The sequence below is a fragment of the Castanea sativa genome, chromosome 12 (genome assembly GCF_040712315.1).
Source record: "Castanea sativa cultivar Marrone di Chiusa Pesio chromosome 12, ASM4071231v1".
Lineage (NCBI taxonomy): Eukaryota > Viridiplantae > Streptophyta > Magnoliopsida > Fagales > Fagaceae > Castanea > Castanea sativa.
The window spans coordinates 34247806-34317397 of NC_134024.1; the positions used below are offsets into that span (position 1 = coordinate 34247806).

A 69592-nucleotide genomic window follows, 5' to 3' on the forward strand; every position below is an offset into this window, starting at 1 on the left:
AATATGAATTTTACAACAACCTGCAATAGGGGTTAATATATATATATATATATATATATATATATATATATTTTGAAAAATAAACTGAAGGGAATGAGACACTGATGCTTCTTTAAGAATTTGTGCTTAATTTGTTTGCCTTTGCTGCAGTTTTGGGAAAAGTTAAAGACTTTTTAGGAGTGATATCAGAAGCTAATGAAAGGCTTCAAGATGGTGCAAAGGTTGTGTTTTGATATTTTATGTTTAATTGAATTACATAGAGTCTCCTTTAGTCTCTAATTCATGCTTTCTCTTCCCTTTTTATTTTATTTACTTCTAACCTGTGTATATCTATAATCAAAATGCAGGACAATTCTGAGAACTATGATATCGAAGTGCTCACTGGAAATGAATCTGAAATCATTGAAATGGTAAGTGTTCTCTTTCTGCCTACTTAACTTTGCAATCAACGATATCATGACTGATCTTTTCAGTGCATCTTAATAAAAGGATTTGATGCTTGGTATTGCTGATCTTCATACCCCTGAGGCTGTTGCTGCTGCTGAATCTGCAATTGCTGGTTGTCACCCTGTGATTCCATTGGCTGCTAGCAATAGTGGGACAGATTCAGAAGATAGCAGTGATAATGATAGTGATGATGATGATGATGATGATGGTGAAGCATGCCTTCCCTTGAATCTTAAAAAATCAAAGTCTAGCCAAGACCATTCTTTGAGCAAAGATGTCAATCAATCAGAAAAGCGACAGAAGATTGTTGAGCTATCATGAAAACTTTGTCTAGTAAATGGAGTTGGAATCCGGATTGAATGTTGTGAGATGTAGTTGAAGGAAACAAGTATTTAGATATGGGTCAAATTATATCAGGAGTCGAAGACTTGACTAGGAAGGGAACTTCGTGAATGATTTTGGGAATGTTTTAGAATTTTATTACTGTGGTGTTTAGCGAAACAATGGTAAAGAAAACTGATGTGGAGAGATTTTTTCTTATGTAGTATTAGCTAATATAGTAGAGTTTTAGACAAGGCATCTAGTGAAAAAAGGGCACTATGGGTTGTCACTTGTCTGTGTACTGTCTTAAGTTGTCTTTGATAATGCTCTTAATTTGATCAAGTATGTAGTCATGTTTTCAGGTAGTTTCTAATGCTGTTACTTCCCCACTGGCCATGCACTCTTGTGTATATGTGTGATATATATAAAACATAACATAACATAACATTGCAAGGCTCAATTCTTGAAATTCTCAGGGCCGTTTGATAATGTTGTTTATATTTTTTGAAAATACTTGTAGATGAAAAAGTATGGAAATACGTATAATGTTATTTAAATACTGAAAACTGTTGTTCTAGTTACACTACCAAACAGTCCTTCAGTTTCTCTTTTTTTTTTTTCTTTTTTTTTTAAGATACCCTATACCGTTTCACTTTTTCCCCTGGGTGCAGTTGTCAACATGAATTCAAATCCTCAAGTAGGCAATGAAGAGATGGCAAGCGCGTTTCCAACAACTTTTATATTTTTAAATTTTAAATTTATCTACTTGTGTACCTTTTTTTCAAAGGATAAAACTTAGATACAATACTGTATTTTATGTTCCTCTTTTAAGATTCAGCCATGTGACTATTTAACTAAAGATACCTTTTCATCCAATGAGAAAAAATTTAGAGGAAAAACATTGTCCTTTTCAAAAACCTTACTTTTTATGAACACAGTTATACTTTAACTAGTTTTAACAAATAAGTTAATAACTTTTAGCAAAAAGTTTCAAGATTACAAACCTAGGGAAGGAGGTGACATGGCAACAAATAGCCATACCCCTCAAATCCCAAATGAAAGTTTGGAATACAAAAGTTGGGATACTGATTATAAATTAAATTATAAAATAGTGCAATGTCCCATTGTATCTAGTTATAGACCAAAAACGGGTGTTGATATTTTGGTCCAGTAATCAATAACAAGAGCATACAAAATAAGAACTAAGAGAGATATGGTGCTAAGAGCTCTGTAGCTCGACTAGTTGACACTTCTTTATGTTTCCAACAAGACATTTATGGTTCCAATCCCTCATCCTTTTTGCATCTATCCAATTATCTAGAAAAAAAGAAAGAAAAAAAAAAAAAAAAGAAGAAGGAAGAGAGATGGGGGTTAGTGGTTATTAAAATTAGAACAATAGTGAAATGCACTTCCAATCATATGAAGCCAAAGTTAGTCCATATTGAACTATCCAAAAATTGCCCAAGTGCTACAAATCCAAAATTGAGAGAAAATCCTCTCGTCCAAATTCCCTGGTAATTTTTTATCCAATTTCCTTGGTAATTCTTGAGTATCACTCCTAAGACCTATAGGTTTTAGGTTACCGATTGTACTGTTATCCTTGTTAAGCTTGATAAATGGTGGTTTAGGTGGCAATGATTTCATCTAGATAAAACAAGTAGGTGGTGGTATGTTGGTAGAAAGACATGTTAGAAAGAAAATTTCGTTAACAATATTGGTTATTTGGAAAATAGTTTGGTGTATTGTTCGGTCATTATGTGAGAAAATGAGTACCTTCTTGCAAGTTATAATGTCCCACTAAATATATGATCAGGCTAAAGGAAAGGATATATGACAGAAGATAAAAGGATAGGGTAAGTGCTATTAGGCTAAAAGCTTAAACCAACCTAAATCCCTAACTTGGACTCCTAGTAACCAAGGTACTTTCATTGTCAAATCAGCATACCATTTTGCCTAATCAAATAGATTCCAGCAACCATCCCCCCTCACTTCTCAAGAGTGGAAGCATCTTTGGAAGTTAAAGATCCACGAGAGACTTCAACTCCTCTTTTTTAAGGAAAATTTTATGGGATGCCTTTGCTTTACCCACAAAAGGGGCTTTGAATAGGAGATAGCCATAAAATGATATCAATTGAGTTCTTTGTAACTACCAAACAAAATTCCTGGAGGCTGGAGCACCTAAGAGCAATAGCATTGTGGGTGTAAAAACCACCTAAGTTACTAGTTTAGCTCCTCATATGTCCAAAACCACCTACATCTGAGTTGGTATATCCAAAAATTTTTCCCACCCAACTATAGTAAGGTTGTAAATTTACAACCTATTGTAATTCACAACCTTACTATAGTTGAGATGTAAACATAAATATACTTATTTAATTCACTTTCTCCCTAGCTCACAATGTAGATTTGATGGAGAGAGAAGAAGAGAGGAAAAAGATGGGAAAGAAGAGAGAGAAATGAGTTATTTATATTATTGGATGTGATAGTTTATATTATTTTAATGAGTTGTATGTAAAAATAAAAACTAAGATGTTGTGTGAGTTGTAAAATGAGTTGGTAAAATAGACACTTTTTTTGCATCCTCGAATGCTAGTGCTTTAATCATTCGTTGCTCTTTCACCATCACCACTTTCTTACTATGTACTTGAACTTTAAAATCTTTCTAATTCCCTAAATATTCTAGTTGAGGATTTACTTTATTTGTTATTATTCTCATTTGGAGAAGTCAAAACAATAAAGTATTTTTGCCAACTCCTCTCCACAAGACCCTCTCATTGGTGAAGTTCATGATGCCCTCTTAACCCTTAAATTGGCCATCCAAACATTACCTCTCTTTTCTTTTGTTGTATTTGAATTTGAAGGGGACTCCCTCAACTTGATATCATTCAGGGCCAGTCTCTCCATCACTCTTTAGTTAAGAGCATTTACATTCGGTTTCTTCAAAAAATTTCATTTTACCATCTTAAAAGTTACTTTATCTATTATACCATACCATTTTACAACACACCTAACACCCAAACTTTTATTTTCCTATTCAATCCATAAAAATAATATATACTACCCAATAAAATAATATAATCTAATCTCTCTCTCTCTCTCTCTCTCTCTCTCTCATCTCCCCTATCACTCTAATTATCTCTTCCTCATTATCTCTCTCTTTCAACCACCCATCACCACCACATCTGCCACAAAAAACCTACCACCACCATGACGAAAAAAACCCACCCTACCATTGGGAACAAAACCCATAAAATCCACCACCACCACCTCTACCCACAAAAACCACAAAACCACCAATAAAAAACCCACCAAACACCAGTCACAGCCATAGTGAGAATCAAAGAACAGAATCAAACCCAAATCAAAACCCACCACCCCATATCCAGATGGACACCCACCAAACACTACAGTCACAACAAGAACCACCAAGAAACCTCCACAACAATCACAAGAAACAGGCCACCATGCCACCGCCAAACCTAGAAACCACATAACAGCCAAACCCATACATTGGCCACAACAACCACAAAAAAACACTCTCGACACCGGCCTCTATGCCGATCTCCACATCGGTCTCCATTGCGCTGACCTCCATGCCACCATGCTGATCTTAACCGCGCCACTTGCCTCGCCACCGCGCCGATCTCAGACACACGAGTGAGGACTGAGGCTACACTGCTACAGAGAAAGAACCAGAGAAATGAGAGAGAGATATGTGGGAGACAAAGAAACAAAGTGGGAGACAGCTGATGAAGGAGATAGAATAAATTAATAAAAAATTTATACAAGCCTGCTAAAGTACTATCTTACATATAAGATGGTACTATAGTAGTATTGTAAAAAAATTTACAATTAGAAGCCCGGATAAAGAATGTTTCTTGTACTTTAATGGTAAAATATGCCAACATATGACAGTGCAGGTACTAATGCTCTAATGCGCTACATTTTATTACCCTTTTTTGCCATATGTATTAATTGTTTGGCCACAATCCTTTTTTTTATATTTTGTTTCGGTCTGCTTATTGGAAGTGAGATGAGCTTATAAATATCTACTCACTTTCTTATTGAATCTCTTCATCAAGATGGTCCGTTTAAGGCCCTTTTTTGCATGATTGATATTATTTTTACTTAAAAAAAAAATCGATTTTATTACGTAGTAGTACTATGCTAATAAAATACAGGGATTAAAAAAAACATAAAGTAATAAATAACATTGACAATTACAATAAATAAAAAAAAGAGCAAAAATGACTAAAGTTTTTTTTTTTGAAATGGAAAATGACTAAAGTTACATCATGAAACATACGTGTAAAAATAAATTATTAAATTTACTTTTACTTTTAATTTGTTTTTTTTGGTGTGGAAACTTTGGCTTAAATAAGTTTTTAAATTAGGCGTGTGATACAGCTTCAAGACTGGCAACCCGTTTAGAAGCCATGGAACAGCAAACGACAGGGGAAAAAAGCGCGTAAAGAACTCACGTCACGTGTGTGAAGCTCCCAAATGTTTTTGAAAGTAATAATAGTGGGCCCCACTACCTAGAATTGATCACCCCCTCTGTGACGTTTGTGAGTCTAGAACATTTGTGAGGCATCAGTATCACACTCTGTGACAGAAAGAGTGAGAGAGAGTGAATGGCGAGCCTAGGAACAGTAGTTCAGAAGCCATGGAAAGCGGAATACGCGAAGTCATCGCGATCGTCGTGCAAGACATGCAAGACTCCCATCGACAAAGAGGTCCTCCGCCTCGGCAAAATGGTCCAAGCCACCCAATTCGATGGCTTCATGCCCGTATTAATCTCTAACCCTTCCACATTTTCTTTCTGTCTTTTCCTTCCTTTTCAATTTGTTTAGGGTTTTCGCTTTGCTATTTCGTTTCTGAAAATTATAACATGAAACGGCTAGTATAATATAACATGGGTACGCGTCCCTCGACTTTTTAACAGCCTGCTACAACTTTTAGTTATGTTTTCCATCTACATTCAACTCAAAGAACGGATCAGAAAGAAAGTAGATTAGAGTTAGAATCTTTCATGGTGCAGTAGGATTAGCTTTTCTCAATTACTTTGAAGTTCTATAACAAGATCAGTTCAGGGCTTCTATGATGATTGATGTTTGTATGTTTTCAGATTTTTTTTTTGATAATTCGATGGTTATAACAATTGGACAGGGGATTTGAACCCTAGTTCTCCTAATAAAGGAGATCATACTATGCCACTAAGCTACAAGGCTCATGGCTTTAAGTTGGAATTTTTTTACTTTCCATATCAACCCCACATATTTATGGATGTATACAATACAACTTTGATATGTTTTTTGTTTTCTGAATCAGATGTGGAATCATGCTAGTTGCATACTGAGGAAAGCAAAGCAGATAAAATCGTATGTATGCTTGTATTATTTATCACCATTTCCATTGAGTAAATCAGATATATGCAGTAATTAACTTAACTGCTATGCGTTATTTGGATTTTAGTATTGATGATGTTGAAGGCATTGAGTTGCTTCGTTGGGAAGATCAGCAGAAGATCAGAAAGTATGTTGAGGGGGGTGGACCCTCGACCCCGGATACAAGTGCTGTCCCTACTGCACAATATGGTATCGAAGTTTCACAAACTTCTCGTGCTACCTGCAAGCACTGCAGCCAGAAGATTATGAAAGGAGAGGTTGTTTGTTAATTTTCTCTGTATGAAGATATTTTTATGCTTGAAATTTGAATTTACTGGATATTAAGGGATTTTCTGGGGGAAACAAGATCTGGAAATTATAATTGCTTCTTCTAGAAATTGAAACATAAGATAAGACTTAGAGAAGAAGATTTGTGAAAAAAATCATTAATGAAATTATTGTCCTTTTTATCAATCTGCTCTGTATTCCAAAATGAGTCAGAGATTGAATTGGTCAGCATTGTTACCGAAGCACAAGGAATCTGCAGATGTTTTATGGGTGAGATGGACAAGGGCTTGAGCAAAGCATCCTATGTTACCTTACTTACCGTAATATGTGTCTATTACACAGTGATCGGCATATGTTTGCTACTTTTCTTCAATTAGTCCTTACCAATAGCATTTAATTGTCATGCCATTATTGTAATGTTATTAATGGCTTAGCACTTTTTTTCTTTCAAGTGTCTAGTGCTCAAAAGTCCTTAAATAATGTGTCTAAGTTGCTCCACCATGCTATCAATCCAAAAACTGTTGCAAGTGGTCACTTCTCATGACCTTGTTATGAAGTATGCGGTATGCTCTATAGGTTTTATAATTGAAGGAGTTGACTGCAAGAAAATGACAACGAAGCAGGTATTATTTTTGGGTCTAATTGTAGTTAATGTCCAAAAAGAAGAACCTGATTTAAGGAGCTTTTTAAGATTTTATAGAAGTCCTTGAAGAAATTTTAAAATTTATATTAGTGATGTTAGAGTTGAAGTCATGAAGATAGATTGCATCTGAATTCTGAAGATAAGATTATATATGCCAAAGTAACTAGTAATGCATAAATGCTACTTGAAGATAAAATAGCATATGCCAAAGGTGGTGACAATGATTATTTGTCACGAAGATTTTTATGTACTGAATGTTTTCACCTTTTTTTTGATGGTTGAATTATTGCGATTAGTAATAGCTTTCAATATCCCTTTAAGTCAATAGTTTTATTATTTTACCCCTAGGTTCGGATATCCACCAAGCCTGATGGCCAAGGAGCTAGGGGCTTGATGTGGAACCATGCCAACTGCTTCTTGGAACTTTCTCCATCTACTCAAGTGGAGAAGTTGTCTGGATGGGAGAGCCTCTCAGCTTCTGACCAGGCAGTCATCTGTGCTCTTACTAAGAAGGTTCCATCTACTGCAAAGAGTGGTATGAAGTTCACTTTGATTTTATAGGAGATTGTTTTCTAATGCTGTAGCAACCACAGAACTCTCTTTTTTTTTTTCACTTGTCTCTCTCACTGTACTTGTCCTTTTAGGCACTAAAGTTGAGATACAAGAGAATAAAGAACTCCTGCAACAATCAACTTCCAAAGCTGGCGTAAAACGTAAAAAAGAAGTTTGTGGTGATCAGAAGCCAAAGGCTGCTAAGGCTATAGGAGACATGTCAGCAAGTACGGCTGCATGTATGGAGAATGTTGCGGACTCCAGGAATGAACATTCAAAAGCTTCTGATTTGGAGAGTAAACTAGAGACCCAAACTAAAGAACTGTGGGCTCTGAAAGATGATCTTAAAAAATATTTGTCAACAGCAGAGTTGCGTGAAATGCTTGAAGCCAATGGGCAAGATTTGACAGGATCAGAACTTGATTTGCGTGAGCGCTGGTAATTTTTTTTTTGTGCTATATACACACACACACACACACACACACACACACACACACATATATATATATATATATACACACACACAAATTGTCTACAAATTTTTTCATGAATTTGTGTATCTGTTCCTGATGATATGTCATCGCTAAATTCTCCATAGGAGATAGTTTATTTTTTATTTTTTGTCTTGACACTAACCTCTTGTATGCTAAGTGTATCATTATTGTTCTCTAGATCACTATTATCCTGATGAATAAGTTTCAACATAAATGAGTGAAACTGTTGCTTTGTTTGTCATACTTTGCAATTATTAAACTGTTTTTTATATTTGAAAATAGTTCAAATGGATACTTAAATTGTTAATAAGGCTAATTACCACTATTTTGTATTACTATCTCTCATCCCTTTTACTAACATGGACACAATATTGATTGTTGTAATTCTTATTTAGTGCTGATGGCATGATGTTTGGAGCACTTGCTACCTGCCCACTTTGTTCTGGTTCTCTTTGTTATTCTGGAGGCATGTATCGGTGCCGTGGGTTTTTATCAGCATGGAGCAAGTGTTCTTACTCTACTGGTGAACCTGAACGTCTGAAAGGGAAGTGGAAAGTCCCAGAAGAAACCAATAATCAATATCTCAGCAAGGTATTCAACTTGTAATCTTCTCATGTTTTAAAGTACCCAAATTGTGACATAAGTTACTCAATTGTGTGCAGTGGTTTAGATCACAAAAGGGTACCAAACCTGTTCGGATATTGCCTGCATCATCATTTAACAATCCTTCTGGAAGTCAAGCTACTAATAGCCCATCCCAATCAACAAAGAGTGAAAGTTTGGGAGACTTAAGGGTTGCTGTATCGGGAATGCCTAAGGAATCCATGGTATGATTTTTTTCCTTCCATTTTTTTTGATAATTAGTATAGGCTTTATTGATTATGAAAATTACTGTGTTCATGATGCTGAACTAAAATAAAAAATTACAAGAAGATTAGAGAAAATATTTATAAGAGCACCTGAGCTTAAAAATGGATATACAATGTGTGATTCCCCATGCTCAAGACCAATCAAACAAAGTATGAATCAACAAGGATTTTAATTGATCAAGGGGTCTCTCAAGGTCCTCAAACATAAGACTATATTGTTCCTTTTACGCTATCCATGTCAAGCATGCTGGCACCGGATTCCCTACATCCAAAGAATGTTTCCGAAACCAATTAACAAGGATTTCATTCCACATTTTTTTTTTTTTTTGGTTGATGTTATACACTTTTACTGAAATCATGTCCAATGTGGTTTCAAAATCTGTGGTAAACAATTTAGTAGTGAGCTAATCTCATGATGGAGAATTTTTGCAGGAGGAATTTAAGAGAAAAATTGAGGGGGCAGGTGGACTTGTTCATACCAAGATCAAGAAAGGTATATAATCCATGAACTGAATCTTAGTCTTAATAGTATTGTGTCTCAACTGAACCTTAAGTTTAAAGTCTTGTGTCTTCAAAGTTATGGATGTAATGATACATTGTTTTAATTGTTTTGCTTAACAATCTAAATTGCAGATACTAACTGCTTAGTTGTGAGTGGAGTGCTGGATGATCAAAATGCTGAGACGAGGAAGGCAAGGTAAAGCTGACTCAATTTGTGGGTCTTTAGTATTTGTCTTCTTTGATTCATTTTCATTTGACTTGGAATGGTATCATTAACAGGAGGATGAAGTTACCAATTGTTCGGGAGGATTATCTGGCTGATTGCATCAAAAGACAAAAGAAGCTTCCATTTGATTTGTACAAAGTTGAAGCCATTGGTGAGGCCTCTAGCATGGTCACTGTCAAAGTAAAAGGGCGAAGTGCTGTGCATGAATCTTCTGGCCTGCAAGACACAGGTCACATACTTGAGGATGGGAAAAGCATCTATAATACGACATTGAGTATGTCTGACTTATCAACTGGTGTTAACAGGTAATATTATTTAGGCCAGACTACACTTTTGGTCCTCCAACAATTAGGGGTAGTTTCAATTTCGTCCCTCACCTATAAGTGTGTCCCTTAACTTTCAAAATTAAGTGACTTGATTTTGAAATTTTAAGGGATGAAATTGTCACAACTAATAGTTGAGAGACCTTGATTTTGAAGTTGAAGGAAGAAATTGACACAATTAAATGTAGCAGGATGAAATTGAAACTGTGACAAATGTAGAGGGACCAAAATTGTAATTTGACATTTGTTTTATTCCATCTTTCTTTTGAAGCTCTTTAATGATTTTATCTCTCTCTTTTTCAAATAATAGCTATGATTTATCCTGGCTTAAAATCAAATGTATGCAAAGTTGGGCAGAAATATACAGCATCATTTTTATTGGAATATTTTGTGTGAATGCAGCAATATTTCATAGTACTACAGCTCCATGTAGTTAGGATCATAGTTTAGTTAGGGATGACCCAGAAATTTTCTATTGGTAATTTGGGTTTGCTATCTGAATATATAGTGTATGTTTATTTCTAAGGCTTTGGAGAATGAGCATTTCCATAACCCAACAAGAATTAAAAAGAAAGTTGGAAGTGAAATTGTTATATGCTTTTGGGGGGGGGGGGGGGTTGTACTTGGAGACAATTTCAAATAGCGTGGTTCACGTTGAGCTAATTTTTACCTCAACCTCTTTTCCTACTGTACTTTGGCATATACACTGTTAAATTGGACTCTTAAATTTCTGTGCTATCTTTCCGAGTTTCTTCATTGGCCATTTTCTCTTCTTTTAAATCATTTATATTCACTTTTAACTTCTGCATGTTATTCCTCTATATGTTGCCCATGTACAGTTATTACATCCTCCAAATAATCCAAGATGATAAAGGTTCAGATTGCTATGTGTTCCGTAAATGGGGTCGAGTGGGAAATGAAAAAATCGGAGGAAGCAAATTGGAAGAAATGTCAAAATCAGATGCAATTCGCGAATTCAAACGTTTGTTTCTTGAGAAGACTGGGAACCCGTGGGAGGCATGGGAAAAAAAGCAAAATTTTCAGAAACAACCTGGAAGATTTTTCCCATTGGATATTGTAAAGATTTTTATTTATTTATTTTATGTTTTCCAGTATTTGCTTTGGTAGTAGTCATTTCTCATAGTTATTAATTTATTTTGGAATTTGTAGGACTATGGAGTTAACAAACAGGTGCCTAAGAAAAGACAGAATGATGTGGAGAGCAAACTTGCTCCTGCTGTAGTTGAATTGATGAAGATGCTCTTTAATGTGGAAACATACAGGTTATAAGCAGATCATTATTTTAATTATTTTTTCATTGGAGATTTATATGCCTGAAAAGCTAAATCTCAATCCTTACAGAGCTGCCATGCTGGAATTTGAGATTAATATGTCAGAAATGCCATTGGGAAAACTGAGCAAAAGCAATATCCAAAAGGGTACATACCGTTGAAAATCTCGTCTTGTGCTTAAGATATGTAGCTATTTTGTTCTTAAACTAACTTGTACAGAAGGATGCACAAAAAGAAAAAGAGGACATGTTAACATTTTGCTAACTTTATAATTTTCCTTTTCCCCCCAGGGTTTGAGGCATTAACTGAAATACAGAATCTACTAAATAGTAATGCTCATAATCCTTCTGTCAAGGAAAGCTTGATTGTTGATGCCAGCAATCGTTTTTTCACTGTGATCCCTTCCATTCATCCGCATATTATTAGAGATGAGGATGATTTTAAGTCAAAGGTACAAGATCTAGCATCTATCATGCTTTTGGCTTTTTGCATATTCTCAATCTACTTGTCTCTTTAATTAGAGATGATATTAACTCACATAAATGATGGATTTTTTTTAAAAAATATTTTATTATTGCTATTATAATTTAGCTTTAACGAAAATTATCACTATTATTATTATTTTGCTAACCCTGTTGTATCTATATTTAAAAATTTACTCTTTTTAGGTAGCATGTTGATGTAATAAGCTTTTTCCCTTTTCTTGTTAAAGCTAACAGCATCATTCTGAAGAATCTCTCTTAATCATCTATATTTTGAATATTTTTAGTTGATTTTGATAGTATGAGCAATTAGTAACTAATAGAGGAAGACATTTCCCTTCACCTATTTACATGTTTTCTTCATTTAATGTCAATTGTATTAGATAAGACTATTGTAAGAATATTCCATTACTTGGAAGACCTCTGAAACCTAGTATACAAAAACTAAGTTGTACCCTAAAATTAAAAGATGGATGTTGTTTTATGTGAAACACATAATGAAGAATGGAAATGGAAATAAAGGAAGGTCTAGGAATGGAAGTGTGTATTGATAAAAACCAATAAATGCCAAATTATTACTTGGTTCGAAGTGGTTATGGATTCTTGGTTCAGCATCACTTTTGGTCGTGGTTTGAATTTCGAAGCAGAGTGAAGAAAATGGAGTGGAAAATTTATGCTGAAAATTTCAAATTGGTTGGACTTGAGATGGTCTGAAATAGGACAGATTCCCAAATCATTTTAAAATTCAGTTCAGATTCATAGTCATTCTGTCTAGAGTTGACCTTAATGACAAAAGTTTGAGTTGGGAAGTTGGGGGTAAGACTGCCTACCAATCACCTCTCCTAGACCCACCTGATTTGGCATTTGCTGTTAACTCTGTTTGTCAACACCTGCAATCTCCTACAGACGACCACTTTACTGCATGCAAAAGTGGGGGGCATGGTATCACCTTTTTTTTTGGGTTCTTTTTTTGAGCTGGGAAGCTCTGTAGGAAAGAGTATTTTATTTTGCATCATCTCCAAAATGGTTGAAAAAACAATGAGATGGAATTTCATTATTGTTCATGCATTGTATGGAACACAATAATTTTTATTTTTGATGCCTGAGTAATGTGATGCACATGCAAGTCACTCGTTCGTTTTCCACATACAGTACAAGGACTTATGCTTAGTATGCTGTTTTTGTTCCATGGTAGGTTAAAATGTTAGAAGCTCTCCAGGATATTGAAATAGCTTCCAGATTAGTAGGTTTTGATGCTGATAGTGATGACTCCCTAGATGAAAAGTATATGAAGCTCCATTGTGATGTTGCTCCACTTCCTCATGATAGTGAAGATTATCGGCTGATTGAGAAGTATCTCCTTACTACTCATGCCCCTACTCATACGGTGGGTTTACTTTGGGCACTGACGCTAGCTAGGCTGGTGATGACTTCTTGTTTATTTCTTGGATTCTTTTTCATTTTGACAAATTAATTCTGGAAACTGGTAATATCATCAGGAATGGTCACTTGAACTGGAAGAAGTTTTCTCACTTGAGAGAGAAGGGGAATTTGATAAGTTTGCTCCATACCGAGAGAAGCTTAAAAACAGAATGCTCCTATGGCATGGTAAGTTACAGTGCTGATTAATAGTAGTTCTTTGCTCTGACTTGTGAGTGACAGTATTTTCTTGAAAGTTTGTTCTAGATTGAGATTTGTGGGATTCTACTTGAGTGTCGGGAAAGTCAAATTAGAGGTAGACGTAAATTTAAAGATTCTAAACATTTTGTTTTCGGCAGGTTCTCGGTTGACAAATTTTGTAGGAATAATTAGCCAAGGACTGAGAATAGCCCCTCCTGAAGCCCCAGCTACTGGCTATATGGTTTTCTCTCTCTCTCTCTCTCTCTCTCTCTCTCTCTCTCTCTCTGTGCATACGTGTATTTATATTTACATGCACATGTGATATATTGACCTACTTTTCTGCCAGCCTTACTTTCTTCATTTTGCTTTGCAGTTTGGCAAAGGGGTTTACTTTGCTGACCTTGTCAGTAAGAGTGCTCAGTATTGCTTTACTGATAAGAAAAATCCTGTTGGCCTAATGCTTCTTAGTGAAGTTGCTCTGGGGGAGATCTATGAGCTCAAAAAGGCCAAAGTGAGTCCAAAATACATGATTTTAAGTTTGAATATTTAAGAGTGTTTTACATAGTGAAGTGATAATTTGATGTGCATGAACTCACTCAAATGTGCATTTGCAATATCATAACCTAGCATACATAGCTGCAGTATACTTTTGGACACACACACTTTCATTCTCCCATAACTCTTCCAATATGGCTTGTTGGGGAAAAAAAATCTACCCACACAGATGCATTAAACTTGTTATTTCTTTTGCGACTTTCACCATTCTCACAATCTTTCCTATTTTCATTCAGTATATGGATAAACCTCCTGAAGGAAAGCACTCTACAAAAGGACTTGGCAAGAATATACCTCTGGAGTCGGAATATGTGAAGTGGAGAGATGACATTGTTGTCCCTTGTGGCAAACCTGTGCCATCAAAGGTGAAGGCATCTGAGCTGATGTACAATGAGTACATTGTTTACAATACAGCTCGGGTAAGTTATCTGTTTTTATTTTTCTCATTTCTCCGTCACTGGTTTGGCAAACTAGCAATTTGTTTTTATTTGCATTTATTCATGGTGGCGAATTGCTAATGTAAATTACTCCCTTTTAGTTTGTGGTAGTTTTTATTTTGGTCCATAATTTAAATTTTTTTAATTATAATCCTTAAACTCAGTTTTACACTGTTTTTAATGGCATCCTTTTGTCCATCCCGTTAATAATGTAACACTAAAATTCCATTTAAACCTCTGATATGTGCTGACAGGGCCAATTAAAATATGTCATGTCATTTAAAATGTCAGATCAATTGAATAGAAAAAAAAAAAACCTTAAAAAATTAAATAATTCTCTAAAATTGAAAAGTTACTTTAATTAAAAAAACTCAAAAACAATGTTTCTTTCCAGCATTATTGTGGCATCCAAACAAAGAGCCAGCAACCACAATCTCCAAACATACCACCAAGTAGACCAATCAATTTCCAAAACCACCAAATCAACCATAATTTGCCACTGCTGCCTTCAACTGGCCACCAAAAGGACCATCAAAGTTCCAGCATCAACATACTCAAACCCCATCTTATCGCTTTACTATCGGCTGCCACACACCTTGCGACCACACCAAGCTCAACCCACCATCCACAACCACAGGCACATACCACCAAATAAACCGACCAATCTCCATAACCACCAAAGCAACCTGATGTGGGCAGTGGGGGTCAATCTCAGTTTTATTTATTTTAAAGTGTCAGGAAATTTAGTAATAAAAGGCCAAGGAGTCCAACTCTTATTAGGATTTTAAGAAGTTCAAGTTCTACTAGGAATAGGTGTTAGTCTTTTATTAAAAACATGTAATGCTTTCTATAGAATAATAATAAGGTTTTATATTTTAAGAGGAGCTATGAAGCTTGTTAGAGGTTTGTGTGATGCAACCTTCTCCGAGGTGTGATGCCAAGGAAACCCTAGATGTAATGCAAATTTGACACCCATTAAACCACAAAAATCCAAATCTTTAAAACTCATTAAGCCACTCATCTATCAAATAGCTCTAAAATAACCCTTAAACAGTGCCATCACTGTTCATGGGTAACTGTGCAAAGCCTGAGAGCAGCAACCCATATCATGGTTTTTCCCTTTGTTTCATCCACAAAGCCCACTATTCTTTTTACTGATTAGAAATCCTAGTAATCCTTGTTATTTCCAGCCTTTCCCTAATTGAAACCTGACCCTAATCCTCAAAATCTCAGCGCTGCCCAGGTCTGACCCAGTAGTTTTAAATTTTTTTTTGCTTGTTCCCTCTTGTCCTACATCACAACCAAATTTCACCACTGCTGCATTCAACTGGCCACCAAATAGACTGTCAAAGCTCCAGCATCAACAGACCTCCCCATCTTATCTCTTTGCTATTGGCTGCACACACCATGCAACAACACCAATATCAACCCACCATCAACCACAAGAACAACCACTGGTCCCCGCACAACAATAATCAAATAAGCCAGATAAATTTAAACTTAGGGTCCGTTTGGATATAGCTGAAAACTGAAAACTGAAGATGAAAAATACTGTAGTAAAATAATTTTTTAATGTGTAAAAAACACTGTTCACTTGAAAATGACGGTTCATTGGCCTAAAATCACTGTTCATGGCCAAATGAACAGTGAGAGTAGCGCGTCCAGCAAAAAAAGAAAAAAAAAATAATTTTGGGGCTGAAACTGAGATGCTGGGCATTTCAGCCCTATCCAAACATACACTTAGTAAAAGAAATTTTAAGAAACATTCTAATCTACGACATATCTGTTGCATTTTCAACGCACTGTTGCATTTTCAGTGCACTAACAGAAAGCGTGGTTCCCAATTTGCTAACCTCTCATTGCCGATTCAATTCTCAACCCCTTCTTTCTTTGCTAACCTCTTCTTACGAATGCCTTCCGTTTCTCCTTTCTTTCTTTCCCTCTTGCTTGATCTCTTCAATCTTTATCTTCACTCTTTTCTCTCTTATCACCTGATTCTCTCTCTCTTCTCTCTCTCTCTCTCTCTCGATTCTGATCTCTTTGTCTAATTTTTATCATTGTGGGATGGTGGAGAGTGTCTCTTAGATGGCAGCGACATGGGGTCAAGTTGTTTGTGGTGTGGGTTGAGGATTGGGTCTTGGTTCAGAAAGGCAATGGCAATTTTGGGCTTTTGAGTGGGTCAATCAGGGTTCTTTGGTGACATGTTTGGGTATTTGGGTGTAATTTGCATTTTAGTCTTAAACTTAAGTCAAAGACTTGATAGATGTTTATGTATACTACAGATGAAAATAGATTTGAAGTTCCAGGGTCTTCTGGAATGTGGATGAATTAATGTTACCATAAAAAACCTGCCGTGAGCAGGCACTTCAATTCTTTGAATGTCATCAGGTTCAGTATTGTGAGTTAACTGAGTTATAGTATTCATTGTTAAATTATCTGATACTTAGACATCCTTGGTTCGATCCCCACTAGGGGTTTCTCTTGGATTCTCTGATACATGGTTCTGGTGGGTGGGATCATGTATCCATGGTTTACTCGTCAAGGATGGGTCCAAAGGGCCCTGCTTTGGTGAGGTTCCACGTCATTAAAAAAAAATTTATTGTTAAAATTAATTTGAGGAAGAGGATCGTATCTGCTTGATATATATATATATATATATATATATATATATATATATATTTTTTTTTTTTTTTTGTTTTTTGTTTTTTGAATTAGTGGGTGGTTTTAGTATTGTGGACTTGGCACCAATTTATTTGACCTGAGGGCTGGTTTACTGACACAGCCTACCTAAAAGTTAATAATGCTTGGGAGTTGGGCAGACTGTATACTAAATAATTTTTCCTTCAACAATATTGATCTGCTTTTTATAAAATTGTGCTCTTTTAGAGTATGTCCATGTGGCAAGTTAGTGTGACTGAAGTGGCGGTTTTTCTCTTGGACAGGTTAAGATGCAGTTCTTGTTGAAGGTGAGGTTTCATCACAAGAGGTGAGGAGAGGTAAAGTGGATTTATATAGCATCCAGTTCTGTTCAGCATTTCACACAATGTTCTCTCTGTTTTGGTATCCTTTAACCTATTAGTCTCGATGAGATCTCATTTTGGGGTTTGCTGGAGATCTTTCAATGTGTAAATGGTGGTTGTAAGTAGTAGAAGCAAGTTCAGCATCTTCGGAAAATTCATAGTTTTTGGTATGAAGCATTTCATGCAAATTAGACCCCTTTGTTTTGTATGCTTCAATGATTGCCTTTTTTTCATTAATGGGCCCTCCCCTTCCATACTGTGAAGTGTTATATAATTTCAACTGTCACACCTCAAGCTACCGCACTTGTGGGTTTTTTGTCATGCAAACTTTTGGATTCAAATGCACAAGTTCTACTCCACTGTTCTGCCCTTTTTGACTTTGCTTAGTGTAGTGAAATGCATTTGCACTTGGACTTAAAAGTAGTAAATGGGGTTCTTGTCCCTTTTTTTTTGTTGGGATGAGTGCTTGTCTTCAACATGTACCAAGTGCAGAGTACCCCCCGGCCAAAAAAAAAAAAAAATGTAGAGTGAAGGGGTGAGCTGGGGGAGAGTAAAAGAGGGTGGTATTATTATATTACCCATAATCCGTAGTAGAGATTGCACCATCCAGAATGTTATATTGGTTGTTGACTACCAAATGCCAACCTTAGTTGGATTGCAAATGTTATATTGCAAATGTTATATTGGTACTTGAAGTAACTAAAAAAAAAAAAAATTTAGTGGTTCCTGCCTTAATTCTCAAATAACTTCATTGACCTTCTGAGACAATATAATTCAAGTAAAAAGCAGTTTCTTTGCCATATTGGTGCTAAATACAGCTTTGAGGACGTGTTTTGGTCCATGTAGATTTAACAAAATGCAACGATTACGTTGGCAAAGATTCCTAAGCTTTTACTCGTTACACCATTAGATTTTCTGGTATGTTTGTTCTTTTAGCATGTCTTGCGGATTCCTGTTCTGATTAGTGCAGCCATGTTTCAATTGTACTCCGTTTCCTGCGATTTGTTCTTTACGATTTTCGTATTCACTAAAAAAGGTGAAAATCTAATATGATTGTTTCTAAAAGTTGTGTTCGCTTACAATGGCGTGTTGTGTGAAAACGACGCTGCCCTCTGCTTCTATTGCTGGTGAAAAAGGAAATCCCATCTCATGGAAAAAAGCATTTTTTATGGTGTAATATGGCATTTGATATGGGCACAAATTGAAGTTGATAAAAAGGTATACGTTTCAGTTTTGTTCAAAAACAAATGCTTAGCCAAGAGTTTTGTAGCTTAACTAGTACATCCTAATGAATTCAACGGAGATGTTCAAAGTTCAAATATTTCTTTCCCCACCATCAAAACAAGAAAGAAAAAAAAGGGTGTTTAAACAATGAAAGCATGGGAACGTTGTTGATAACCAAGCTAGCCTTTGATGCTGCCTCAGATAGAACAGTGTTGGTTGGGTAGATGATTTTAAGTAGGACATCTTTTAGGCAGCCTGCATGTGTGCCATGTGCATGGATGATGTTATAGATTGACTCAAAAATTAATGTTGCTTATGTCACTGTTTGGTAGACCAGAAAATTTTGCATGTGAGCAATTCTTATGGATCCCTTAAAAACTGTGTGTTGTGGCTGTTAATGGTTTCCAAGCAAAGATAATGCATGAAGCGGCATAGCTGAGGTAAGAATGTACTTTCTATGCAAAGAGCCATTTTTCCTTAGTTAAGAGTGACGAACCCATTCATGCTTGTTTTTGTTATCTTTTCTTTTCATCTTCAAATGATGTATGCTCTACCTTTTTAATATTTGGTACAAGGAACGTGGCTCTTCTTGCACCATTCTCAAACCCAACTTCTCTACAGCTGGTTTTGAGTGTTGTGAGATTGGAGTTGAAAATTCCAAGTTAACACCAAATTGTTTTCTTTTCCCATGGCTGATGATTCAAAAGATGGTGTATCCTCTCCAGAAACTTGTAGCTTAGGCTACAGGCTAACGTGCAACCCGCATGGGTAAGAAAATGAGTGAGATATACAATATACAACATATTAAATGCAGGAAATTGTAGTAGAGAAAAGCAATAAGTATGTCACTAAGAGAGAGAGAGAGTGAGAGAGTGAGAGAGAGAGAGAGGAGGCCGACAAACCATGTAGGTGGATATGGCGATAGGTAAGATAATATATGGTTGATAATAGAGCAAGACAAGTCTTTTAATAAGTAAATGTATAAGAGACTTGTAGCTCAATGACATTATTTACTTTTTGGTCCTCTCCTATTTATAGCATCAAAAAAAGAGATTAGTAATTGGGCATTCTTTTAGGTAATTGGTTTTGAATGTAGAGAAAATTAACAGATGCCTTATGTGTATTAGTTTATAAATTACTTTTAGAAATATTTAATGAAAAAATAATAAAATAATTATTTTTTAACAACTTTTTATATTTCCAATAAAAGTGGTGTTAAAATTTTTTTAAAATAATTTATTAACAATTTGTCTTAAGGGTATTTATTAACATGACCTTTGAATATATAACAACAATGAATTATTACCGGAAAAGCCATGCAACCATATTGAAAAGAAAAAACCGACAAATATAATTGCTAGAATTTTTGGATGAATAACCCCTACGAATCCAATTGAAGACGCTAATGAAAAAAAAATTACAAAATTATGAGTGTTCGAACTTTTTGTATCATACCTTTCCGTGGATGCAATTGAAATGACCATCCTTCAATGTATTTAATTTTTGTTATAATAATGGCTGTGAAAAAAATTGTTATAATAAATAATTAATGCTTTTCCTCTGGTTAAAAAAAAGTAGAAAAAAGGGGTGGGATATATTAGTGATTAGTGAGAGGGCATTTGCTTTGTGGAAATGATGGCCTATGTGCAAAGCAGCTTAGTTTGTTGCCACTTTAAGCTACTATTTTTGTCTCATGTAATAAATTGAGCTTATTGCACGAGGGTCACACAGCTTCTATACCGAGACTTTCTTACGAATGAAGACTTTGAGAAAGAAAAGCACTAGTTTCATGACAATTTGGTGTTCCTATTTCCAAGCTTTCACACTCCGGGATTTAAAAAAAAAAAAAAAAATCGCTAATGCTACAATAAAAGAGTGGAACATTTTGTCCAACTTTTTTTTGGTACTGTTGAGAAAAAGTAAAATCTAAATAAAATAAATAAAAGACAAACATAAGACTCGCAGATAGTAAGAAAAAAGAAGCAATAAAGTTGACTTATAGATAAGATTCAAATACACACAAAGTCTACATTTGAGAAGGTGACTTAGAAAATCTTTTTTCTAAGTATAGTTTTTTTAAAATAAAAACATTTTCCCTCCTCAGCTCAACTTTTTAAAAAAAATTCATATTTAGTAAATTTTATCAAGTTAAAGAATGCTTATACCTTTTACTTATTTTATTTGCATAAAGTTTTTTGTTTTTTGTCTCAGTTATTTTGATAAATAATCTAACTTTTAAAATTTTTTTAAATAAACTAATTTTTAATTTTTTACCACACAGTTAACAAAAAAACTAAATATTTAAATATTTAATAAATACTATACAAATAAGCTACTAAAAATAAGTTACAGTAAAATATATACTATTTCCCTCGTGCAACAACTTCTCCAAATACACATACAGACACCAATAATACAATTTTTATTTTATTTTATAGAAACTCCACCTCTTTTGAAAGAGAGGGGGACAATATTTAGAACACACGTTTATAAATTTGAAGATTATAAAGTTTACCGCAAAAAACAAAGTAGTTCCTAAAACTAAAAGCATGAGTGTGGTATGACTGTGGTTGTCGGTAGAACTGAACTGGCAGGTGGCAGTATCCACAAAGCGACAAACAGCAGCAGTTCCCAGGTGCGGCGTTCGGCGGAAAATTAAATCCCTAATCAATCAAACCCCCAAAATCAAACTTACCCTAATATTATATTACAAACTTACTTATTAAACCATGCTCTTAAAAATTCTATATAAGTTGGTCCAAGTTCTAACCCATATATTAAAAAAAAAAAAAAAACAAAAACAACAACAAAACTAGCAAACCCATTAAGAAATGTTCCCATAGAACCCTACACTCAGGCCCTCTATGTCTCCCATTCACACTCCTTATAAGACTTCCCCTTCTCTATGTATCTTTAACTTCTTCATTGCCCCACTTTCCTAGCCAACCCATATCACACATTAGTCTTTCTTCATTTTTTTTGTGCACCATTTCCTAGTGTGCCCGTGTGCCTAAAAATTGTTTTTGATTATTCTGTCTCTTATTCCTTTTCTTGTTTCACTGTATCTTTCTTTCTCTTTCTCTTTCTAGTTGCTACTATGGCATCTGGGGCTGGGAATAATGGAAGTACTGCCACTGGTACTGGTACTGGTACTGGTACTGGCTCTCCTTGTGGGGCATGCAAGTTTCTCAGAAGAAAGTGTGCCACAGATTGTATCTTTGCTCCTTATTTTTGCTCTGAACAAGGTCCTGCTAGATTTGCAGCCATTCACAAGGTGTTTGGTGCTAGTAATGTCTCCAAGCTTTTGTTGCATGTCCCAGTTCATGATCGCTGTGAGGCTGTTGTCACTATTGCCTATGAAGCTCAAGCAAGGATTAGAGACCCCGTTTATGGATGTGTGGCTCACATTTTTTCCTTGCAACAACAGGTTATTTTGAATATTTCTTCTTCTGCTTCTTTTTTTTTTTTTTTTAGTTTTCCCTGCCTGGCATTACATGCATATCGACAATTTTTCCCCCCTTCTCGGCTAAAAGCTATTTCTTATTTGGGCTGCGAGCTAGGTGTACGATTTTACAAAGCCTTCTGATGAGATTTTGAGTTAAGTTGTTTTTCCTTCTATTTTTTGGTTCCTTCCATGAGTCTTTTTATGTTGCATAAATTATGTTCAAGATAAAATTCTTTGAGATGTGTTTTTTTTTTTTTTTTTGGTTTGTTCTTTCCATTTAAAAAAAAAAAAAAAAAATTTAAATACGGCCCTTCCTTTTTCATCATTAAATAAAAGGAAGAGTTGAATCAATTAGATGACTAAAATTGCAACTTCTCGTTAATGGGTATTAATCATATCTAAAAAAAAAACCAAAATCACTCATCACAACAATCAATTTAAAAATTTTCCACCAAAGCAAATTTCTTCTAATTTTCTCGATAAATTAAGAGTCTAAGGAGGCTTTAGCAAGTCCTCAATAGTCAAGTCTATGGTTGGCTACATAAAATAGCAATGTACAAACAAAATCTAATTATATTTTTTTATAGGTGGCATGCTTGCAAGCACAATTGCTACAAGTGAAGGCTCAACTGGCTCAAAGCCTAATTGATTCGAGGAACGTTAACATAGAGAATCAGTGGCCAGGGAATAACGTTGCTGGGGTGCCAATGGTTCCAACTTATCCAACTTACATGAATCCCATTTCCCCTCAGAGCTCACTTGAGTCAATTGACCATAGCAATGATGGAATGTACATGCAAGAAATACAAAGCTGTAGAGAGGATTGCTCAGTCCAACATTGTTCTAAGAGAAGACCTTATGGCAATGACTGGGGTGAGCTTGAAACACTAGCCCTTAGAATGATGAGGAACTAATTCATCATGTCTCTTTGAAGAATATGATGTTGATGTTATGTTAATGATGATGAGGATGAGGATGATCTATGCTCAAATGTTGTATATAATGAGAATTTCTATGTTTTTTGGTACGACTGATAAGCCTAAAATAGGCATTTCCTTGAATTTTTTTTTAATCTTTTGTCCCAATCACTAATTTTCCTATTTGTCAGAACAAACCAAATTAATTTCAAGAACTTGGAAATGAGATCCTCTCTCCCTCTCTCTCTCTTGCTACAATGAAGGCTTAAAGTTAACTTTCTTCATGAAGATAATGTAGTTTTTACTGAACAACAATAATGGAGTGACTCCACGTTAAGTCTTGGAATTTGGGTCAGCTTGTATTGTTTTACATTCTTCACCTATCAAGTTCAATAATGATACATATATCACTCTCAATTGTCCTTCCCATCCCACATGCGGTTTATATTGTTTTAATTAAAGAGCCAAACATGGTTTGAGATGTTCTAGATAACACATACTTAATTACAATATCAATGGGAATCCCAAAGATTTATGTTTATATTTTCTTATTCTTTCCTTAGCCATTAGCCAAGATGATTGGTCACCTCTGTCCTATCTTCACTAGATTAAAAAAATCATATTCATGCTTCTAATATAATGCTAGTAGTAAAACTAACGTAACATATATAGAAAATTTCACTAGTCATTAGCTCTCTAGCTAGCTCTAGAGTCAACAATGAGTGTTGACTTTAAGGAACTCTTGGGGGCCAAAATATATTGAAAATGTAGATCTTTCTTTTGTCCCCCGGCTCAAAAATTTAAAAAAAAAAAAAAATGAAACTCTTGAATTCGTCCCATTGGGATGAATTGAAGAGCTTGCTTTGAAATTTTTTGATTTGGCTGTATAGGGATTAGTGAAGAGGTGAATGATAGCATTCTTGTTGAAGCTAAGCACTCCCTTGATGTGAGTACCTAATGGACCCACTTGCATAGGGTTTATGTTCTAATAAGTAGGTTCACCTAACATTCATAGTTTAGTACTCTTAATGTAATTTTAATAATGACAACCTTATGATTTTGTATTCATATGTATAGACAAAATGTCTCCTTGATTGAATGCACAGGGATACATCATGATTGAGTATTTTGGAAACTATTAACATCAAATAGTTTGGTTCTCCTAATCCTGTAGCAAAGCAAATTAGGAAACGGTCTTATTTTGAAGTTAGACTAGGTTTATTTGTTACAAGCACCACTCAATGAAAATTATAGTTCTCTTACAGGTATATTAGGTGAATCAAACTGTCCATAAATAACTTATTTTAACTTTAAAAACTAGTTAATTAGCTTACAATAAATTGGAGGAAGGGACTAAACTAATGTATATCAGTATTGGTTTAAGATTGGTTCATCTATGCTAAGGGTTAAGGCATATATATAATATCTAAGATTTATATTTTAACATGTTTCCCTAGCCTACTTTTCAGGTTAATTTTTCTATATATAAAAATCTGCATGTATATACATGTTTTAATCTATATTTTATACCACAGGTTCATAAATGTTGAAGTAAGGGACATCAATGATATATTATTGAATGAAATAAGTACTGTATAAATAGGGTCTATATATAGAGGTCAATTAACCTAGTGGTACATTCTTAAAAAAAAAGAAAAAAACTAGTGGTACAAAATAAGTACAAGATTGTAATGCATCTATACTATAATAGTACAAAGTGGTACAGAAATGGTACAATGAGCCTAAGAGGGGAATTGAGTCTAATACTTCAGCAACCCCATTAAACTCAAGATGGAGTGCAATAGACTAATTTTAGTTTGAACACAAGATCACGAAAATGCCATGAGAATCTGATTTTGGGATGTCTTCACACGGATCATGAGATGCAATAAAATGGAGTTTTAAGGCGCCCTAAAGAAGATTATGACAAACAAAATGACAATGATCTCAATATGTTTAGTTTGTTTGTGGAAGAAACTGTTACAAGTAATCTAAATGGCATTTTTGTTGTCACAATATATAGGAGTAGTAAAAAAGATAGAAGGACACTTGTGTATTCCTCTAATTTAGGTAGTGTCAGTAATTTTAGTGGTAAAGTAAGTAATTAAGTAATTAAGATATATCTTACTGCACTAAGTAGTACGCAATATATAGTGGAATGACAATCAGTAAGGTCTCTTGCCTAATCAACATTAGGTTAGGCACGAAGTATAAGAGGTTTACTGTGAAGAGAAGTGTAGAACATGAAAGATATCGATGGTCACCTTAAGATAGCTAATGATACAAAGCATAATAACATTGTGACTAAAAGTAGTAAACAATATTAAATGTTTTTCAAGTTAACATAAAATGTTATTAAAAGTACCACTAGACATTGATCACAAATCATAATAGATCCTCAAACGCTTAAAGTTGTATTCGGAGAGGAAGTGCATAGCCAAGTCGAGAAGTCCAAAGTGCAATTAAGGGTAGCTAAGGGTGACAATAAATAGCTACTAAGAATCCATAGGTAGAAATCGAAATGTGTAAGATGGAGAGCTTGAACAAGAATTTAAGTATATGACCTGTGCCGATTGCCTGTCCCGTCAAAGGATCTTGCACAACACAATTGGAGGAAAGTATGGGGACATGAAAACCTCAAGTGCATAAAATATATGTTAGAGGTAGAGACATAATGGAGCTATTGTTTTGTGAATTTCAAGTGGATGATGTGCAGGTGTAGTAGTAAATAATGAGGGTATTGTGTTGTTTGATTGCAATAGGCTTAATCCAAAAGACGAGGGACATGACTCAGACAGATGTTCCTTTTAAGCGGGCATTCTTGAGTTCCTCTGTGACATAGAGCCAAAGTTTGCAACCCTAGAAAAAGTTGTGCATGGATTGGGACCAAAGAATGTAATTTATGTCATACAGAGTTATGCAAATAAGGCAAGAAATATCTTTCTAGGCCATCTAGACACTTCACATGAAAAACTTAATCGAAAATATGAAATCAACATACAATACTTAGTGAGAAAGCACATGTCAAAGTTAGTGAATGTTTAACATTGATGTGGCTATTGACATAATAGATAGGGTTGATTTGGTGCTCACGTGGCATTGATGACATGCTCACTTTTGCTGATGTGGCACTAATTACATGGCAACCTTTGTTGACGTGGTAGCTAGGATGCATTAATGTGACATTGACCGTGGCCTACAATGACGTGGAGATAGGCCTGGCTTGTCAAAATAGGATGGTGACACGTGGTAGAAGTCATGTTTTGACACATAAAAGAGCGTGTGACATGCGTGGTAAACTGCGTGTGGAACTATTGAGAAAAATGCCGGAAAAAAGGAAAGGAAGGGTGGTCGTTGAGTTTCGTAACTTTGGATATTAGTCACTAATCCGTATTATGTACGAGAACTTATCTATTTGTAAGATAAATTAAAATAATTTTATAAAATTTTAAATTGATTAAGAAACTACACCATTACATGATTTGTTTTTGTATGATTTCAATTTGTGTTATAATTTGACGAAAAAGTCATTGCTTAAACGTGTAATGGCTTATAAAAAATTTGTCAGACAATTTTAGATACCGTAAAAAATAACTTTAAAATTCAGATATTAAAACTTCTAAAAGATTAAAAAATATTAAAAAATCAAATGATTTACGGCTTAGAAATTATTGAAACAAAATAATAATCTATGGTTATAAGTTTGCACTTTATTATAAAGTATCACGTTAGTGAAGTAGAGAGGTGATAATAATAATAATAATAATAATAATAATAATAATAATAATAATAATAATAATAATAATTGTAAGGGCGCGATTTGAGTCCTAAGCCCAAGAGGTCATAGGACTAAGGCCCAAAGAGCCCAACACAATGAATTTGAAGAGAATTGACTAAAAACTAGGCTTTAATGAATTGAACAATGCTCACAAGGGACAAAAGATGATAAGAAAACAAAGAAAAAAAGACCTATATGCAAAGGAATCCTCCCTCGACAAAGTCCGAGGTGAACAGTTCTTGGATATATTTCTTTTAGGCTGGATTACAATTTTAGTGCTTGTTACTACAATGTTTTTTTTCTACAGATTCTCAGATGGATCCCTTTGTAAAGGGCCTCTTTCTCCCTTATATTCTCCTCTTTCTCTTCATCTCCACCTTCCATGTGTAGGTTAAGTTGTTGGCTTTGATCCTTGTCCCATCAGCACCTTCCCAAAATCTTTGAAAGTAGCTGTAAGGTTGAATACCACTGTTCAGGTATCACCTTCACATTAATGCTGCCAGAGGGTTAGCTGCAAAGCTTTTAATGCGGTGGTAGCAGTTTTCTCTTAGAAATTTCTTGGCTTTCCTTTGTCCTATTCTCTCCTAAGGTTCATCCCTATTAATATAATCCTCCGGAGTGTTGCTCTTGATGGAAAATCAAACTTTCTGACCTCTGCTTTGCTTAGCTGAAGAGGCTTTCCTCCTCAGACTTCCTTCCCAAACCTTCTTGGTCATAAGTCTTTCGTGACATTCTGACTCATACTTATTCCCTAACACCTACTTATCCTCGGACTACTAAACGTCCTCGGACAAGGCCCATGACCCAATATACATTTCTAGGCCTTTCATCCCTAAAACAACAATAACAATAACAACAACAATAATAATAATATCAATGTTTGAGTTTGAGTTTAAGTTGGACTTGTTAGAGAGATAGAGTTTCACTCCTTATTAAGTTTGGATAAACAAAAATAATTTTGTTTTAAAAAAATGATGAGTTTGAGTTTAAGTTGGACTTGTTAGAGAGATAGAGTTTCACTTCTTATTAAGTTTGGATTAAACAAAAATAATTTTGTTTAAAAAAAATGATGAGTTTGAGTTTAAGTTGGACTTGTTGGAGAGATAGAGTTTCACTCATTGTTAAGTTTGGATTAAACAAAAATAATTTTATTTAAATAAAATGATAATTTTATTTAAATATTGTGTTGGACGTGAAAAATTGTGAGAACTTTAGAGGCTTCGTTATATATATTTATTTATTTAAATAAAATGATAATTTTATTTATATATTGTGCTGTCGTGGGAAATTGTGAAAGTTTCAGAGGTTTCGGTTATATATATATATATATATATATATATATATATATATATATATATATATATATGATACAATGTTTAGATTAGGACTATGGTTGAATGTCATATACTATTTATAAAAGCAAAAACCTTTTCCTACAATTGAGGTAGTTGCGGCATGTAGGAAAAGTGCCCACTTAAAACTTTGACACATTGACACTAAAAAATTACAAAAGAGATCGTTATACCGTTTGAGTACTGAATTATAGTTTCACAAAAACACTGTCTATCTCGAACCCAACTACACCGGTTCAGTATCCTTTAATCTGTGCTACTATTTCACTAAAGACAAGATATAAAAAGTTCAAAAATGATTGGCAAACCCATACCTAGACAATCTGTTAAACAAAGAAGGCACGGAAGATGGAGAGAGCAAAAAACTGAGAAATCTGTACGTCAATTGTGTCAAGATGTAAGACAATCAAGGCTTCTGCCTCTGTCGATTGCCAGCCCTCTAGCTCCGCTGGTGGCACGCTTGTATTAATAAATGAACAAGTAATGAATACTGCATAAGGCTAGTATATAAAGGCCAATTTATTTTTATTTTCTTTAGAAAAAGGCCAATTAATCTAGTAGTACAATAAAACTACATAACTATAGTAAATGTGTAGTGAGATTTTATTAGGTGGTACAAGAATAATACAAAGACAATAAATAGGCCTAAGAGTGGTCTTGGTCATGATACTCTAACAAAATATAAATCTCAATTTTTTTAAAATTATGTTATGTATTAGTTTACATATAATATTTTAACAAGGGAAATGAGAGGCGAAATATAACTAACAACAAGAGAAAGAGAGAGGAGGTAGGATACTATTGGAGACAAATTTGTGTTGAGGATTTTATCAAATTATGGAGTAACAATGAAAGAACAAATGAACACATCAAGTATATAGAAATTAGTGATTGATTTGGAGGCACAATTGAATGTTATCCTTAGACAATATTTGTCCCCATACGCAAGTTGCTAAAGGGTTTCTACAAACTTGTCTCCAAGATACAACTAAGTTTATTGGATTTTAAAAATAGCAATTTTGGAGAATACGTACAGGATTTCTTGTGTTTCTTTGTAACTTATTATTTTTTGGGAAGATGGTCATATTTTCAAGTGAACATTAACCTGTATTTATACCATAGGGTTATAACCTTTCAAAAGGTACGTATGGAGAGTTTAAATGTTTCATAAAACCGTTTACAAGGCTTGAAACGTTTTCAAACTTTCAGAACAGTCACTTGAAGATTCTGTAGAAAATTCCGTTCTGCGATTTTCGATTGATCGAGAGTTACTTTCGATCGATCGAATGCTCTTATTCGATCGATTGAATATAAATCGAATACTGATCGAATCTTGCAGAAACTCCAAGATTATTTCCTTCAACATTTAGATTGATCGAACAAAAGTCTCGACCAATCGAAATTCCTGGAACTTGAATTTTCACAAAGAAAATTCCAGAATTCGAATTTTCACTTTATTCATTTTACAAATGAATACTCTCCAACTTTATATTATTATTACAACGTATCTATGTATATACTGATATATACAACAATCCCCCACTAGGTTGTAATAGTATGTCTCACTTGATTGATATTCTATCATGCATAATGGAAGGTGTCTTTCAACTTAAGGGTCTGTTTAATAGAACTTATTGCTAAAAACTAAAAACTGAAAACATTGTAGCAAAATAATTTTTAAATGTGTGAATAGTACTGCGGGACCCATTTTTAATAAAAAATTGCTAAAAAAGTACATGAACAGTGCGCGCACTGCGCACTTTGTCCTCCCAGCAGCAGAAACGAAAAAAGAGAGAGGAGAAAATGCAAGTTCAGAAAACGCAGCAACAATAATTTCTATCCAAACACATTCTAAACCTCCCTTTAGTGAAATTGCTCAAGAAATCAACAAAGTTAATGGTGGCTTGGTGCTTAAACCAAAGCTCTTATGTGTTGAAAACGAAAACAATACACACATGAAAATATCCACAACACATTTTGGAAATCCATGTTGTTAGCACTATTATGGCCTTGTGATTTTCCCGGTTTGGCGAACATGTACAAGAAAAAACCCTTTTACTCTTGCTAGAAGCGGCACCACTTCTATGTTCACAAAGGTGAAGTTCCATCTTATGTCCCTGTTACACAGACATTTATGATTTTCGAACTTCATTAGGAGTTTAAAACTCATCCTCTATTTTCATTGTAACAGTCTGCATTAATCCATCCTGAATGAGACACAAATTTAGTGCTCTTATTAACCACTTATCAATAGCTTGTTGTTACCCTTTAAACCTCTTAGATATAATCAGTTCGAGGTTGGGCTCTCACTATTGGTGATTTTCTTAATAAAATGATTTTAGTCTCATTCTAATGGATGTTATCCTTACCAAGTCTCGAGACACACTTTGGTAAATGACCTATTTTATATATAGAATTACGTAAGCAATGGACTAGTCCAACCACACTTGACTTGCCTTATGTATTCTTGTCTTAGACTTTTAAGTTTAAGTTCACATTGTATACAACTCATATATATCATACGCATTGTGATTTCACAACTACAGTACAATGAATGGCTTACTATGGTCGTGGCCATGACACTTTATCAAAACCTTAGCCATTTTCTTTCTTTGTCTATTACCATTATAATCAGTGCTCTCAATTTAATTCTGTAGTAAAGTAAGATATAAAACTTATTTCTTTAATGCTTACATATAGCACTTCCACATGTAGTGATTATCTAACTAGACATTGATGTTATCACTCACTTCAATAATAGAATTAAACTTGAATATTCTATATAATAGATATTCATCACAATTAAGTCCTTTGTAGTGATCAACATCAAGTTTTAGAAATTTTGAAAGTCTGCATACTGTGAAGACAATGTCTAGTTTAGTTGCATACATGATACGCAGCATGTACTTAATTCACTAGCAAACTCGAGTTATGCATCCGTCCTTCCAATAATTTCTTTATTTATTATTAGAATTAGAGTGTCTTTGCCTCTTTAAAGATATTAAAATCTAAAAAACAAGTTCTCAACACTAACCTCAACACAATGAGATAACACAATTCCCCATAGAATGAGAAATCACTAATCTCAACAAAATGAGATACCATAAATCTCAAAATGAGATTAATATAGTGCACATCTTCACTATATTTCTTTACATGATTCCCATTCATAAAAGACTTTCATTTAATTAATTAAGGAAGTATAAACCTATAGGCCTTTCAAGCAAACTTCCTTACCAAGATCACTTTTAAGAAAGTCACTTCACATTTATATGGTGCATACTCAAATTATATGTGGAGACACAATCCAATATTTCATTATTGATCCTTGAATTTTCAATTAATGAACTCACTTGTACTCTCTTTATTACACAAAGAGATACTTACAAATAGGATCACCATATGTGTTTGTTTAAATTTGAGACATCTATTACACATGGCAGAATTTAATCATAATGAATTTAACATCCCTAGATATTAATTCTCAATACCTTTAACAAGCACATCTTTGATGCACATTAGCATCCTTATGAGTCCACGACTTTATTGAGGATTATACCCCCACACTTTCTTGGATATCATAATTCCAAAAATAAATTTCTAAACCCTACAATTTGGGTTCTCAACCATTCCAAAATTCACATATATACACACACACTGTAATTGCATATATCAAGATGTAATAATTAGACATAGTGAATTTCTTTAAAAATTATATGAATGGTTTTAACGATATTAAACTAATAATACAAATAGTTACTAGTGTATAGTTATCAAAATCTATATTTTCCTTTTGTTTCAAACCTTTTACTAACCTTAAACCAAAAGATTTTATATTTTATTCTAATACCCACTCACAACTGATTGGTTTTGAAACTAGAGGTAGATCCATTATGACCCAATTATTATTAAATAACATTGAGTCTATCTTATCATTAGTAACTTTTACAATAAAAGACTACATCTTTTACAAGCACAAGGCTTTCTCAAACTTTAGGATCACTTCCCTCAAAGAGCACTATAAGTATTTAATTAGGATTACACTTTTATTACCTTCAACAAGGTAAACAAGAGCTTCACATGAAACAAAATTTGGATTAAAATTCCTTTTATTTCTTACACTTTGACTCCACCTTTGTTCACTTGGTGAACCACGTTTAAATCTTTAATACCACTTAATATGATATTTAACATTGGAGTCATTTACTCGTGTTTAAGTAGGTAAGAAGTATCCTTGAAATCATCTTTGAATTTAAACTCAATAAATTCAATATCCCTTGATTTTACTCTTATATTAGACATTAAGTCTAATAAACTACATACCCTCGAATTTACTCAAAACCTACATATACACTTTGTATAACTCTTTGACTAATTAGTCCTCTTTGGTCTATCATTTTACAAAAGGTTAAACACCCCCATAGTTTAAAACGATAAGCATTGGGTCACTTTCTCATTTCATAACACATATGAAATAACTTTGAGATGGAACTCTATTATGCACATGGCATATACTAAGCAAAGCTTCTTCTCATTGATCATATAGGAACTTAGCTGATTGCACTCAAGTTTATGGCATTCATCATATCAAATAGAGTTCTCTTCTCTTTCCTTATGACCAAACCATTTTATTCGAGTGTATAAGGGATTGTACTTTGGTGTATTATGACATGTTCCTCACAAAGAAGAATAGACATTTAGAAATATTCACCATTTCTAGTTAATACACTATTCAATTCAAATCATCATGCTTATATAGATTATATTATGCTTTGACATAAATTTCAAGAATTTGAAATTTAAAAATCTCAATCTAGCATGCCACAAATAATATAAGCATAACCAAAACATATTGATAATTTGAACATGTCATTAGTAGCATATCCATTGCCTACTAATGCCCCATACTTGAACAAGACCATTCCTAAATAACAAATTGGTTTCTCTTGATATCAAGTATGTGAAAACATAGCATTAGTCAAGAGAACTTCTTGCCAAAACCCAATTTCACTTCAACAATGCATTTTCCATGAACTTTTGCCTTACTATGGATATCCACAAGCACCTCTAGTTCTATGGAAGAGTCCTCATAAGTCTTAAATTGTGCCTTATAGTTGCACACATGCAACATTGCACTTGAATCAAAACACCAATCAGATTGATTTATAATTACAGTCATATGATTATGGTGATCATACTATTACATACGTTACTCATTGTAGCAATAATGTCCTCAATGACAATTGCTTCATTGGCATTTCCATCTCCACTATTCTTATTCTTTAAGAACTTACATTCTCAAATGTAATGGTCTTTCTTTCCACAAAGGAAACATGACAAATTCTACTTGTTATTGTTGGGATCCTTGGAGTTTTTCTTCTAAAACCATTCATACTCTTATTTACATTCAAGTGTTTATTGGTCTTACTAGAATTTCCAATTTTAACATTGTTCACATTTACTTTAGAATCGGTGTTAGATACACTTTTAACCGGACTTTCCTCTTCAATTCAGTGATGTTGTCTGAATTAATCTAAAGTGAGATCTTCTGATATGTTATGTAATGTCTTCACATAGTTTAGTAAATCACTTAAGAAAATATTTATATATTCTATCACTTTAAGGGTTTAAAATTCCATCCTTTAAATTTTCTATTTCACTTTATAACATTTAAACATGTCAAAAGTTCATTCTTTTTTTCTTTCAATTCAAATAAATTCGCAACACATGCAAATATTCTAACAAAGAAACTCATGAATCAATTTGAAATTCAAATTTCCCATGAACAAGAAATTCGTACCTTCAATGTTCAAACTATGAACATGGCTTTTAATGCATTCACAATATGAAAGAATCATCACCTTGTCTTGCCAACAAAGAAACATGTTTCTTTAAACCTTGTTCCGTTGAATCTTCATTATGATAGATTCATCATTTGAAGAACTCTTCAAATCCAAGCCAATTGCTCTTTCTGCCGTGTAAAATTGGTTCCATCAAAGCAATCCAATTTCACCAAACCATGGTTCAACGTCCTCAAAATTATACCATCATTTACCTCTTGTCTTGTAGCAAATATTATCTAAGATTGTTAGATATTTTACCAAATTAAGGAGTGATAATGAAAGAACAAATGTACACATCAAGTATATAAAAATTAGTGATTGACTTGGAGGCACAATTGAATGTTATCCTTAGACAGTATTTTTCCCCATACGCAAGTTGTTAAAGGGTTTCTTCAAACTTGTCCCCCAGGATACCACCAAGTTTATTGGGTTTTAAAAATAGCAATTTTGGAGAATACTTACAGGATTTCTTGTGTTTCTTTGTAACTTACTATTTTTTGGGGGGATAGTCATATTTTCAAGTGAACATTAACTTGTATTTATACCTATAGGGTTATAACCCTTCAAAAGGTACGTATGGAGAGTTCAAAAGTTTCATAAAACCATTCACAAGGTTTGAAACGTTCTCAAACTTTCAGAACAGTCACTTGAAGATTCTGCAGAAAATTCCGTTCTGTGATTTTTGATCGATCAAGAGTTACTTTCGATCGATCGATCGAATGCTCTTTTTCGATCGATCAACCAGGGATCGAATACCGATCAAATCTTGTAGAAACTCCATGATTATTTCCTTCAATATTTCGATCGATCGAATATAAGTCTCGACCGATCAAAATTCCTGGAACTTGAATTTTCACAAAGAAAATTCCAGAATTCAAATTTTTTACTTTATTCAATTTACAAATGAATATTCTCCAATCTTATAATATTATTACAACCCATCCATGTATATTCTTATATATACAACAATTTGTATGTTTTCTTAGCTTGTTAATATTTGATGAAGACGGTGAATGAGGAACAAATTTGGGTAAAGATTTGATGTTATTTATGATATTTGATCATGCACTTGGAGATCAAAAAAAAGAAAAAGAAAAAAGAAGAAGAAGAGAGAGGTTAATTTAACAAGCTCATTAATAAACTAAATTGAACTGTCCATAAAGGTCTATGAACTTTGTTTGAATTTGATGGGATAAGAATCCTTTGATTGAATCCTCAAATTCATTCCAATTTTTATTTAGAAGATAGACATGTAGAATCAAAAGCCCATGACTAGTAATAATGAAGGGTTTGTTGGAGTATGTGTATTTCAAACTCTTAAACTATGCTTGTGTCCCACATTTGTTAGAGATGGGTTTTCATGTAGACTTATAAACCATAGCACCACTTAAGTGGTAGATTGAAAGAAAATGGGCTAAGGGTTAGAGTTGGGCTTGGGTTGGACTTAAGCTTGTCTCTATCTCTCTTGGGCCTTATTCCTTTTCCATTTCTTTTGTTTTAGCCCAATTTGGTTTTGCCCGTTGTGCATTAAACATGCAGCCCATTGGGGCATTTAATGTGCTACCCGTTGGCATGCACAGTAATCGTTGGTGCAGCCCAGCCCTCACATCAGTTAGCTTATAAACCCTACAAATCACACTATTCAATACATATATTTTTCCTTATATTCTCTAGCCGTAGCTCTCTGTTTTGCTTTGTTTGTTTTTTTTTTTTTTTGGCTGCATAGAAATTTTAGCTTCATTATTTTTTAAGAAAGGGAAAGTCAAATAAAGTTGTTCCTAGTTCTTCTTGCTTGAGTGTGTGATCAACTTGAAGAAATTACTATAGTCTAATCTTGGGAGGTTGTTCGGCAAAAGAGCCATTCACACCAAGTACTACTCCGGGTGGCACGAATCAACCTTTAAAGACAACGTATTTTGCATGATTCTATAATTTGTGAGATCTTTCTAACTCTATCTATTTATTTTTGTCATTGCTAAAATTTTTAGGGTTTGTATTGTTGAATCAAAACTTGTTTATTTAGCCATTTTTTTCCAACAATTTTAAAAGTTGATTTTTGTGTTTTAAAAATGAAGAAACAAGTTGTTGATTCTCTTAAGGTCATTTCGAAAATTACAAAGCTTGAGGCTTTTGATGGAAATAATTTTAAATGTTGGAAAGAAAGGGTTTTGCCCATCTTGGAATTTATCGAAATTGACCGGGTTCTTCATGAGCCTAAACCCGAAGATGATCCTAAAAATATAGCAAAGTGGAAAAAACAAATAAATTATGTGTTCATACTATTAAGTGTGGTTTATCTAACAAGTTGTTTGATAATTATTGTCATTTTACTTGTGCTAAAGATTTATGGGATGAACTTAATGGTCGTTATGGGTTTGAGGATGAGGGTGCTAAAAAGTTTGCTATGGCTAAATTTATGTCTTTTTAAATGGTTGAGGAAAAAAGCGTTTCTAGCCAAATTGAAGATTTTCAAAAATTAGTATCTGACCTATCTAAAGAGGGTGATGTTTTACCCGAGAGGTTTGTGGCTCATGGCCTAGTGTTTAAATTTCCGGACTCTTGGAAAGAGTATAAACACCGGTATAGCCACCATAGAACTTGTTTGAATCTTCAACAAACTATTGTTGATATTCAAATTGAAGAAACAAATAGAATGTCGGAAAAGGTTTCTAAGCTAAGGAATTTACTTCCAAGGCTAATGTTGTAGAGGGAGGACCCTTTAGACCTCAACAACATAATAAGAAACATGATTTCAAGGAAAAAGGAAAATTTCATAATAAAAATGGCCCAAATCCTCAAATCCGAAAGAAAAAGGGTAATTGTTTTATTTGTGGCAAGGTAGGTCATTATGCGGCAACATGTAGGGTGAGGGGCAACTTCAACAACAATAAGAACGACAACAAAGGTTTTACATCAAATAAGGCAAATGTGGTGCAAACTGATGAGATCATTGCGGCTGTGGTGTGTGAGGCACACTTGGTGACAAAAGTGAAGGGATGGGTAGTTGACTCGGCTTGCACAAGACACATTGGTGCATTTAAAGAGGAGTTTAGTTCCTACACTCCTATGGCAGAAGGCATCGCATGTGTCTATGTTGGGGACAATAGGTCCGTGTCGGTGAGTGGTAAAGGGAAGGTACTTTTGACTAACTTCCGGTAAAACTCTTTCACTCAATAATGTCCTTCATGTACCTCACTTTCGACACAATCTCATTTCGGTACATTTACTTGGTAAGGCCTGTATTAAAGTTTTATTTGATGGTGGCATAGTTACCTTAACTAAGAATGAAGTCTTTGTTGGTAAGGGCTATAATGATGAAGGTCTTTTTGTACTTAATGTTGATCAATTTATTAATGAAAGTGGTTCGTCTTCTTGTGCTTACTTAGTTGATTCCATTGATGTTTGGCATGGTAGACTTGGACATGTTAATCTTGGCTATATAAAGAAAATGAAAGAATGTGAAATTATTAACTCACTAAGTGAAGCTAATATGGACAAATGTGAAATTTGTTCTGAAACTAAAATCACCAAGAAACCTTGCAAATCCATAACAAGAGAAACTAAGCTTCTTGGATTGGTACATAGTGACTTGGGTGATTTAAAACACACCATGACTAGAGGTGGTAAAAGATTTTATGTGATCTTTGTTGATGACCACTCTAGATTCACTAAATTTATTTACTAAGAACCAAAGATGAAGCTTTGGAGATGTTTATAAAGTATAAAAGTGAAGTTGAGAACCAAAAGGATAAAAGAATTAATAGACTTAGAACTGATAGAGGTGGTGAATATGAGTCTAATCCTTTTAAGAATTTTGTGAATAAAATGACATAATACATGAGGTAACTCCACCTTATTCACTGGAATCTAATGGAATAGCCGAAAGGAAAAATTGAACTCTTAAAGAGATGATGAATGCTATGCTTATTTGTTCCGGGCTATCTTCCAACATGTGGGGGGAGGCCATTCTTTCGGCTTGCCATATTCAAAATAAGGTACCTCATAAGAAAACCGGTAAAACTCCTTATGAACTTTGGGAAGGGCGTAAATCTAACTTGAAATATCTCAAAATGTGGGGGTGCTTGGCTAAGGTCATGCTACCTGAGCCTAAAAGGAGAAAGCATGGTTCTAGAACATGTGATTGTGTGTTTATTGGCTATGTTTGTAATAATTCATGCTGTAGATTTATTGTCATCAAAAGTGATATATTAGAATCATACACTATTATTGAATCCGAAAATGCCATATTCTTTGAGCATGTGTTTCCTTTGAAAAATAAGGAAAATGAATTGCATGATTCTATTGAAATTTCTAATGACTTTGTTGATGATGTGCAAGAAATAAGAAGGAGCAAGCAAGCTAGGAAAGAAAAGGATTATGGTAACGATTTCCTTGCCTATGTCATTGAAGATGAACCTGTAAGTTACTATGATGCAATTAAATCCATAGATGCACCTTTTTGGTTGCAAGCAATTAATAATGAATTAGAATTTATTATGTCTAATCATACTTGGGAATTAGTTGAGCTTCCACCCAAAGTTAAATCTATTGGTTGCAAATGAGTGTTTAAAAGGAAATTAAAACAAGATGGTACAATTGATAAGTTTAAGGCTCGCTTAGTAGCCAAGGGCTATAAGCAAAAACGTAATGTGGATTATTTTGATACTTGTTTCTCCGGTTACTAGAATTGCATCTATTAGAATTTTATTTGTCATTGCTTCTATTTACAAACTTGTAGTATATCAAATGGATGTTAAAACTGCTTTTCTAAATGGTGATTTAGAAGAAAAGATTTATATGGAGCAACCTGAGGGTTATGTAGTTCTTGGACAAAAACATAAAGTTTGTAAGTTGGTTAAATCTTTATATGATTTAAAACAAGCACCTAAACAATGGCATGAAAAATTCGAAAATGTTATGCTTATACATGGGTATGTGATCAATGGTTCCGATAAATGCATATATAGCAAGTTTATTAATAATAAAGGTGTTATTATATGTTTATATGTTGATGACTTGCTTATATTTGGAACTAGCCTTGATGTTGTGCATGATGCTAAACACTATCTTGCCTCTAATTTTGATATGAAAGATTTGGGTGAGGCAAATATAATCTTAGGCATCAAGATCCTTAGGGATAATGATTGCATTACACTATCACAATCTCACTATGTAGAGAAAATTCTTAAAAAGTTTGAACACTTTGATATGTCACCTATGTCTACTTCTTTTGACTCAAAGGTGCACTTGTTTAAAAATCGGGGTGTTAATGTTTCACAAGATAAATATGCACAAATCATTGGTAGTTTGATGTTTTTGACAAACTATACTCACCCTGATATTGCATATGCTACTTGAAAATAATCCAAGCAGACTTGCATAGCGAGATCCACCATGGAATCAGAGTTAGTAGCCTTAGAAAGAAGGCTGGTGAGTGAGACATCGAGGGGGATATGACTGATACCCAAATTGTGATACTTTGGCCAATGTCCAACCTCTATGATGGGTGATTCCACACAAGGGGATAAATGGGTAGAGGTCATTTGTGGTCCATATGAGGACTGTCAGTTTTTATGTGTTCCGCTATCTCATTGAGGAGATTAGTGATGAGTCCATCCCTATGGTGTGAGACAGTGCTAAGTTGCAGATTGTTGGAGGTTGAGCTCTAGCTCTTAATGGATCCATAGTTCCTACCTGTTGGGATGTGGTGTACTGCACACACTCTTGATGGATGCCACCTATGTGGGAGTGAAATTTGTGCCGTTTCCTATGAGACTTGGGTAGGTCTCTAGAGCTCTCATGAAACCTAGTGGCGCATGGCCTGTATAAGGTGCCAACCCGCTTATGGAGCAACCTTAGTAAAGAAAGGTATGTGGGTGGTAAGTTTGGTTATCTAATAGCTTGGTTAAAAGAATCTAACTTTACCATTGTCTAGTAGTTCCTACTTATTTATCCTAAGTATGGTTAAAACCTTATGGTACCATATTGATGCATGTTTTCTTGAGTTTATTGCCTTTCCTAATTTAGTGTTTGTAACATGTGGGGGATTGTTGGAGTATGTGTGTTTCAAACTCTTAAACTATGCTTGTGTCCCACATTAGTTAGAGATGAGTTCTCATGTAGGTTTATAAACCATAGCACCACTTAAGTGGTAGATTGAAAGAAAATGGGCTAAGGGTTAGAGTTGGGCTTGGGTTGGACTTAAGCTTGTCTCTATCTCTCTTCGGCCTCATTCCTTTTCCCTTTCTTTTGCTTTAGTCCAATTTGGTTCTACCCGTTGGGCATTAAACATGCAGCCTGTTGGGGCATTTAATGTGCTGCCTGTTGGCATGCATAGTAACCGTTGGTGCAGCCCAGCCCTCACATCAGTTAGCTTATAAACCGTTGGTGGCACAAATCAACTTTTAAAGACAACACATTTTGCATGATTCTATAGTTTATGAGATCTTTCTAACTCTATCTATTTATTTTTGTCATTGCTAAATTTTTTAGGGTTTGTATTGTTGAATCAAAACTTGTTTATTTAGCCATTTTTTCCAACAGGGTTCACTCAACTGCAAAGTAAGAAAACTTGAAAGCAAAAGAGCCACATCCATTTCCGGTGAAGTTAAATGGTTGAAGGTTCGAGCTGATAAAGAATCAAGCATATTGAATGCAACAAAGGACTTGGACAAGTTGAGCAATGTGTTAGTGATTTCGTGCACACAACTTCATATATACTTGGAGAATTTTACTGGTATTATAAGTCTTCCACCCCACCAAATCAGGCATTAGACAAGTTGATATACAAAAATCCACCTTAATTAGATCATCATCGCTAAATAAGTCTTTACAAATGTTGTAGGGGCAAGGAGGTGTTATTATTGCTGTACAATAGTGGCCATTGAAGCTAGCCTTGGTGCTCTTCTGGTCATGGACCACCTTAAAACGTAAGACAAAGAGAGGAAAAATACATGCAAATTTATTTAAAGTGAACAAATTGTCTTAGTCAAGCTAGCCACATTGTTATCGTTATTAATCAAATGTCATGTTCTTCGAGCCCATGACCATGGAATAAAATGTATATTAAAACTCATCTTTTTTGATAATCATATTAAAACTCATCTAGTTAAGCGACATGTAATCACTGCCATACTTTGTAGTCGGCATTAAACAATAGCAAAGAAAAAAAGAGAAAAAGAAATTGAAAAACTTTAGCTCTAGAATCCCATTTTGTTCGTCCCCCCCCCCCGTTAGACTTTCATTAGTTGCACTTGGAAAGTAATTATTCGAAAGACACTTAATTTAATTGGTAATGAGTGATCATTAGTTGAATGTGAGTTTGAGGGCAAAAGCTGTCACCAAAAAGTAGAATAAGGACCAAAAAAAAGAAGACAATAAAGAAATGAACTTTTCAATATAAAAATAGATATGTAGCTCAGAGTTCAAAAGAGAAAAAAAGTGTGGTCTCTTCCTTGATAGTCTTCTTCCATTAGGAGAGGGACGCATGTTATATGTGTTTGAAACTTTGAATCGTGACAAACACTTCCCCATCTTCCCTCTTAATTAATTTCTATCTATATGTTGAGGAATAAGTTGGAATTAATTTCTTTTTTCTAAAAAGAAAATGAAATTATATATATATATATATATATATAACTGCACTAAGGGAAATAATATACTCTTAGTACTAATCAATGCAAATTCATGTTGCCACCAGTATAAATTTTTAATTTTTTGGAACTTTATAAGTGCCTCATCAAATTAATTTTGTATAGATTCCTTGTTCACAACCAGAACATTATATGGATTTGTAGTACCAAGTGATTGTTTGTAAAGCAGTTGTTTTATTCACATGACAGCAGTGTTGATTATGTATCAATCTAATTAGTTAATTAATAAACAGAAACAGCTATTTAAAAAAAGAGGAAAATAGATAATATAAAACAGAAAGATTGGACCAAGAATATAAAAAACACCAAGAGCCATAGTTTCTTTTTGGCTTTAAAAAAACAAAAATTTGACCATTGAATACGAGCACACGTGCGACCTTAGCCGTCCGATATTGGGGCCAAGTGACCTATCAAACAGGAGACTTTGTCTTTACAAGTAACTACCATTGTTTTTAAAACACTTATATGTAGTAATATTATATGAGAAAGAGAAATCAGAAGTTTGGCCATTGCGACTTTACATAAAGAGTAGTGTAAAAAAAATGAGTTAAGCTCATTGAGCTGTGTGCAGTGTCTTGTGTGAAAATGACCAAATGTTGCTGATGATAAAGCAGAATACTCTCCTTGGTGGGCCAAATTATAGAGTTTTGTACAAGCTGCTAGACTTTGGATGTTACATGTGAATCTCAAGAAAAAGATGTGATCCCATCGACTTATAAACATACAATAGCTGATTCTTAGTTAGGATTTTTCACATAATCGTGAATCGTGATGGTACATAGGTTGTAACTAAAAATTTGGGTCCGCAAACCCAACATACGGGTGCCTCAAAATTGGACTTAGCTTGAGTCTAATGTCTAATTGTACTAAATCCATCAAAATGATGACATGTTTATTTTTAGAAGTGTTATCGTCTTAACGGATTCAGTGCAGCTGGATATTGAACTCAAACTTTACCCCTTCAAAATTTAGTTATAGTAAAGATCAATAAGGTCTTATATATGGTTCATTTGGTAATCCGGTGGTACCTACCAAGTAGAAGCAGCTTTGTGGCAATATAACCTCTCTCTCATTGAGTCAAACCCATCCATGGCCAATTTAGCCTAGGCTCACCTCAAATCATTGTTCATTGCTCATTGCTCGTGCCACCATCACCACCAACTTGATTTGACCAAGTCTCAAACCTCTCCCTCTAGTTCAAACCTCAAAGGCCAAGAGACATCAAGCACCACCTCACACTAGTCAACTTTGGTTTGTGGTGGACATAGGGGGTGGCACAGTGGCATTATGTTCGACATGGGCTTAGATTGTGATGCGATCTAATGGATTTGTGTGTGGACACCATTGGCGGCTCTACTTGTATGTGAGGGTGGTCCTAGGACCACCCTCACTTGTCAAAAAAAAAAATTATATGAAAAATTATTTTAAATTAATATGTTCTGTGACCACCCTGACTTAAAAATATTATATGTATATTGTGGGGTCAGTGGGCTCAAGAATATGTGATGGGTTGGTCCAAGAGTATTTGTTGAGCTAAAGGCCCAATCCAAGGACATTGAATGGTCCGAAGAAGTAAGAATGTCAACCCGCAAAGCAATACTAATAGGTAAAAAAGTGATATCCGATCAAGTATATCCAAGAAGTTGGTCCGAGAAGGAGTATGTTCTCGGCTATGTAAAGTCGAGGTAGGAGAAGGTTGTCTGGCGTCTAAGGGCGATATTCTAAGAAATCTTACAAGTAAGGACATGCATGGTGGATGTCTAAGATAAGAAGAAGAGCTACGAAATATCTAAGATAAAGCTGTTACCACCGCATTGAATGCTCTGCAACTACTTCTCTGGCCGTATTAATGGAGAAGTGATGCCTGAGCATCATGGTTCAGCCTTACAGCTACCTCCAAAGACTTCAGGGAGAGGTTGATGGACAAGTATCTAAATTGATAATCTGATCCATACATAGAAGATGGGAAAGAAAATGAGGATGATATAAAAGGAAAGGAAGACGTTCAGGAGAGGGGATCGGGAAAACAAGAGAGAAAGCATTGTACACTTTTACATCCATAATTGTAATTTTATCTTTGAAAGGGGGAGAGTATATAAATCATCATCGGCTTGTGTCCGAGGACAATTTATGTTACATAAACAATCAAGTGTGTATGATAGTGCAATCTAGTTTATCATTTTTGTTATTCAACATCACTAAAACCTAGATTTCAAGCACACTCTCTACAAATTTCATTGTATTGGGTTATTTGGGCCTATCCCGGGTTTGGGCACAAATTGTGACCTTATATATATACTTTAAAAACATATATTATTTACTAAATTAACCTATTTTGACCACACTAATAAAAATATTGAACACTTTTACTTGAGACTCATAAAAATTTGAGTTCAATAAATATAAGAGTAATGCTACATTTACAACATTTTTACAACACATCTTATGTGGTAAGCTATTACTAATTTTAATTTAGGTTCAACATTGACATGTTTTACCCACCAATAACAGGCTAACAACTTGTTGCGTAAAATTTGTTATGAAATTGTAGTGGTCACTTTATTATTCTCATATTAGCATTTTTAATTTGCACTTTATCTTTTATTAGTCTATTTTTTTTTCTTATTCTCTTTGTTAATACAAAAAATTGTAATATTTTATGTATTTGCATGTTTTTTTGTGATATTGATATATTTAAATTGTCTCTTTATAATTTAAGTTTTTTAGTGACCACCTTAAAAAAAATTCCTAATGCCACCATTAGTGGACACAGTCTGATTTGCATCAAATTGTTTGTTTTTGTGGGTGGATATGGTCTAAAATGGGCTAATAATGGTGTTTTGTAGGTGAATTCAGTTGGGTTGGCATTGATTTGGTGGATTGTGTGTGGTGGTGGACTGAGGTGTGAGATAGGAAAATGTTTTCATTTCACTAAATAATTGAAAATATTTTTCGAAACATTTTCAGTAATGCATCAAAACACCAAAAAACAAATATTTTGTCTGAAAACATTATTCGATGAAAAATATTTTATAGTAAATAAACAAAGCATCAAATTATGAAATCGAATTTCTAAAATATGATTAAAAAAGATTAGATACCAAATAACTTCAAAACAATGTCAATTTAAATATTAGTACTGAAATAATTAATTTTCAAATTTCGCCTTTATTTTTTTTACTCCTCAACCTATTATATTATGGGTCCGTTTTGGAACGACTAATTTAATTGAAAATAAAAACTTTTTGTTGAAAGTATATAAAAAAAAAGTTAAAAGCTAATTAAATAGTACATTAGAATCTATGAATAGTACCAAAAAGTGCGATGAGATTTATGAATAATACCAAAAAGATGTTAAAAATTCAAATAAGTTGAACTTTTTACCACATCCCAAACAAACTCTCTCTCTCTCTATATATATATATTTTGTGTATTTGTCTAAACTACAAAGTCTCCCTCTATATATATTGTGTATTTGTATAAACTATTAGAAAATTGTATTTTGAGTTTAAAATGAGCATTTGTAAAAAAATTTATGATGAGCTATGGTTCTAAAACAGAGTTTTGGATTTTAACAACGCTATTCAAAATTCCTAAAATGTCTAATCAGACTTATATATATATATATATATTTTAGTCTATTTATTTACTTTGCCCATGGCCGGTGACGATGCTAATCTCAAAATTCCATGTAACTTTTGCCATTTCACCGAGGAAAGTCCAAAGTTGGTGACGTGGGTTTTGTATAAAGTCAGTCCAATTGAATTGGGTCTTGCGCTCTTGCTTGCTCGTGCGGAAAGCTCTTTCTTTATTCCTTTTAATATTCATATATTTGTTTTCCTCATAAAAAATAAAATAAAAGTGTTTTCCTTCTAACTTGTCCTATAGCGCGATTTCAATGAACTTGTTTATAATAATAATAATAATAATAATAATAATAATAATTATAATGATAATAATAATAATACTAAAATGAACTTGTTAGATCAAATAGGTTCAAAATAAATAATGTATGGGAAGTTATTGTTCATAAATTTTCACAAAAAATCATAAATAACACCGAAATAGTTGTTACTAGTTCTAATTTGAATCTTCAATTTAAATTATTTTTTTCCCAACTATAACATTTAATAAAAACCTACCATTTTAGAATTGTTATGAAAATATTAAGAAAACATTGTAGGCATAAGCATTTCTCTTGTTTTGGTAATGGGATATTTGCTTGTGTCCAATGCACTAAACACGTTAGGATGTGGACACATGTCCAGTTTAAACCTTAATAATGACATATTTTATAATATCTAATATTTATGGTTCTAACACCACCTCTCCCTCCACTATTTACCTATCTCACAACTAAAAATAAACTGTGTTTCGTAGAATGATGAGTAATTAGAAGATCATAAATGGATTTGAATTACAATCTAATAATTTAGCAGATGAAGGATTATTACTTGTTTTTTTGAAGTAGTGTTTACTTTACTCCCTATAAGCCCAACTAAATTTAGGAGGGGTACTTTCCTTTTTATTTTTTTATTTTTTATTTTTATGGGAGGAGGGGTTTTTTTTTTTTTTTTTTTTAATAATTATTTTTTATTTTTTATTGTTGGGTGGAGGCTACTGAGTCAGACTTTGCAAAACAGAAGTTGGGTCTTATATGATTATTCTTGGTCCAAAGAAAAAGGATAGTGACCAGGGCCTCATATATTATTAGCATTTGGATTGGGCCAACTAGATTTTTCTCATTAAAAGCAGTTGTAGTTGAAAGTTGTAACCAAGTCTTCTCATCTAAAAGTTGCTGGAAAGGCTATTGCATCAATGCTGTAAATGGATTGCACAAGACATGGATGGGTGTCTTGCTTTATATCATATTACTTCTATTTTTCCCCTCCACTTTTGGCACACAGCTAAATCTAAAAGTTAAAATAAGCATTATTTTTTAGTTGCATTCCAGAAGTGCTGTTCTTGCTTCTCAAAGTATATTGCAAAAGAGAATAAAAGACATGACAACCTAAGAGCACCTTTATGTTTTTCTGATTGGTGTCATAAGATCAATCAAGACAATTATTTTACAAATTTGTTAGTATTCTGGGAAACAGAACATGGATTCACTTTGACTGTAATGGTGGTCCAGACACCCCACTTCGTACAATAATGGTACAAGAACATTGTTATTAAGTATTGGGACATAAACTTTCATAAAAAAGCACAAAGGCATGGCTTTTGTAAGAATTGAATACCAAAGTTGTACTAGTACTGCAGAACTTGCATGTGGATATTTAGTATATATGGGGCTATAGTTAGCGATAATAAAGGTTAATATATGATCAAAGCCAAGCCATTTTCATTGATGCGTGGTAAGCCAATAACAATTTTTAATGCAAGGGCTAAACATGTTGCACCCAAGCACATTTTAGAAGATGCGAACGACCAATTTTTTTCTTAAAACTTAATTCTAATGAAACAAAGCTATAAATCATTGAATATCAGTGAGATGCATGAACAAGAATGAGAATTTTTGTCATTCACAAAATGCTCTAGGTGGAATGCAGACGGCTAAACATGTTGCACCCAAGCACATTTTAGTAAATGAGAACGGCCAATTTTTTTCTTAAAACTTAATTTTAATGAAACAAAGCTTTAAATCATTGAATATCAGTGAGATGCACGAGCAAGAATGAGAATTTTTGTCATCCACAAAATGCTCTAGGTCTAATGCAGACGGATATAAGAAATTGCCTTTTACCTACATGATAATCTAGCTGGAACATCCACATATTGAATTATTTAAACACGTTAACTAACACTTACTAAGGCTGAAGAAAATATATACTGAAGCTTTAGAACTTATATCAATCAGTAGATTGGATTGGGTGGTCTTCTGATTATGTTTCTCCGAATGCTTCAGAATATATACTCTACAGTTGATTCTCATAAGGTTTTCAAACTGTTTTGACAAAAATGGAAATTGCATGCGTTATATTTTCCTCTTTTTGTTCATTTAGGAAAAGCATATGAACAATGAGAAAACCAAACCAAGTCCAATACTTCTTACATGCTTGAAAGCCGGTTAAAGTTGATCTTAAGAGGAATTTCCAATATGCTAAGGGCTGACTCACTAGGAAAAAACAATCAAAAGTTTACTAGAGCTTTTCAGGATTCTGAAGTCTACATGCCACACATAATCAAGTACAACAAGTTTCATTTATGTGGATCAGCAAAGAAGAATCCTGAAAAGGCTACAAGGACAGACTATAAATGAAGTACCTTATTTCAATTACTCAAACTCAACGAAGAATCTTTTGCACTGTGGAACATTATTCTTTAGGTTGTAAGTTCTTAAAGAATCATAAAATTGCTTAAAGAATTGGTATTATACAATATAAGGTTCCTAGGGAGGATAACATGTGGTACACTTTTAACAGAGGTGTGTTATCATTTTGAGAAACCTGTCTAGCAAATGAGGGAAGAGATGTTATTGATAATAAAAGAATTGAGAAAACTACTTCATTTTAGGAAATGTGAGGTTAGATGTATTTCTCAAGCATTCGAAACATTGGGAATAGGGATAAACCAAATAAATAAAGAAACAACAAAGGTAGATGAAGACTAAATTTAGGTTTAATCCCGAGTAAACTAACGGTTAGAGGAATCTTTTCTAGGGATTGCATATATTAGTGAAAACGAGGTACTGCTTAATTTTCATGCACAAACTGAGACACAAATGCAAATGCTTATTCAAAAAATTATTGTCATTAACTTGTTCTGATAATCCATATGTTTTTCTATTACAACACAAAAGAAAAAGAATGACTAATAAAGCAATGATCCCAGAGACACTAAGCAAAGATGCACTACTGAAGTCCATTCTATGTAAGGCTTAGGTAGAGAAACAAGTATGCTTTGGTAATTTCTTCAACCACATAAGTATTCATATCTATATCTTACATCTGTGTGTCATATGCAGAGGAATTTTTTTACAAACAAAATGAGTTTCAGACATCCATATGCTTATAAATCATCTAGAAAGGGAAAATAGAAGACAATTAGCATGGCCATGATCAACAGCAACCAAAGATGCAGAGCTACAGAGACTGGATATTAAGTTATTCTCCAAAAGTTCACCCAATGTGGGAATTACTATGAAGCTAGTTGCTCAAGTGATTTGTTAACTACATGAACAACAACACCAGTTTCTTGGTATATAAGCAACTTTCTTTAAAATAAAAAAGTGAGTCTTTAGTTTCCTCAGCCCTGATCATGAAAGCATATAGCATATAGGGTTTATAAATTAGTAGATTTTTAACTTAAAAGTATTACCCACTTCCCTTATACCAAACAAGAAGGTCTGTAAAAGCAACTTCTTAGGTTTATGAAGGGAAAGTATCAAACTAGCAAACTAGGTAACTGTATTTATTAAGTCTAAATTTTAGGGTCTTTACTAGCTAGGTCCATAAAAAAAGCAAATTTGCTCAAACATAAGGCAGATCTTCAGTTTTGTCAAAGTAGTACATTATTATTCTACTCATATATTCCAAGATTACACTAGATTAAACAAAACAATCATAGGCTGGATTTTAGGGTTTCCAATTGTATGAACATTTCTAGGGTTTCTAGCTTATTTATGGCAACAAAAGTGCATGTTTCAAAGTATGGTGCAGCAATTCAAAATTGACAAAGGTCGTCTTCACCGATTACACATCTGTCACGCCACGTCCAATATCTTCGATCATGAATGCTGAATATAGCCGAAGGCCGCTGACTGAAGGTCATCAGTTTCTTGGAGAGACCATTGTCTGTCGTATATATTCATGTCTAGAGAAGACATGGAATGAGAAGCCTCTTCATAGCTGCAGCCATATGAAGCATTGATTTCTTCAGGGATGTTTGAATTTCCATAGTTCCCCATAGAGTTTGACATGGACATGTTCTCTTGGTATGGCATTGTTGAGGCATTATTGTTGATGTTTGGATTGAATTGTTGCATCATGTTTGAAATTTCTGACTGAAACCAACTTTGAACATCTTGTGGATGAGAAGGTTTTCCATAGTACTTCTCATTAGGGTTTGTACTAGCAGAGCCATTGAGAAAGCTTTGAGCTGCTTGTAATTCTTTAAGAGATGCTAGTTGAGCTTGTAGATTGACAACCTTCAGAGAACAAAGCAAAATACCATGGATTGAGTCAGGACCAAGAAAAAACAAATTAATTAGGGTTTAAATCATCAAATGAGAGAGAAAGGAAAAAAGGGTACTAATAAACCTGCTGTTGGAGAGCAAAAATATGTGAAACACAGCCATAAATAGGATCTTGAAGCCTAGCTTGAGCTTCATATGAGATTGTGACCGCGGCTTCACTACGATCACTCACTGGGAGGTGAGCAAGAAGCTTTGATACATTGCTTGCACCAAAAACCTTGTGAATGGCAGCAAAATGGGTGGCTCCCTGTTCATGACAGAAATAAGGAGCAAAAACACAACCCCTTACACATTTCCTTCTCAAGAACTTGCAAGCTCCACAAGGAGAACCAGAACCTGTCATCTTAATTATCTTTTGGGGTTTTTGGGGTTTTGATATTGCTTGTTGGGTTTCTTAGCTTTGTGCCAGGCATTATCACCATGTTTATAAACACCAGAGGAAGAGGGGGGTGGATTATATTATAATGAATAATTAATTAAATTAGGTTCCCTTAATGGCCTACAGTTTTCACTATTGTTTAATATAAAACTGGATGTCACCCCCTCCATACCAAATTTTTATCCTTTTATTTAAGATTCCATTCATCATCCTTATAGGACAAAAGAGCTAGCATAAACCAAACCCATTTCTTTTCTAGTTTTCTTGATGATTGGATATATTATAGCTCATTTTCTGAATGTATTGGTCCCATATGCGATAACTACAACTAAATTTACAGATTGAATATTATTAGAATCTGAGTGAATGAGGATTAAACAAGAAATTCAGGTTAAAAAAATGTTTGTTACATTTACATATTGTTACACAATTAAAAAAATCACAACCATAAATTGAACTCTGTGCAAACTTCTTCATTAGTTACTGTGTTGAAGATTAATACCCACTATTTGATGCATCACCTGGAAGCAATCTCTCCAGTGGAAAAAGATTATTCATATTACTTCTTTGAACTTGTGTTGTATGCTTAGTCTACAAATTTGAGACATACATCATGCTTTTTAGCTTGAAAGACATACATCATGTTAGATGGAAATGGGTAGGACTCATAAATTGAGAACTGATATAACCAAATTATTTGCCATGGGACGTCTTAAGTCCAACCTATATTACCTGACTCCATTTACTCATCTAAAACACTTCACATGTTCACATGAATCACATTACAATTGAATTTATGTACCTTTAATTGTAATATCATTTAGGTTTTTGATTGTCATACTTGTTATAGTTTGAGACTTTTATTTTGGATGGAATATAGGGTTTTTTTTTTTTTTGGTGGCGATACGCTATTTATGAAAACCTTATGAGATTTTCCAACTCCTTAGTGAACAATGGTGTAAACACTGGTGATCAAAGATGAGAATTATCTTGGGAAGGGTATTAGATTTCATTTGTACTTATGATGGATATGGAATATCCAAATTTAGATATGGTTAGTCTTCCACCACATTTGCCAAAACCAGTAACTTCGCAGGGCAATTGAAAATCTTATGGTTAAAATATTAACTTAAAAAAAATACATTTTTTTAATATGGTAAAAATAATAATTTCTTTAAAAAATTCAAAGAATAATGTCAGATATCAGAAAATCTAAATATTTTATCTTTATAAGAACCTATTGCTGAACTACTCTACAATTGGAATCAGGTCAGAGATCCCTATAACATGTGTTTCATACATTAGTTTAGTGTACCAATCAAGGGCAGTTTTAAGGAGATTTAGTTTTAGCAAAAAAAATAGGAGACTTAGTTAAGCTAACTTTATTATGGGATCTGAAAGCTAATAACTAATAGTCAAATTGGCTTAAGAGTCAATACTGAGGATCGACCCAGAAACAAATGAAACATATCCAAACACTAAAACTTATGCATCTTGTTATCTAGAATACATTTTCTATAAGGACCCTACCCTAAAGTCTAGCTGCTATTGTCCTCCTAGAAGTAGACTTTATTCTTCTGCAATCTCTAGGTCTAGGGCACCCAAATCCAATAGTGGATTTCATTAGAGATGTGAAATATATCATAAGCCTGATATCTATCTTCCCTACTGGTAGGGTACTACTGTGGTCCAAAGTTGAAATTGGGTTTTAGCCAATATGTGAAAAAGTTTAAAAGTATTTAATAGGCAAATCCGAACCCAATTAAGTTCATGGCCCAGGCAACTTTATTTATTAAGATGTATTTAATGCTCTATTATATAATATTTTTATATATTTTTCAAAGAATGAGTTTAAATATGTATAAATATCAAGAAATTAAATTACTCTCAATTACAAGGAATTTGTGCATACAGACAAATAAATTATTAGTGAATGAATTTTTTTTCCTTTTGTTTGGTAAAGATTTATTTTGCAAAGAATGGCAATCGAGTCCAACTATGAATATAACGGGTAGAGTGTTTTTTTTAATGGGTAAAAAGAGGGTAGAAGTGAGCAATTAAAAGTGGTTTCCCTACTTGGGGGTGATCTCTGACCATAATAACAATTTACTCACAAGGTTTAGTGAGCTATAACTATCTTAGCCCCACTAGGGTATCAATAAATACTAAATCAATATTTCACCAATAATCTATGGTCGCTTCCTTTGCAGAAGTCAGACTCAGGAGGACATAATGTCCTCTAACCATTTGGGAGAAAGGCTACTGACCATTAAACCACCACCCCTGGGTCAAGAGTGCATGGGAGAATTGCCCTTCAGGTTTGGTGAGAGGTGGGTAAAATTTGTATTAATATTATTGGCATTCCCTTCGTACGTGGATCAAGCCAGGAATGTTCCAAAATTTATAATTCACATTTATTGACAGAAAATTTCATTTTGTTTATATTTTTATTCTATCATTGTTAATAACTGTTTGTATTAGTGTGCATATTACTATATATATTTTTACTAAATCTAGATAATAATACAGTTTTGTGCTCGTTAACATGTTAATCACTAACTGGTGGGATGTCATTATTGGATTAATGATACTGATTAAGAAGAACAGATAATCAAAATGTAAAGGAGCAAAAGAGACAAAGAAAGAAAAAAGGAAAAAAGCATATTCCAGAATTGAATAGAACAAAAGATAGTGACACTGGGATAGAACACTTGACCAAAGGGAAGCACAAATAGGAGATCTAGATGGAGGGAAGGGGAAAGGACTTGTCTATGATTTATTTAAGCCCTCAAGGTACAGCTTGTCGAGCAATACTGTATTATTATCATTAATTAATCACTATGTATAATCATTAATCACTTTCTTGTGTCACAGATATGCACCAACATGTAGACCTCTCCCAAATGTGCACTGGGACCCTTCACCCTAATTCTAATAATGACACCCCACCTCCCTCTTTCTCCTCCATTCCCTCCCCCTTCCCCCCCCCCCCCCCCCCAAAAAAAAGAAAAGAAAAAAAAAAGCCCTTGAAAATTCATTTAATAGACTCTTACAGTTCTATTTGTTGCGTGCAAAATAAGATTTTGACTGAAAATTACTTTTAATAAGAAGAATATTTTCAAAGATATGTTTTTTATTCTATAATTTTTTCCCCAAGCGGTCTTCTATAATTTTCTAGTGTTAGTACAAATAAAACTTCCTTGTATTTTCTAATTCCTTAAAAAAAAAAAAGATACACACCCTTTTATAAAGTAGAACCAATGACATTATCCTCCACTCTCTGCTTATAAGAGGAGTTTTATTTTTATTTATTTTTATTTTTATTTTATTTATTTATTTATTATTTTTTTTCTGATTAGAGGAGAAGTTATTTGATTCGGATTCATTGGCTATAATTTCTTATGAAATAAGGTAGTAATTTTTTGACAATAGGATTTGTTAGGCCAAATAGGCCCAAGCACATTAAAGCTAGGTTTATTGTACCAAAATAACTATAGTATATTGTATTATTGTACCTTTTGTATTGTACAATGGTACTTCTGTACTATTACCCTAGGTCAGTAGGCTTATATAATGCATAGCTTTTTTCATCATTCAATACACAATTTTATCGTTGAATTGTCACTTTCACATACACAAAATGTTTGAAGGGTTTAGGGGAAAAATGGTTCAAATGGAGGGATTAGCAATATATTTTAATTGTGTTTATTTTATTGTGAACTATAACGCTCCATTTGTTTCACTGTAAAATCTTTAAGAAAAATATTTTCATTATTTTATTGTGTTTATTTCATTGTAAAATTTGGTCAAACTTGAAAACGTTTTCATCATTTTATTTGTGTTTATTTCAATGAAGAGGAAAATTTGAATCTTAATACTCTTTATAATGGAGACTAAGTAATATTGCTGAACTTCGTTTGTACTTAAATCTTGTTTGTTTGGTTTAATATTCTATTTATTCATGGTTTTTTATTTTTGAAAAACGTCGAGGATTGGAAGGTAGGGCTGTGCAAAAAAACCATATAACTCGCCAACTTGCCTAACCCGCACTAACCCGACCCAACTTATGTAGGTCATTAAGTGAGGCGGGTTGAATTAGGCAGGTTAGATAGATAATTTAGCAGGTTGGGTTGGGTTGGATAGCGGGTTGAGATATTTATAACACGCCACAAATCCCACCTACACACACGCACACACATTGTCATCTCGCAAACTTTATCTCATATACGCACCCACTTTATTTCTCTCTTCTTCTTTTTTTTTACTTTTTCATTTTCACATTTCTCTACCCTAAAAAACTCTAACCACTCTCTTTAAGATTTTGTTATTATTCTTACTTTAAGTACATGTCTAATTTTAGATTTAGATGAGATGATTTTCTTTTCAGTGTGATAAAATTTGTCATTCTAATAAAAAATAATGTAGTATTTGTAATTATTTTTAATAAAAATTGTAATTTTTTTCTTTGAGGGAGTAAAAAATTATCTAATTTAATTGAAATAATTTTATTTAGTCAATTGAATTTATCAACTTGCTCAAATTGCCGAGTTGAAACCATTAAGATTTCAACCATCCCACCAATTTATAGTTTGGTAGGTCAGTGGCGGATTGAAATTTTCTCAACATGAGATTGGTGAGTTGGTTAAAAATATTGCCCTCTATCTACCTAACTCGACCCGTACACACCCCTAGTGGAAGGGAATAAGTCAGTAGAGAGAACCACTACCTTTTATTTGATTTGTTCATAAGTTCATGCCTAATACTACTGCAATATGATTGTGACCTAGACTGCCCATTAACTATCCTTTTCCTACCTTTCTCTACTTGTGCACCAAAAAAAAAGAAATAACAAAAAGAAAAAGGGGAAAGGAATAATTCTCATCAGTCATAATTATCTTCAAAATGGTACTTAGTATAGATAGCAAATATTATTAAGAAAATTAGATAGAAAATATTTTTTTCCCTTTCTTCTCTCATTTTCAGTTTAAGTCTTTTATGTCCAAAGTTGATTTATTGTAGTCTTTGGTTAATCTTAATCATCAATTTAACAACAAAGAGAAGCAGGGGGAAGCCTTCTAATCCTCTGATAAAGATGAAATTCAAATTGTGATATGAGATGTGTAGTTTGACCAAGTGTGGGGCGTTAAATAAAAGTGAGTATATGGGATATTACATTGAAGATAACTTTGTTGCTAATATAAGAATATTTAACCTAAACAAAGATATTTGCTAGAAGTTTAGCCTCATCTACAAGATAACCATATGAAGCAAAAGAAATCTCCTCGGTTAACAGCGATTTGATGACTATTTTATAATCACCCTCAAGTATGATAGAAGAGAGGCTGAGTTCCTAAGAAAAGAGTAAATCTCTCAATGCCACCATAGCTTTAACTTCATCTACTGTATGAGGAAGAGCAACCCTATCAGACATGCATGGATGCTATGTGACCATACCCCATTAGAATTGTACTTGTAACACATGTTCTAACATATCAAAGCACAATTGCCATATGATATATGAGTTAATTAGAAGTTAGCACATGCCCAATTAGTATTAGTTAGTTATAGTCAGGCATTACCATTTAACACGTGAAATTCAATCAACACGTGTAACAAATTAACCTATGAGAAATAAGTTTGTAAATATATAAATAACCTTGTAAAATGTTGGAAATTATCATGGACTAGATTGAAGAAAAAAGATGCAACTTCTCAATTTCCTTGTTCAAGATTTTATTTCTCCATTTCCCTTTCTTATCCTTCTTCATTTTTGGAGTGACAACTTCAAATTAATTTAATTCTCATTCTTTTCCCGTAAAAACCAACAAATTCTTAAGTCAATTCCATTCAATTTTTTTATAGAACCAATGGGTTTCTTACAAAATTCTTAGGTCAATTACTGATAAAGGACATCAAAAATCAAAGGATGACTAGCAAGGAGCACAAATGACACAAATTAAGTTGGAAAATGTAGTGGGGTCACCTTGGAAAGATAATGGCAAGAATGATGATTAGTGATTCGAGTGAGGCAGCGCAAGCTTGAGTTGATTCAAGACAACTTCTTGTATTTGAGAAGAGGAAATTGTTTACCTCCTCTCTAGTAAAAGGTTATTGTTTTTCATTTGGAAAAATATTTTTGGTACTAATTTTGCATGTGGTGGAAAATATTGGAAAATGCTATATATATATATATATATATATATATATATATATATATATATATATATATATATAGCATAATGAATCTGCTAGCCTTACATTACCAAATTAAGGGGCCGGCCATGACTCAACTCAAAGGTGGGCTCTAATAAATAAAAACAAAAGTATAATGAATCTGCTCCCTAATCAGTCATGATATGTGGAAAATGCAAAATGTGCCAATATTAGCCGAAGGGATGATGACAAGGCTAGCCTACTGACGCACAATTGGACAATACAGTTGGACATATCAACAGGAGTTTGCGGCATCTCAACCTCATTGGCAGCCATTATCGTTTACAATGGAAAATTGCCTTTGAGTCATGTGTACTTGTTGGCCACTTGAGCATGAAAGGAAAGAATGATCTTGGAGACAAGAAAGCATGTCAATAAATGGGGCTTATTATTATATATAATAATATTCACTTTAGACAATAATGTAGGAGGGGTTCAACTAATCTTTAAAGGAGCACACCAAAAACACTCCTCTGTCATCTCAACTTTATTCCAGCTTAACTATAAAACACTCGTGAAAAGCCTTTTTGAAATCCAAAGGTACCTTTTTGTGTATTTCTTTTCTGGAAAAGAATAAAAGACCTACACCGATTCTTCAATAAAAACCATACTATAAAGCTCAAAACTCTGTAGTTTGGCCACGACTAAATGTAGTTCCTTATTCAGTACTGACCATTTTAATTAGTTTCTATAATAAAACACGATGACTACGTATTAGCCTACTTTTGTTTATGTGGCATATATTCCTTCCATTTTCGAATAACTTTACCAAACACTATTTCAAACTTTGAATCTTTAGAAAGAACATTTTTGCCGGTAATATTTGTGGGATGGTTTTGATGTCCTCCTATTTGAAGACACACGAATTCAAATAATATTTGAGCAACATATTTTTATGTGACTTTTCTTATTTTTGAACTTATTTTTCTTTTTCTTTTTCCTTTTCCTTTTAAGCGTGAACTCACATAATCTGAGGTGGTTCACCATGACGTGGATCAAAACATTAACAATTATGTACCTTAAGAGACTATTCACAAATTAATAACTTGACATTCAATACCTAAGATGCATGTATTAGGAAGTTTGTCTTACACCCAATTAGCAGCCAGTAATTCAAATGTTTTAAAAACTTTTATGTATTAATCACGATTGAAAAATGAAATTCTGACTTACTCATATGGTTTAAGATGCTGGCAACATCCTTGATATATGATTACTCACATCAAGCATTTAGTATATATTCTTGCTCTAACCAATATACATTACGAACAATTAATCATTACATTGAACAAGAATTATAGGTCATTTTCATGCATATTTTGTGTAATTTTTGTTGATAATAATCATGCTAATTCCAATACGCAGTTTCGTGGACATAATAAAAAAAAAGTAGAACTTTTTAATAATATTTGAGTGATCAGAGGGCATACAAGCTAGATGCTTGAAAAGTAAGAGAGAATGAGCAAAAGGGTCCTCCATATATAGCTAAACAGACACAGAAAAAAAGATAATTTCACATTGACAAGTTTACAAACTACAGATTGAACTACCATTCACCATTTTTTTTAAGATCTTATTCCTCCAAATCCAATCCTAGATTAGAAGTAAAATCCGTGTAAAAGTAATGGCATTGGGGACTTTTGATGCAACATAAATCCTATTAATTACAGTATATCTCGAGCTACTAAACAGTGCCAAAACCCAATTGAACCACCCGATCGAGCTGTGTCCACTAAAACCTCTTTACCAAGTGGTTTAAGAAAAATTTGTCCAAATTGTAATTACATAAACTAAGCATGTAGGTGCACCATGTCTTGTCTGTGTTATGTGCGTGTCGTTTGTTGATACTTGCATGCCCCACCCTCCATTTGGTCTCCACGAAAATACTTTTTTTTTTTTTTGATACGTCCACGAAAATACTTGTCCAATCAAAATGCGTGGTATAGATATATAAACGGTCCACCAACTTCATATATAAACATATATGAGATCGACGAAGAGAGCATCTTGTTTAAAATTTATAGGGACTTGCAGATATTATTATAACTTCCTCTAGAAATCAAGCAATACCCAACTCTCTTCGGCATTTTAATTTATATGTGATCTATGAAATACTCAGCCTAGCTCCCTCAATTGGTGGTTCGCACCTTTTGTTTTGTTGATGTCATCACGGTTCAAATCCCTCCTCTTTTGTTATAATTATCGATTTTCTTTTTTATAATTTTTTAAAATAATACCTTAAGACATTTTAAGGATTTTTCTAGACTATACCCATAAAAAGGTTAGCCAGTTACTTGAAAACTTCTCCACACCCATATCAACAAAAAAAGGAAAAAAAAAAAAAAATCTAAGCGTACGTACCTTGCAAAAAGAAAAAGAAATCATATATGAAATTTCTAACTGTCTTCCATCTTATGTGAATTTTTTTTCCTTCAATATCCTTAATAAGAAGGACTTAAAAGTACAAACTCTTTTTTATTTTTAAGTTTTCCGTAGTTTGTGTTTGGATGCATCCTGGCCTTCATTTTCTCGAGATGAGCATGAATAATTTGGGGGTGTCTTTTAAACATTTTTCAGTATTTAAACAATATTACACGTATTTTTACATACTTTTTCATCCACACATATTTTTAAAAAATACAAACAATGTTATTAGAACAATATTACCAAACGACCACTTGGTTTTTCTTAAGAATTATGCACCCTCTTGATTATGTAAACATCTTTTTTTATTTTTTATTTTTAGAAAATCATTTTTTCCTTTCTGTTTGCAATATTATATAAGCGATTTAAATCATTGTCAAAAACGACAAAGCACGTAATGGGCAATGGATAAATGGACACGCATTTAGAAAAGAAACTTCTAATCTACCCTAAATCTAGATAAGCTGGTTCTTAAATCATTGGCAAAGTTGAGTCCCCGCATGGATACACTTTCAAGTTTCAACAATCAATCATCCAATTTTGAATCATACCTTTTCACCCTCCAAGAAGTTCCTTTTTTTTTAATTATTTTATTTTATATATATATATGCAAGATAGAAATTTTATAACTTAATCTAATTGTATATGTGGGTGAAACTTACTCTTGGAGGCTTGAATTCTGACTCTTGCTTATAGTGGCGGAACCAGGAATTTAGGTTAGAGGGGGCAAGATCAAAGAACAAGATTGAGTGTCGAATTAATCTAAAAACATATTAATCAATGTTAATAACAAAATAAATAAACAACTATATGCGAATGTAATTGTCATTTGCAATCTAACATAAAATATAAACTAATTTTTTTTTCATACTTGGCATAATTTACTCTATTGCCTTTGACTTTTTCCATATTTTGAAATTGTTGAATGATTTCTTCATTCCTAGTAGTCTTAAATATATCTTTATTGGTGTATGTGACTAAGCAATCAATCATTCATCAATCTCCTATTTACTTGGATAATCAGTTTTTAATTATGTTCATTGCTGAAAAAACTCTCTTGAATTTTGATACAATTTCATTTATAATTCGATCTAAACTCTTTATCATGATAAGGTTTATCCATAATCTCAATTAACTACAAATATATATATATATATATATATATATATATATATATATATATATGTGTGTGTGTGTGTGTGTGTGTGTGTGTCTTCATCATTAAAATAAAAAAAATAATTTTGTAAAATAAATTGATAAAATAAATCAATGTAAAAATATTAAGAATATAGCAATATATACCTGTGAAGTTGTATAGGTATCTCAATCATTGAATGCTTTTAAAAAATTATGTAGAATTTGGCCTTTTTATCTTCATCGTTTAAGTAGTTAAAATCTGTTTTATAGCAAAAGTTCAGAGTTTGAGAGTTATAGGAGAAGGGGGCACTAAAGTGAGTGAAAGTAGGGTTTTTTCGTAGTTCTATTCGCAAATTAGTGGTGGAGAAGTAGGCTATTCAGTATAAGTAGTTTATTTTATAATAATATTATTATAAGGTAGGACCCAGTATATTTTATTAAGAGTGTTGTAGCGGCCAGTGGGAATGTGAAATTGTTTTCCTTTGATAAACTAATACACAGTACAATATGTATGTAAAAAGGTTGATTGTCCTTCTTGTGAAAGAGTTAAATAAGTCCTTGTACTGTGTAACTACAAATGGAGATTGAGATTACAATATTTAGGGTATTGTATCTTATTAATTGTAATGAAGGGTTTAAATTAAAACAATTTTTAATCTCAACCATTAAATAAAAAAAATATTAAAAAGAAGTAAAATTTTTTTATGAAGGAATGAGGTTAATTGCATGGTGCAATTGCACCTGATCTCAATCCTTACGAATAGTGATATTACCTGATAATTTTTGGGGAGGTCAGGGGCAATTCCTCCGCCCTTTCCCTTCGCACCTGTTTGTCCTCCATACCACACAAATACTTATACTTGTAAAGTGACCATCACACCAAAGGTGCACGATGGTCCAAGAAGATACTTGAGTACAAAGTTAATTGCTAACTAAGAATTGAATTCATTGTGCAAAAATAATAGATAAGGCTACTTTATTTTTTTTCTTTTTTCTTTTGGTTCGATTAACAGGTGTGCTTAGAGCATTTATTAATAGACCAATTTAAAAAAGTTTTAGTACCACTTTTATGAGAAATATAAAATGTTGTCAAAAAGATTTAATTATTTTTTTCTTTTTCATAAAAAGTTTTTATAAATATTTCTTAAATCAATGCCCTGAGAGCATCTGTTAACTGTTCATTTTTTTTTACAATAAATTAGCCTATCTATTTTTCAGTAAGGCATACGCACAGTATACATCACATTTTAAACTAAAATTTCTTATTATGGTGTTTTCGACAAAGATATTTAGGGTGCAAATCCCATCTCTTTTGTTGTAATAACTAGTGTGTAACCTTGTGTATATGCACGGGTACATTTAAAAAAAAAAAATCACAATTATACAGTTTAAATTTATATGGTATTAGTTTATACATTTTTTAAACCATACATTTCTAAAATATGTACTGGTTTTTTATTATATATATATATATATGATTTAGAATTTAATTAGATTTAAACTCTTTGATTTTTGCACCTAATAATTCACTGGGCACAAAAATTTAAAAATTTAAATAGACATGTGTCAAATAATTGATCTCCAATTGAAATCTAATTTAGAATTTGATTGGATTTGAACTCTTCAAATTTTATACTTAATAATTCACTTGGTATAAAAATTAAAAATTCAATAGAACACATGACGCAAAATGAGAATCCATTTGAAATCTAATTAGATTTTCTTTCCGCTTTGACTTCTAATATATATATATATTAATTATAAATTAAAAAAATTTCTTACTTTTTTTAATATTTTCTTGAAATATTTGCTTTGAAATATTTCAAAGTTTCTTACTTTGAAATATTTGCTTGACTGTAATTAAAAATTAAGTAGTAAAAAATCATGATTCATATTTATTAATTAGATCATTTTGCTTCAACCAATCACCTACAAATAGCTATGGACACGACCAAAGACCTTGTAGCTGAATTGACACCTCCCCATGTACAAATTACTTAGGGATCTAGGAGGAAAAAAGTTCGAACTGCGAAGTTAGCAGCATGTTGTAATTATCTCTAAAAAAAAAAAAAAAAGCTATGGACACGTGTTACAAAAATTCACTAGGCATAAAAATTAAAAAATTTAAATAGACATGTGCCAAATAATTGATCTCCAATTGAAATCTAATTTAAAATTTAATTGGATTTAAACTCTTTGAATTTTACACTCAATAATTCACTTGGCACAAATTAAAAATTCAATAAGACAAATGGCGCAAAATTGAAAATCCATTTGAAATCTAATTAGATTTTCTCTAAATTTTGAAATCTAATTAGATTTTTTCTCTACTTTGACTTTTAATATATATATATATATATATATAGACTATCAAATTAATTATTAATTATAAATTAGAAAAAATTTCTCACTATGGTATTTGAAATATTTGCTTGACTGAAATTAAAAATTAAGTAGTCAAAAATCACGATTCATATTTCTTAATTAGATCATTTTGCTTCAACCAATCACCTACAAATAGCTATTGCTTTAATGGAATCGCTAATATGCACGCTAGTCACCAGTCAACACAAAAATGAAAAGCATGACATGCACATAACATGTAGTAGTAGATCAAACTCAACAAAAAACCAAAAAATGTAATTAATATTGCCAATTAAACGGTAGAAATTAGGTTGGTAAAGGGTTTCTTTCAAGTTTCTTCATTAATCAATTTATTTGAATCCAAACTCAAATCTTAAACTCATTTTTCCCAATGATGATAAGCTTAGGTTACTAAGTCTAATCTAATTGAAAAATCAACTCAAACTATCGTATACATTTACTAGTATATATGATTCTTTGACCATTACTTGCATCAACAAAACACCAAAAAATTAAATCAACAGGTAGAGCTAAAGCAATTAAAATAATAATAAGACGCAGTCGTTTTATTCCTTGGGATCTAGGCACACGTGCGGAATAGGAATATACCTTATCTTAGCCAAAGACCTTTGTGTCTTTTCGATTTTGACGATGACTCACCACACGTGTGGCACTATTTTTAAAAAAAAATTTATTTCTATTTTCTGCATTGTGGGTCCCAAAGAGGCTGCGTGGCCCACGTCCACGTCCCTACCAGCTCGAAATTCGGATGTGTTGGCAAAACGATAAAATAAGAGTCATACTCTATTACTCTTAGACCAAGTTTGTGTTTATATATAACTTTATTTTATGAACTATGTTTATATAATTTTATAAAAAAAAATGTTCATATAATTTGATAGACCAACAGACAAAGCCGAAAACGTCAGTAAGAACTGAGAAGTGAACTAAAGAAACCTACAATACAAAGACTTCAGTCAATAATCGTGTGCATATTATGTTTAAAAAAAAACAACAATAATTAATCTTGTAAATAAATAATTACATTCCAGCATTTTGATATTTGAATATAATTAAGTTCGTAGGGAAAAACAAAAACCGCAGTTTTAAACTTTAAAATAATGGATCTTGTGCTTTACACCATCATTGTAGTATTTAAAAATGATTAGATGGTGTCTATAATATATTGTAATCGTATGACAGGTGTTGTAACTTGTAAATTGTAGTATCTAATATTCTCTCATTAAATAAACACTATACAATCAGATAGTTTTACTATTTTGAACTAAACTTTATAATTGGAAAAGAAAAATGAGTTAAAATCCTATAAATAATTTGAATGAAACGCTCTTATCAGTTTGGCATTGGAATATTGTGGATAAACTCATAAACTAATGGTCGTGAAATCCAAACCAATACATATTTAAAAAAATAAAAATGAAAGAATCTAGAATTAGAAATGAAGCATGCTTTGTTAAAAATATAAAGGAAGGACAAGTTTGGTTGTATAGACAAAGATGGTGCTGGAAAATGATGGTGACAAATGTTCCACTAAGACCAGTCAAGCCGACACCATGGTTGCAGATGGGGCCATTGCACGTGTATGGATGATTGCCAGATATCTGGGGTTTTCTTTTCTTTCTTGTTTTTTTTGCTTCTCCAATCTAGAGAAAATCTAAAAACCTCCATTGTTTACTCCCAGACTTCCTGGTAATATTCAAACAACTTATAACATAACACTCATGTAACTTTGAATACTACAATTTTCCTGCTAACATTCAAATTAAAAAGATAACACATGTTAGAGTATATTGGGAATATATTAAGATATTAAACAGTGACAATATATATATATATATATATATATTTTAGGGAGGTTATGGTATGGAAAAACAAATCACCTTTAAGAATAAAAGATTCGATATTGAATTAATACATGAAAAGATAAAAGTAGCATTTATCATATATATCTTAAATTAATCGTATATTAAGATGTATATCAAAATCCTTTTAACTCTTGAAAATCATCTATAATTATTTTTATATTAAATTTTTAACAAGCTCCCTCGATTTTAGAGCCAAAAAATATCCTAAATTCTTTTATAGAAACAAAATCATGTTTCCATATTTTAACCAGTACCACCATGCCTAATTTCAAATCCCAAAAAAAAAAAATGATGAGTTGATGATTATGATGGTGAGAGAAATATATAACTTAAAAAAAATGTAAAATAAAATAATTTGATGCAAAAATAGCACTTTTAATTTAACTCCATCAAAATGATTTAGTATTATGAAAAAGGAAAATATATATCTTCCAATACAAAAGTTTAAACTTTTTTTACTCAATAAAATATAATCATTAATAATATTGATCCAAAATTTTCTTTTTTTCAAGAATAATTCTAGAGGGAGTGGAGAAACATGAGTGAAAATTCTTACTCTAACTAGCATCATGGATAGTATTGAAGATCTCGAGGTAGCGATTGTTCACGGATAAGCTAGAAACACTTATTACGGTGGTTGATGCCTTTAGTTATGGTATAGGATCACTTAAATTTATATATTTATTAGCAAAAAACTATTCCCCCCCCCCCCCCCCCCCAAACACACACACACACACACACACACACACACACACACACAAAAGGAGATTTTAGGTGTGGATTAGTTTGACATTTTCATTTTTTGGGATCTTTTTAAATCATCTTAATTCTTGAAAGGGAGTTAAATGTAACTTTTGTAATTTTAAATATGTACTATTAAAAAGAAAAATCGAAGGTTAGGGGATCATGGCCCCCTCAGTCTCAACATAGTTTTTTGTTGCTTACCATAAATATGTAGATCATTGTTTTGACTTAAAACAATGATCTACATATTGTTGTTCATGGTTGATCCCAAATTTGGGAAAAGGAAGAAGGATTGTGGCAGGTTAATGGCTAGCATAAAATTATTTAATCACTCTTTAAAGGAATCTAATACAAAAACTAGTTAGGTGTCCCTAGAACATATGTGCAAACCCTAATTAATCTTGTTGAAGATTTATAACCGACCTCAAAAAAATTGGGATTAAGACTTTGTTATTGTTGTATTATTTTGATTTAAACCTTTCGACTGAGCCACGTTGTTTTGTTTACTTCTATTTTCTCTTTCCACCTAACTTTGTGTTGTTTCTTTCTATCAATTGGAATAATACAACAAAAAAATTAAAGCACAAGTTAACAATTCTCAGAATTTGAACCATACTTCGAGGTCTTTATGAAAGCTACATTGATAATATTGTAAACTATCCTGGTGCAACTAATACAATCTATTCTAGACGTTCAACCACCGATTTTGATCCCAACAACAAATACCTTAAAATAATTTTCACAAGTATAAATAAATGTTTCACATATTTAGTTTAGTGAAAATAAATTCATTAAACTTTTATATTAAAATTTCGTGTAGTTTGAATGGGGTGCACTCGTTCAAAGTCTAAACCATAATATAGGGACTGAGAAAATCTTTTAGTAAGAACAATATGGACAATGGGGGTTGTCAAATCAAGAGCTGTAATAGAAGATTTGTGAGAGGGATGGGTTTGTTTTTGTTTGTGATGGTGAAGGGGGTTCTTCATGACTTAGGAACTGGGTTTGAACTTTGAAATTTATGCCTAAGAAAATATAATTCACAGGTCCAGACAACCTTGGGAAAGAAAGCACAATTTAACCTCATCATGTGATAGAATTATTGACCAATGGATTAACTTGTAGTAATGATGTGGAAATATGGTCAAGGAATCTAGAAATAAAAACCAAACATTATTTAATTTCAATTCAGGGAGAAGTTTCCTTTCAGAATTAGTTTAGGGAGTCCAATTACTTTGTCTCAACGTGTGCATATGAGTCTAAAACTAAACCAAGACATTTGTTTAGCTTGAAATTCAAACATGGTTACTTCATATTCTTGTTGGCCTTAATTCTCTTGAACATGTTAGCCCCACCAAAACCCCATTTCTCTCTCTCTCTCCCTCTCTCTCACACATTTTATGAATTTTCTATCATTTCTTAGCAACTTCACTTCTGATCTGAAGTACAATGGTCTTTGTTAACCAAAAGAAAAATAAAGTACATTACTTTCTTATCACGAAAAAAATATACATTTCTTTCTCAGTTCAATTATGAGCTGGTGGCCAATGCGTTAGGATCAATCACAAACTGGTTTGTGTTGCGTACAAAATATCATCTTTATCTTCAATTTAAAATGTCATATAAAAAGCCAGTACCATTTTGGTTTCATCACGCATGTTCCCAGTTATAAATTTTCAATTACGTTTACAATATAGTTTTTGTAACAATCACCGCCATTATAAGTCAAATATTGCCACGAAAGTACTAAAGACATGATATATTCATGTTACTGTATTAGGATAGTAAATTGAAAGTCTGGTCAAGTTCTTTTTAATTTTTAATAACAATAATATTTCACTAAAATAATAATAATAACCACCGTCAAGTTACTTGTACATTCCAAACACACTCACCTTTTTTTTTCCATGATAATAAGAAATAAGGGGGAAAAGCTTGAGTAGATGAACAGCAACAAGGCCAAGCTGCCATTCATGCTTCTACCATTCTTCTTTTGTTTGGGCTAAGCCACCATTTCTAATAATATTATTTGGATGAACCCTGCTTGGGCCTGTATAGATGCTTTCTTTCCCTAAGATCATGGCCTGCCCAACAAGGCTATATGTCTTCGAAAAAAAAAAATCCTATGTTTTCACTACAGCTGCATGCAACAACTATTTATTTCAGATTGTCGGTCACTTTACTCAAATAAGTTTTCTCTACAACTAAGTACTAGAAAAACTAAGCAACAACTAATTTTCTGGCTAGAAGTGAGATATAAAAAAAAAAAGTAGTACATTGTGCATAAAGCTCTCGCTTTTACGGAGTTAGAGAGAGGTCATAGTCTTGATATATGTATTTGTAAACCTGTTTAACTCATGCCACAGCTTATGATTACTTGTTGCAGATGAGTTCTAAATCAACTCATGAAATGGGAGAGATTAGAAAGACGAAGGGTTATCCTCATTGTACAATCTAATCTTTATCCTTGTCTAAACTATCATAGAAATTGGCCTTCCATTCTTTTCTTATGGTCTATTAAAGCTACGACTGCTATTTAAACAAAAGGTAGCATCCCTAATATCCTATTCCACAACTAGGGAAAAAAAAAGGGTCCCAGGTGTTGATTGCCCCCATTTCTACTTCACCTTGGATGCTATAGAACCCTAGGACTGGACAGCCCTAGTTGTAGCAAACAATAGAGCCATCCATGACTAAACATGCTTTTTTAACGTAGGTAATGGTGGGAAAGATCCATTATTAACTTGTACCAACAAAGAACTTTTCTTTCACTATATATTTTTCATAATATAACTTGAGAAATTGCCATTTAAAGTTATTTTAGAGAACGTTATTCACGCCATCCACTCAACTACGAGTATGTTGATCAAGAACAATGAGTGGCATGGACACTTTTATGGGGTTTGGGCTCCACACTAGGGAAATATAAATTAAAAATAGTAGTGAAATAGTGATGAATTAAGTGCAGGAGTGACTACACATTAGATAAGTTTGGGTACAAAGAACACTAAGAATTAACTGAGTGCCATGCAACGGGGAACATTAAGTTTTGGTACAACGGGGACTAAGAATTAACACAATATGAATAGCCCTCAAAAGCCCATGCAAATTTGCAGCAGCAGATTCTCTACCTATATACATATATGTGTGTGTGTTAAAGCTGGTTCTTGCTGTTTTGATTCCTTCTGCTTCCTAAAAGAATTGATCCTTACTACTCCTAATAAATGACATGTTAAAGTTGATTCTTACTGTTTTGATTCTTGCTACTCTCTACTAAGAATGGCAATGAGTCGAGTTCGGGACGGGTTTTTTGATACCTGAACCCAACCTACGGGCCTTCCCCCATTAGCCGAACCCGGCTAGTTTAATAAATGGGTTTTTTAACCCCAAACCCGCCCCGTTGGGCCCTCGTATGCCCCATCCAGCCACTTTTGAGCCTAATCTAAAGCCCCTAATCCGTGGCCTAATTTGACCCAATCTTTAAAAAAAAAATTGATTTTAAAACCACAAAAATCAGAACCACAGAAATGGAAACACAAACATAAATAAAAACACAAATCATAAATAGAAACACAAATCCTATCACAACCACAGAAATCACAAACACAAACTCACATTTAACAACGAAATAAATTGTAAATAATAAACATTCATTAATGAAATTATAAAAAAAAAAGAAGTAAAAACAATCCCGTCCTCTGATCATCACATTGCTCTCCAATCTAACAATTCTGTGCTCCGATCTAATAACAAGATCACATCTCTCTCTCATCTAACAATCTCGTGCTCTTCCGTGACAAATAGCAACCACCAAGTGGTGGGAGTGAGGGTGAGGGTGGGTCGGTGAGTGAACGAGGGTGAGGGTGACTAAGTGAGGAGCGGTTGAGAGAAAATGAGAGTGAGAGTGAGAGAGGTAAGGAACCAAAAAAAAAAAAAAAAAAGCACATGCACACACAACCGTGAGGCTGAACGAGGCCGTAGGGCTATGAGGTTGAGTGAGGTCGTGAGGGGAGCGTTTGAGAGAGGGTGGCCGGCAATAGTGCATGAGAGAGAGAGAGAGGGTAGGACTATCCAAATCAACCACCAACTTGCCCAACTTGCTTGAACCTGACCCAAAACCACTTGATTCGACGGCTCTAGCGGTCGAACTTGGGTCCTAACTCCAAAAACCCGACGCAGCGGGTTGGGTTTCGGATCTCTTCCTTTAAAACTTGTGAAACCCAACCTGTCTAAAGTCCATTAAAATCCGACCATTTTTTTTCCAGATTTCGGCAACTTTTTCACTTAAATCTGTCGATTTAGGGCACAATAAACACCAGATCTGGCCGAATCAGTGATTTCTCATCATGATTTGGCAGAAATCTTGCTGGATTCAATGAGATCTCACCGAATCTTGGATGGATCTAGCAAGATCTTACTAGATCTGGCAAGATCTCGCTGCGTTTTAGCAGATTTCGGCGATTATCAAGTTCACCCAAAACCGATGACCACCCGCTTGCAACCCGAATCGACGAATCTGTTACTGTTATGGGTCGGTTGCAGGTTGGAAAACCACCCACCCGAGCTTGTACAGGTCGGTT

The 69592-nt window shown here is 33.4% G+C and overlaps 4 protein-coding genes across 5 annotated transcripts in view; 3 read left to right on the forward strand and 1 right to left on the reverse strand.

The window, feature by feature from the left end:
• The window catches only part of LOC142618367 (uncharacterized), a 2836-nt gene extending 1703 nt beyond the window's left edge, over positions 1 to 1133 (forward strand). Inside the window, exons 3-5 of the mRNA XM_075791290.1 lie at positions 151 to 221; positions 348 to 410; positions 490 to 1133. Coding sequence (XP_075647405.1) covers positions 151 to 221; positions 348 to 410; positions 490 to 768 — 413 coding nt within the window. The 3' untranslated portion in view covers positions 769 to 1133. The remainder of the gene's footprint in view (positions 1 to 150; positions 222 to 347; positions 411 to 489) is intronic.
• Positions 1134 to 5341: 4208 nt separating this feature from the next.
• On the forward strand, positions 5342 to 17827 carry LOC142619932 (poly [ADP-ribose] polymerase 1). Its single transcript, XM_075793321.1, has 20 exons — positions 5342 to 5558; positions 6100 to 6149; positions 6244 to 6433; positions 7435 to 7621; positions 7731 to 8076; positions 8528 to 8723; positions 8795 to 8959; positions 9434 to 9494; positions 9635 to 9698; positions 9782 to 10033; positions 10891 to 11128; positions 11222 to 11334; positions 11414 to 11490; positions 11634 to 11794; positions 13021 to 13212; positions 13325 to 13433; positions 13604 to 13686; positions 13819 to 13956; positions 14237 to 14419; positions 17380 to 17827. Exons 1-20 carry the CDS (start codon positions 5403 to 5405, stop codon positions 17425 to 17427), a joined length of 3009 nt encoding a protein of 1002 aa, XP_075649436.1. The 5' UTR covers positions 5342 to 5402; the 3' UTR covers positions 17428 to 17827.
• Positions 17828 to 19096: 1269 nt separating this feature from the next.
• LOC142619886 (LOB domain-containing protein 29) lies at positions 19097 to 23187 on the forward strand. 2 transcript variants are annotated; one of them, XM_075793237.1, is made up of 3 exons: positions 19097 to 19121; positions 21771 to 22108; positions 22714 to 23187. In XM_075793237.1, the coding sequence occupies exons 2-3, from the start codon at positions 21779 to 21781 to the stop codon at positions 23038 to 23040; spliced, it is 657 nt and encodes a 218-aa protein (XP_075649352.1). In that variant the 5' UTR covers positions 19097 to 19121; positions 21771 to 21778; the 3' UTR covers positions 23041 to 23187. The 2 variants fall into 2 exon arrangements, with proteins under 2 accessions (XP_075649352.1, XP_075649351.1); XM_075793236.1 differs by lacking the exon at positions 19097 to 19121 and having other exon boundaries at positions 21342 to 22108.
• A 25919-nt stretch (positions 23188 to 49106) lies between these two features.
• On the reverse strand, positions 49107 to 50276 carry LOC142621276 (LOB domain-containing protein 29-like). Its single transcript, XM_075794597.1, has 2 exons — positions 49930 to 50276; positions 49107 to 49817 (listed from the first exon to the last, which is right to left on the reverse strand). The coding sequence occupies exons 1-2, from the start codon at positions 50206 to 50208 to the stop codon at positions 49398 to 49400; spliced, it is 699 nt and encodes a 232-aa protein (XP_075650712.1). The 5' UTR covers positions 50209 to 50276; the 3' UTR covers positions 49107 to 49397.
• Between the last annotated feature and the right edge of the window lie 19316 nt (positions 50277 to 69592).

Excerpts from the sequence above, each read along its gene's own strand:
- LOC142621276 (XM_075794597.1), bottom strand. The coding sequence starts at position 50,208 with ATGACAGGTTCTGGTTCTCCTTGTGGAGCTTGCAAGTTCTTGAGAAGG. Across the intron at positions 49,818-49,929 it reads TTTTTGCTCTCCAACAGCAG|GTTGTCAATCTACAAGCTCA; the intron begins GTTTATTAGTAC and ends TGTTCTCTGAAG.
- LOC142619886 (XM_075793237.1), top strand. The coding sequence starts at position 21,779 with ATGGCATCTGGGGCTGGGAATAATGGAAGTACTGCCACTGGTACTGGT. Across the intron at positions 22,109-22,713 it reads TTTTTTCCTTGCAACAACAG|GTGGCATGCTTGCAAGCACA; the intron begins GTTATTTTGAAT and ends ATTTTTTTATAG.
- LOC142619932 (XM_075793321.1), top strand. The coding sequence starts at position 5,403 with ATGGCGAGCCTAGGAACAGTAGTTCAGAAGCCATGGAAAGCGGAATAC. Across the intron at positions 7,622-7,730 it reads TCCATCTACTGCAAAGAGTG|GCACTAAAGTTGAGATACAA; the intron begins GTATGAAGTTCA and ends TTGTCCTTTTAG. Across the intron at positions 11,129-11,221 it reads GATTTTTCCCATTGGATATT|GACTATGGAGTTAACAAACA; the intron begins GTAAAGATTTTT and ends TGGAATTTGTAG.